Below are 51,010 nucleotides of genomic sequence, written 5' to 3'. Positions count from 1 at the left end.
CCCTGTGTGAAACCGAAACAAAATTCAGACTTTCTGCTGATAACGAGCTGAAATATATTCTTCTTTTTTTTTTTTGTAATTGAAGTCTTTATTTGTTTTTAACATTTAACCAAACAAAAACAAAACAAACCAACAAACAAACAACAACAGCAAAAAAAGACAGCTTCCAGTCCCATGGTTAAGTCACCTTTGCATTTTGGGTCTATTTTCAATAGTTACTATTGGTACACACAAAAAAGGGACAATAAAATCAAATTCTTAAGTTATTCCCTTACTGAGTGCCTAAACAAACATACAACACAGCAAGCATAAAGTTTAACTAAAGATAATTGCCCTGACAAAATAAAATCCAACAATCTCAGCCTAAAACACGTCCCCATGATTTGTCAAAACCCTCCCTATCATCATTAATCCTGGCCAAGAATTTTTCGTACGACACCATTTTCAGCATATTTTCTTCCCACCTATTATAGAGATGGTTCCTCCCACACACTGAGAATAACTCGGGCTGCTGCAATCACCCCCACCTTTATAACCACCAAATCATATTTTGAAACCCCAGGTAACACCGACCGATCCCCTAATAAGCACAGTCTTGGTGACAAGGGTATCATCAAACCAATCCACCTCCCTATTCTGTCCAATACTTTTTGCCAAAAGGGACAAACTCTCCCACATTCCCAAATAGCATGCATAAATGTCCCTGGATCTGAGCTACATTTCCAGCATATATTACTGGGACTGATTCCCATTCTATAAAGTTTGGACGGAGTGAAGTTCCATCTGTGTATTCATTTGTACTGAGTAAATGTACCCCTGGCCTCTCTTATATATTTATCGGAGAATGACAAAATTCTGCACCAGTCTTCTGTAGAAATTGCACAACTCAAATCTTGCTGCCATATAATCCTCAAGTTCTCACAGATCTCTTTTTTTGGATTGTTAAACAGTTTGTAGAGAACAGCTGCTCTGTGTGCTGAACCGGACAATTCTAAAAACTCCACCACTGTATTTGAGCTTTGAGTAAATTTTCCTTTGGTAATACAATCCCTTACTTGTAAATATTTCCAAAAAAGTTTCTCTTATCAAACCATATTTTTGGGGTATTTTGGCGAATGACGTAAACCCTCCTCCTGAGTAAAGATGACTTATCCTGTGTATGCCTTTGACAAGCCAATTCCTTCCAGAACACCTGTACAGCAGTGTTGTTCCATAGCGAGGTGTAAGGTTGTCTTAAATGAGATGCCATTTAAGATGCAATTTATCTTATAACCTGACAACCTTGAAAATGACTCAACACATGTGAGTAGCGCTGGTAGAGACTGCATGGGATCTGTTAATACTGCTAAGATGTCGTCAGCATATAGAAATAACTTGTGCTCCATACCCCCTGCATGAACACCTCTGATATCCCTGTTAGCTCGAATAGCCAAGGCCAGTGGTTCCAGAAATATTGTGAAGAGCAGCGGGGACAAACAACACCCCTGCTGGGTCCCGCGAGTGAGATGGAAAAACTCTGACACCAATCCATTTGTCAAAACTGCTGCCCTTGGACTTGCATATACAGTTTTGACCCAGTTACAACATCCAGGCCCAAACCCGAACCTTGCAAGGGTTGTCATGAGGAAGCCTTCTCGGCATCAAGCGAGAAGACCACAACCGGGGCTAGACTAGATTTGCTTTTGTGCATGAGATGAAGAAGTCTAATGTTATCAGCTGAAGACCTATTCTTAATAAAACCAACCTGATCACCATTGATGATATCTGGTAATATGTGATCTAAGCGGAAGGCCAAAACCTTCATCAAAATTTTGCGATCGACTCCTAAGAGGCTTACTGCCGGTAATTTGCCGGGTCATTAAATGTGCTCGGTAAGGAGCCTATTTCTAGTGCCTCAAGATAAACTTTATCAAGACTGGAGCTAAAATATCAATATATTTCTTATAATACTCAATCGGGAAGCCATCCAAGCCTGGATTTCCCATTTTTCATGGATGAGATCGCAGCTCTGACCTCTTCTTCAGTTATAGTCTTGTTTTCTGTTCCTCAGAATGAGTAGGTCATTGTAGACCTGAAAAAACGTCCTCACCACCTCCTCATTAAGTGCAGCAGCGGAGGTGTACAAATCTGATAAAATGATTTGAAAATTGAATTTATTTCTTTTGATGAGTAACCACTTGGCTGTCTTTCTTAATCATAGATATATTATTTAAATTTTCTTGCTGCTTCAGTTGCCTCGCTAATAGTCTATCATTCTTTGTTTTAAGCCTAAATAAGGCATACTCCGCCTTTTTGTTATAAATGTCATTCAGCTGGTATTTATCATTTGAGTATTGTCTCGCTAAATCCTTCTCCTATTCTCGTATTTCTTTATGTAAAGTTTTTTCCCGTTCTACATCACTTTTCTTTTGTCGCATATGCAATTATCTTTCCTCTTATATATGCTTTGGACGCTTCCCAAACTGTGGCTACTTTATCTGTGGAGCCCATATTGATTTCAAAGAAAATTTTAAGATCGTTTCTTAACTCCTCACTAAAACTGTTGTTCTGCAACAACATCGTGTTCAGCCTCCAGCGACCCGTCTTTGTTCTATCTGTGTTTAAATCCATTTGCACCTCTACCGTGGCATGATCACTAACGGCAATGGCACCAATCTCACAGTCGACAACTGAATCGACCAAAGACTTTGATATTAAGGCGAAATCTAACCTTGAATACTTTTTATGACAATTGGAGTAAAATGTATATTCCCTTGAACTAGGATTAACTAACCTCCAAATGTCCACTAGGCAAAGACCCTCCATCAGTAATCGAATAGCCTCTCTGTCCCTGGGTGTAGACCTGTCCCTGGGTTTGTTCTTATTGATTATCTCCGGCCAGTATTACCTGCCCCTCACGATCACCTATTATCTTGTTAATTCTGTGAAAAAAATCTGGCTCTTCTTTATTAGGTGCATAGAAATCACACAAACCCATTCGAACCCCACTGATTAAAGCTTCCGAGCATATAACGCGCCCTTCTTTATCATTATATTTTTTCAGCAACACGAAGCTTAATTTTGTATTAATAAGGATCAAAACACCATTTTGTTTACTTGAATATGAACTATGAAAAACGGAAATATATTCTGATGTTATTTTACTCAGAACATACCTTTTGAATTTTTAGAGTATTATTATATAAGTATATTTATGAACCCTTGAGATAGATATGTTTACCTGGTTACTCGGGTGGGGGGTGTCTCACAGGAAGTCTGCGTGGGTTCTCGCCCACAGGTGTGAGAGTGACTGGTTGTCTCGCTGTGTTAGCACCTGTCCAGGTGCTCTGTGGTAGCTTTAATATATAATAACATTAGACCATATCAAATGTAACGATTGTGTTAATTAATATGGCGAAATAACGAGACTGTGGAATTTTGTTGTTGTGGTTGAGGGCCATTTAAAATGATTTTATTTTGAAGGGGTTTACCGGAAGCTGTCGGCGCTGTTGACGCTGATTGGCTGCTTGCCTGCTGCGGCTCCTCGGAGCAGACGGACAAACATGGACGTCACATGTGAGAGAATGACCTGATCATGGACCGTAGAGCCCGCCGCGGGAACAACCAGCACCGACACACAGGTACCGGGGGACCGAAGGGGCCGAGGAGAACGGGCCGTGTTTCACGCGCGACTCGGAGCGACCGCCGCGCTAGCTGCGGGTGGAACTAGCTTAACGGAACCGCGTTTAATGTCAACATCTACAGCTGCCCGGTGTGCGAACCGGGAGGAACGGAACCGTGCTCCAGCGGGCCTCGGTGGGCTCGCCGTGATCTCGCTGTCCGCGAAAGCGGGTCGCGTTGCGGTAAACGCGCAGAACGGGACTCAAAAACGAGCGCACCCAGGCGGGCATTCTCCGTCCGATAATGGAACCCGCGTCCTGCTGGGGCCGCTCGGCGCTCCGGCGGCGGCCAGCGTCGGTCTGCGGGCTCAGAGAAGGCCTAACCCGGAGCTATGTGGTGGTTTCACCGTGGTTCGGTTTTCGGACGTTCTTCAGTCTCGAACCTGTTTATTGAAGCGTGGAAATGACGCGTGCAGAGCCCTGTCCGATAATGGAACCCCGCTGGGGATGTTGTGGAGGAGGTTTTGGATGTCCCGCAGCTGATGTCCCCCCAGCACCAGCACCTGTCTGCACACCTGTCTGTACACCTGTCTGTCTCCTTGTTGCACCTGCGAGTCATGTTCAGCGGGGGACAAATTAAAGGAAAAGCCTGCACGAAGGAAGCTGCGGCTGCTTTCTCTTCTGCATCACTGAGCTCTGAGCTCCGGCTCTCCACCATCATCCTCAAACTCCTGAAGGTAGACAGGGCCCTCTAACCTGCAGCCACAAAGCCTGGGCTCAGGTGAAATCCACGGAGGCTCCTTCCTCCTCCTCAGTCAGAGCCAAGCTCACCTTCCCGTTTTTTTTCCTTTAATTTGTCCCTGTCTGTGTGTGTTGTAGGTTTGCTCTCGTGGAGAATGAAATCATCAGATTATTAAGGTAAAAACGGACAAATCAGAAATCAGCACGGTGAGCTCGATCATCTGATCATCTGGTTGCCGGTTCGAGCCCCGGCTCGGACAGTCTCGGTCGTTGTGTCCTTGGGCAAGACACTTCACCTACCGCCTACTGGTGGTGGTCAGAGGGGCCGATGGCGCGATATGGCAGCCTCGCTTCTGTCAGTCTGCCCCAGGGCAGCTGTGGCTACAACTGTAGCTGCCTCCACCAGTGAGTGAATGTGAGAGTGAATGAATAGTGGAATTGTAAAGCTCTATATAAATGCAATCCATTATTATTATTATTATTATTAAAACTGATCAATACCGATCGATCAGTTTGCTGCTGATACAAACAGCAATCAATACAGGGAGTGCAGAATTATTAGGCAAGTTGTATTTTTGAGGAATAATGTTATTATTGAACAACAACCATGTTCTCAATGAACCCAAAAAACTCATTAATATCAAAGCTGAATGTTTTTGGAAGTAGTTTTTAGTTTGTTTTTAGTTTTAGCTATTTTAGGGGGATATCTGTGTGTGCAGGTGACTATTACTGTGCAGAATTATTAGGGAACTTAACAAAAAACAAATATATACCCATTTCAATTATTTATTTTTACCAGTGAAACCAATATAACATCTCCACATTCACAAATATACATTTCTGACATTCAAAAACAAAACAAAAACAAATCAGCGACCAATATAGCCACCTTTCTTTGCAAGGACACTCAAAAGCCTGCCATCCATGGATTCTGTCAGTGTTTTGATCTGTTCACCATCAACATTGCGTGCAGCAGCAACCACAGCCTCCCAGACACTGTTCAGAGAGGTGTACTGTTTTCCCTCCTTGTAAATCTCACATTTGATGATGGACCACAGGTTCTCAATGGGGTTCAGATCAGGTGAACAAGGAGGCCATGTCATTAGTTTTTCTTCTTTTATACCCTTTCTTGCCAGCCACGCTGTGGAGTACTTGGACGCGTGTGATGGAGCATTGTCCTGCATGAAAATCATGTTTTTCTTGAAGGATGCAGACTTCTTCCTGTACCACTGCTTGAAGAAGGTGTCTTCCAGAAACTGGCAGTAGGACTGGGAGTTGAGCTTGACTCCACCCTCAACCCGAAAAGGCCCCACAAGCTCATCTTTGATGATACCAGCCCAAACCAGTACTCCACCTCCACCTTGCTGGCGTCTGAGTCGGACTGGAGCTCTCTGCCCTTTACCAATCCAGCCACGGGCCCATCCATCTGGCCCATCAAGACTCACTCTCATTTCATCCGTCCATAAAACCTTAGAAAAACCAGTCTTGAGATATTTCTTGGCCCAGTCTTGACGTTTCAGCTTGTGTGTCTTGTTCAGTGGTGGTCGTCTTTCAGCCTTTCTTACCTTGGCCATGTCTCTGAGTATTGCACACCTTGTGCTTTTGGGCACTCCAGTGATGTTGCAGCTCTGAAATATGGCCAAACTGGTGGCAAGTGGCATCTTGGCAGCTGCACGCTTGACTTTTCTCAGTTCATGGGCAGTTATTTTGCGCCTTGGTTTTTCCACACGCTTCTTGCGACCCTGTTGACTATTTTGAATGAAACGCTTGATTGTTCGATGATCACGCTTCAGAAGCTTTGCAATTTTGAGACTGCTGCATCCCTCTGCAAGATATCTCACTATTTTTGACTTTTCTGAGCCTGTCAAGTCCTTCTTTTGACCCATTTTGCCAAAGGAAAGGACGTTGCCTAATAATTATGCACACCTGATATAGGGTGTTGATGTCATTAGACCACACCCCTTCTCATTACAGAGATGCACATCACCTAATATGCTTAATTGGTAGTAGGCTTTCGAGCCTATACAGCTTGGAGTAAGACAACATGCATGAAGAGGATGATGTGGACAAAATACTCATTTCCTAATAATTCTGCACTCCCTGTAGATTCATATTTTCATTGTACGGCAGGTCAGCGATTAACAAAGGAGGAAAAGTGAACACATGAGCAGCAACAATGGAGGAAATAAAAATAAATATATTTAAAAATAAATTCAATAAAATATAAAAAAGAACTCAAAATAACTCGAACTGAAAATGAAATGTTAATAATTCTGATGTGAAACCAGCTTCATGCAAGTCACATGACTTCCTTCCTGAGGCCTGGCTTGGATGCGATTGGTCCGTGTGACTAGAACAGGTAAACGGCTGCGGCTGCAGCTGGCGTTTGTGTTGGCAGACGCGGCGGCGAGGAAACCTGAGACGCCTGCAGGACGTGTCGCTTCTTGTAAAGAATTTGTAGCTGCAGAGCGAAGCCGCGGTCATGTGACGGATCACAAAGAGCGCACTCAGGAGCGTGTCAGACGCTGATAACGTACCTGCTGCACACCTGAAGGCTGAAAACTGCCCAGACTGTATGATGTCATCAGAGGGCGTGGCCTTGCAGCAGTTATTTAAATAAGGCTCCTGATTGGACGTCTGTGGTTTTTTTGGCAGGGTCGGTCCCGGCTCGCAGGCGTGCTGACAGGGGCGCTCCTGTCTCGTGTTAGAAATGAGACCTGCTGTTCAGACCTTTGATACGTGAAGGTGACCTTTAACCTTTACTCTGACTGAGCTGAAACGGAGCTGGTTACATATGAGGAGGTTATTATCATTGTAACCATAAAGGGGGCGTGGTCACATTCATCACATTCATCTTCATAATCTGACCTCCGGTGTAACACCCGGATGACCTTTGACCTGACTAACTGTAAATAGTGATGGACTGAATTTGTGGGGCAGCAGGTAGTTGGTGGGTCGACTCTGAGAGCCGGTCAGGAGCTGGTTTAGTTTTAGTGGTTTGTGGATGAGGACTGGTTAGTGCTGGTTTTAGGGGTGCAGAATGTGGTGGAATGGGAGCGTTACGAGTCGACTGGAGTATAAACTGGAACGCCGCGTCTGCAGACTTGCGGCTCAGCATTCTTCCTGTGATGCGTTCACTGCCTCCGCACTGAACTGGGACGCGTGAGCGACTCTGTTTCCAGGAGATTACGCAACGATTCAGCCTCCAACATTTGGGCGGTTTCATGTCCCGAACGTTGCTGCGGGGCGTGAGCTGACAGTTATGTAACGGGACTGGTCGGGCTGACCTCTGACCTCTGTCTGCCGGTCCTCCTGTGATGGAAGTGTTTTTGAACGGTCGCCACACGTCCGCGTTTTTAAAAAGGCCTCGGAGGTTTCCTGAAGCTGAAGTCTGCAGGGACTATTTTCAGCAGTGGATTGATCCAGTCAGTGCAAGATGACTTCCTGTGACTGAAGTGGACTCAGAAGGGGGAAGCTGAACTTTGACCTCTGACCCGTTAGCTGTGCGTGGTGTCATGGATTCAGCGGTCTGAGCGTGCTCTGCCATGTTGGCCGACGTCCAGAGTTTTTTCCCTTTTCCTTTAGAATAACACGAGTGAACTTTAGATCGATTTAGTGGCCTTTTAGAGCAGAGTCTGAAAAATGACCTCTGACCTCGGTGGGGAGGTGGGTGTCAGCCATGTTGGAACAACAACACGCAGAAGACACAGCGTGCGTGTTGTTGAGGAAAACGGCTGATTGGTCTGATTCTTGTGTCGCTCTACACGGCGCAGTTCCTGCCCAACACGCACGCTGCCGTGGATTAGTTTGCTGCCCCATATATGGAGGAGACGGGGATCGAACCAGCGACCTACAGCATCACCAAACAGAGGTCAAAGGTCATTTTTAGTCTGTTGGACCATGCAGGGGTCGCTCAGTCAGGACGATCACACCGCACACTCGGTGTTTGCCTGCAGCTGTCGTGTTTTGAATCTGTGATTTTATTTTGAAAGGGTAGCATATTTGTTTTGGGTATAACTTCCTGTTTTAGGGCAGACAGGAAGTCTGACTGCTGGCTCCAGAGGAAGTGCAGGTTTGCTGCTTGGTGACGGTCAGCTGTTTGTTTCGGTGCTCTTCAGTTTTTATTCTAGTGGCTCACCTGTGCACAGGTGAGCCTGTCTGTCCTTCAGTTTATTGCTGAGCCTCCAAACCTTCAACACTAAAACAAACACACACACACACACACACACACACACACACACACACACACACACACACACACACACACACAGACAGATCCTGTTTCAGGATGTCCTCTGTAATCCATTCCTGTCTCCTGCTCTCTCGTGTCCTCCATGTTTATCCTCCTGTTCAGGTGCTCACCTGGACTCACCTGACATCAGTCAGGTTAATATGACACTAACAATAACAATAATAATAACATGATGCTGATGACGGTTTGTAAGCAGCAGACACTGTGACGAATAGCGTTTTATTTCCTGTGCTGTCATTGGTGTTTCCTGATGTCATCACTGTTCTCCGTGATGACATCATCGTCCTATATGGGAACAGGAGCTGTGGTCTGAGGTGTGAATGAAGCAGACAGCTGAAGCTTCGTCCTGCTGCCTGTTTGTGTGTCTCGGTTGTTCTTCTTCGTCACGGTTGCTGCATCATCATCATGTGACTTAATTTTGGAAGCTGGCAGTGTGTCCTCGGAGCTCCGGCGCTCTGTGGACAGACTAAATTTAGACTCGTGTATCTGGATCTCCTTCCGTGCTGTCTGTGTGAGGAATATTCCAGATGGCGGTCAGAGTTTAAGGAGCAGCCGGAGCGTCGCTGACCGTCCCGGGCCTTTGTGACGATGCTTTAAATAGCTCGGCTTGCTGGGGGATTCTAAGCTCCGAGGGCCGCAGCCGAGGACGGGTCGGGACACGAGAGCAGAGCTTCAGTCAGACGGACTGAAGGCGACTCTGAGGAATAACGCACGTCCAGACAGAGTTATGGGACATTTCAGCTCCCTGCTGTCATCAGATTGAAGAATTCATTTAATTATGGACTAAATAACTTTGCTGCTGTGGATTCTGCGCTCAGGTGAGCACAGACGCGCCTCACCTGTAACTGGATGACATCACATGTACATGTGTCACAGGTGACACACGCACCTGTCCAGGCAGACTCCGCCTCCTTCCTGTGCTTGGAGCTGGACTGATGAGCACCTTCAGTGAGAGTTCGCCTGTTCCCCTTTAACACACGTGAACGTGGTTGGCGACGCTGCACGGTTCCGTGAGGAGACTCGGTGACAAACTCATCGAGTCTCCGGCAGCTGCGCTGTGGGGCTCTGAAGGAGGTGAGACCTGCTGAGCTCAGCGTGGCGGTCGTAACGAAGAGTTTTAGTGTTTGTTTTAAAGAGACCACAGAAGAAGAAGGCCGGTGCAGTTGGAGTGACAGGGACTCGGTGACATCACGATGATGATGATGCCGGTCGGCTTCACTGAGGTTGTTCTTCAGAAAGCTGCACATTCCTGAAGCTCCAGAAGTGTGGAGCCTGGAGCAGGATCAGAAGTGCGTCCTTCACTGTTTCCCCATGAAACCACCTGATGACCCGATGACCTCACCTGTGCCTCAGCGAATCTCACGCACACATCAGAGGTTCTGGGTCGTTCTGAGGGCGGTCCCAGTAAGCTGCTCAGGCAGAGCGCGTGCTCGCTGACCTCTGATGCACGCTCTGTGGTTTTGTTCTGGTCCCTCAGCGAACTGCGCGCCGCTGAGTAATCACCTGACGTTTTTCGAGGGTGCAGAAAGCATCCAAGTAAAACTTGAGTGGGCGTGGTTCAGGTGCACATCAGCCCAGCAGATCACCGACTGTCAGGGTTAAAGGTCGGGGTTTTATCCGGGTTAAATGTGTTTACGGTGTGGAGGTGAACTACTGAGCATGCTCGTACGGTTCCCTCGGTCTGCTCTCTGCGCCGTTCGGTATGACTAACGTTAGGTAACGGGCGCCGCGGCCTCGGAGGGGTGGACGGGGGGAAGTTTAATGGTCTGACAGGAAATAAAAAATAAAATCTCAGACTGGGACTGGACGCTTCCTGATTGGACACAGGGTCACATGCTCGTCCTAACGGACCAATAACAATAGTGTTGTCGTCACCGACGCTCACACAAACACACGACCCTTTCTGGGCTCACGCCCTTTTCCTGAGATCTGATTGGTCAGCAGGCGATGGTTTCTTACCTGTCGATCTCTAATCTCGAACGGTGAGGTGTGCGGCATTGGTTACCATGGTGATGTACCTGGTAAGAAGTGAAGCACCTTCGTAACACCCAGAGCCTGATGGGAAAATGTCAGCGAGTGACCGCAGCTGCAGGCAGTCATGTGACAGTGATGTCACTGAGGCTGCTGATGCCAGTGAGTGACTGGAGCGTGACGCCCCGGGAGACACAGAGGCGCTGTGATTCAACAAACCCCGCCCCCAGCGGCTAGTACCAGTTACCACACACACACACACTCAGACACACACACAGACACACACACACACACACACTCAGACACACACACTCAGACACACACACACACACACTCAGACACACACACACAGACACACAGACACACACACACACAGACACACACACACTCAGACACACACAGACACACACACACACTCAGACACACACACACACACACACTCAGACACACACACACACACACACACAGACACACACACACAGACACACACACACACACACACACTCAGACACACACACACACTCAGACACACAGACACACACACACAGACACACCCACTTCCTGTTTGCTGTCACCTCTTCTTCGGGGGAAACAGAGCGCCGCTTTCACACCTTCCTGCCTCGTCGCTCGCGCTCACACTGGAAATGAAAGCTCTATTTTTCTCCCTCGCTGCACCGCTCACTTCCTGTGGCAGCCGCTCACTCTAACGCGCTGCAGCGAGCGAGGCGTGTGACTGACAGCTCGTCAGCCTGGACGCACGGACCGATCCACGATCACAGTAAGAGCCCGTTTGTGTTTGTTCGCGTGTTAGGCTTCGTCGCGCTCGTGGTCAGTAAAACCTCGCCGTCTTCTTAGCTCGGCACCTCGGCACGGTCCCGCCGGAGCTGCCAGATTGGTCGGTGTGGCGATCGATGCGTGGCTCAGCAGGAAGTGAAGCGTGGAGTCTGTGAAAGTTAGAGACCCGGGCAGAGCTCAGACACTCCTCTCACACACTCACGCTCACACACATGCAGTAAGGGTCCTCACTGTTTGAGCTGAAACCTCTGAACAGAACAGCACACCTGAGCCTCACCTGGGCGGAGTCAGGCATCGACAGCTCAGGCGTTTGGCCCAAACAACACACCTGACATGTGGCTGACATCACCTGAGTCAGAGCCAGGTGTGACAGGTGATCAGCTGATGTTTGGTTTGCACAGGTGCAGATGTCTGTGTGACACAGGACGATGCTGGGATAGGAGCAGATGGAGGCAGATGATTGGCCGTACCTGTAGGTCAGATCTGATCTTCAGGTGTGACCTCCTGCTCGTGGTTCCACGTTTGTACTACACAGTTTCATGTATTTTGGTGACCTCATTACACACCTGTGTTACTTTCCCTCACGCCGTATCATCGCAGCGTTGACCTCTAACCAGCGTCAGGGAGCGTGAGAAAACCAGGCGCTTCTTCAGGTGTGCGAGAGAAACCGCCGCTCGCAGCGGAGGAGAGGTTCCGGTTTCAGCTGCGATCGGGATTATTATTAACCGTTTCACTTCCTCTTAGGTGCTTCAACTTCCTGCTGCGCTCGAACAGTTTGTTGAAGTGTTTGAGGGACTCTGTTTAAAGGGTCAGAGGTTAGACTGCTGCAGAGAGGGAGGCCCGACACCGACAGCCCCACCGTGTTTGTGCCGTTTGGTGCGTTTTAATGACAACAGGTTAGGCGAGCTTACTGTCCAGAGAGGCGGAGCTCTGGTTTGATGAGAGGAGTTTGCTCCACCCTTTTGTCCAAACTGCTGGAGACAAAAAGCTCAAATGTAAAAAGCAGACCTCAGGAGTGACTTAAACCAGCGGGTGATGTCTGTGTTCTGGAGGTCAGAGGTCAGAGTGCGGTTGTGCTGAAATGCCCCTCACGCTTGGCAACGGCGGGGTTTTAAAGGTTTGAGTGTTTGATGCTGGTCTGTGAGGAAATCTGCTGCGTCTCTGGGATTTCCAGTGTGTGTGTGTGTGTGTGTGTGCGTTTCCACTGTTGCATATTAAAAAGGGAACTGACTGATGAAAGCAGCTGTTTCAGCTGAAATTTCTGTGATAACTTCCCGGCTCAGCAAACACAGGCTGGTGCGTTTGATTTCAAGACCAGGGCGCGCCGTCTGATGTCACATTTATTTAACCAGGTCGGACCCCTCAGGTGTGCGCAGACAGCAGGCGACACGCTGTGTTTACATGAACACCAGCAGATTCTACCTGTGAACTGCTCGAGCTCCGCACCCGAGCCCGCGTTCACCTGGTGCAGACTGGGTTTATGAACTGGTTCAGACTGGGTTTATGAACTGGTGCAGACTGGGTTTATGAACTGGTGCAGACTGGGTTTATGAACTGGTTCAGACTGGGTTTATGAACTGGTGCAGACTGGGTCAGTGTTGGTTTAGACTTTCAGCCCATGCGTGTTCCTGTGTCACGGAGCTGAATGGGTTTGTTTCTGGCTCATGTTTGACTTTACACTCGTGTTTCAGGCTTCACAGCGTGGGCCGGGCCTGGTCTTGGTCTGAAGGTGTCAGGTAACAGTGTTTGGGGGTTTTCCTTTCCTAGTAAACGGTTATTTTGTCACCGGGGGAAGTTGTCGTATCTGCACAGGATGAAGTATTTTAGTGTTTACCACAGCAGCTGACTGTGACTCACTTCAGCTCAGTTTCTCCTTTTCTTATTCGAGGTGCTGCCCAGAGCCCCGCCCCTCCCCCGGGGTGTTTAGATATTTCATGTGTGGATGCGTGCGCCATCATCCAGGTGAGATATATCGTAGAAAGCTTCCACTGAAACATGAAGACGAACTCAGATGCTGAGCTTTACTCTGGTTTTAGATCAGCTCAGGTCCAACCGAGGCTTTTCTGACTCTTACGCAGAACCTGGTGACAAATATGGATGAGAAGCTTTGCAGCATCTCAGGTTATGCTGAAGGGTTTTAACTGGGATTCTGCTCATGGAGACTGGTTTGGTTTTACTCTGGGTTGGGATGGGCTCGTTTGGGGTCTGATTCATCTTGGACCTTGGTTTTGGACCAGTTTCAGGCCGGTTTAAACTGGTCTGGCGAGCTCCTGTAGGCGGGTCCGTCTCTTCGGGCGTCCCTGTGATGCTGGGATGGAAACTCCTCGGTGGGCGGTGTTGTGTGTGGATGTGCAAACTGCTGAGGGGGTGGAGGTGTGTTTGTGCTCGGTGATGACGGACAGCAGGTTTGTGTTAAAGAGATAACGCCGTGTTTTATCACCTCGCTCGTCACGCTGTGTGACGTCATTGATGAACAGGAAGCAGGTCGCCTGTCCGCTTCCTGTTTGCCAGCTGACCTCTGACCCTCCGATTGCTGCACTTCCTCTTCAACTGGTCCCTCTCACTTTCACCCTGCGATGACAGCGACGAGCGCGGCGCCGCCCTGCGCGACTGAATATCTCCTCCTCACAGAACAGGAAGGAAAGCAGCTGTTTGGACGCGTCTGCTGACATCAGCTGTAAAAGTTTAAATCGAGTCTGAGCTGAAGAAGCGACCGTGCCATCAATAAACCATGAAGAAGAATCGCTCTGATATTCTCAGGTGAATCGGAGGCGCTGAGCGTTTATGCTGCGGTGGAGCCGCGACTGAAAAACGCTCGTTTTAAACTTAAAGCTGTGATCGGAGTTTGTCCGAACGCCGTCGCTCACGCTGACGTTTCCCGGGTTTCCCGAACGCAGCGCTCAGCTGGTCTGTAATTCATGTTTAATGTTAATATCAAATGATTGTTTACCTGCGCGCGGCGCTGTGCGGCGCACTGCGGTCATGTGATCATGTGCCTTTTAAATCCATACTAACCAAACTCGGCACACGGCTGTGCCCGCTGATGGAGATGTCTTCAGGTTGCCTAGCAACCAGCTAATCACAGAGCCCAGTGCTGTAACGTGAACATTAGTGACATCAGCAGAATCAGTAAAAAGTTTTTATTTCACGTTTTCCCTTCATTTGTTTGTTTTTTCTTTTTTGCAGATTAATTTTCTGATTATTGTTTATTTGGATTTGATGGTCCGTTCACTTCCTGTCCGTTCACTTCCTGTCCGTTCACTTCCTGTCTGTTCACGTCCTGTCCGTTCACGTCCTGTCCGTTCACTTCCTGTCTGTTCACTTCCTGTCCGTTCACTTCCTGTCTGTTCACGTCCTGTCCGTTCACTTCCTGTCCGTTCACTTCCTGTCCGTTCACGTCCTGTCCGTTCACTTCCTGTCCGTTCACGTCCTGTCCGTTCACTTCCTGTCCGTTCACTTCCTGTCCGTTCACTTCCTGTCAGATCTGAATGATCAGTGATGTGTCGAGTTTTTAAATCGGGTTCTTCGCTGTGACGTCACGTGATGGCGTGAAAACATCAGTGAGAGGCTCCACAGCCAATCAGAGGAGAGAGAGTTTACAGTTAGAGAAGACTGATTTGAAACTGCGAGTCATCGTCCCGACCTCCAGCACATCATGTGTGTCAGATTTAAGTAATAATCTCATTTAACTAATTTGAAAAAGTAATCTATTACCCTGGAGCGTATCAGCTTACTGTCAAGTTGGTGTAAATAACGGCGTTGGGCCACGCCTGCTGGTGATGTCACGTTTGCAGTAATGGATTTGGTATGACTGACTGTATTTTCTGCTGCTGTTCATCTGCAAGCTGCTTTGCAGCCCGCCTGCTGTCCCGGCTGTGGTGACCTGTGCTCTCTGTGTCCTGCAGTGGAGGATCGACAGGAGGCATGACCGAGGAGAAATGTCCCCAGCTGGTGGACTACTTTGTAGTGGCTGGCCTGGACCCCGCGGGGCCGTGGAGGCCCCTGGACGAGGATGGGAAGGCCGCCGCCGCCTCCTCGACGACGTCCTCGTCTTCTTCCTCGACGGGCCGGGCGGCAGAGCCCGTGACGGACCTGGTGGTGATCGCCCGGGGGCTCGGGGAGGACGTTCCCGAGGGCTTCACCTGCATCGAGAAGACGCTGGGCGGACACTCGGCCGAGCTGAGCGCCGGCCTCATCAACAACCCGCACCTGTACCTGTGTTACCGCCGAGGGCGGGACAAGCCGCCCATCCTGGACCTGGGGTGAGACGCACACACGTTTGTGGTTATGAGCTGTGATTGTGTTTAAATCCTCAGACTGGTGCCGGCACGATTTCCACCTGAGAGCCGACTGATTTTGTCGTGTTTGATCGATTCAGAGTTGATTTTTCCATTTTTGTGAGAATTTAACATTAAAAACATTCGACGTGTTTTATTTTGCATCAGCTGTATATCAATAAGAAATCCTCGTTATGTTTTACAGTGTGAAGATTTTCCTAAACACGAGACTTTTTTCATCCAGCGCTCTTGTTTTGTGGTATCTGTCTGTGACAGCTGGAGCGTGCGAGGCTCTGATGCAGCTGCAGGGTTTCTGGCTCGTGCGGTGCTTATTAAAGCCGAGGTTATGTCATCCACAGGATTATGTAACGCAGTGGGCAGGCCGTCGTGCTCTCTCATGTTGGCCTCGTTGGTTTACACTCAGCTTAGTCCTTTCAGATTAGGTGTTTAATCTCTGACTTCATGGAGTGTAGCAGCAGGTGGAGCTGCAGGTTTGGACAGACCTCCAACCTCAGAGGGAACCCAGCCTTGTCCGCCTCCTGTTAGCAAGATAGGTGACAGTGGGGAGGAAGAACTCTGTTTAAACAGGAAGGACAGTCGTCTGAGGGACTGGTTGGGGGTGAGCAGGGCTCTAGAGTGCGACCAAATTTTTCAGTGGTGCGACTAAAAAAAAATATTTGGTCGCACCTGTGCGACCAACTGTTCAGGTAACAAAAAAAAAATCTCTGCAACTCTCCGTGTGGTCAACAACAGACGCACATTTTGCCCCTATCGTGGACTAAACCAATCAGAGATAGTCAGGGGCGGGACCTCTCTGATTGGCCGTGGTCCAGTTGAAAGTGCAGGTGGAAGAGAGAGGTGAGTAGCTTGAATAAAGCGATATCGATTCATTAAGGGATTCCACACAAAGACGTAAACACGGAGCGGACCCGACGCATCAGAATCAGCTTGGTCTTTCTCGGCTTTCTCACCCGACGGCCCGAACACGGACACGCCGTCGGAGCTCAGCGATTCTGATGCGTCGGGTCTGCTCTGTGTTTCCGTCTTTTTGTGCTGATTCTGAGCTGCAGGTTTTGTCTCTCCAACCAAAATTGCAGAATATTTTTAAGGTTATCTGCTATAAAAAGCCAGACCAGGAAAATCTCCTTCATGTTTTTCTGTTTTATTCTCAGTTACTTTCACACAAAGGCATCTGCTGTGATGTTCACAATGCTGATGAAGTCTCACATGTATCAGTACTGATAAATGATCAGAATTATAATATTTCTGACTGTCTGAGGCTAAATTTAATCGAATCAGGACTTTGAGAACCTGAATCGAATGGATTATAGAGATCAGTGATGATGCCCAGCCCTAGTGAGCAGCCTGGGCCTGACAGAGTGGATGCAGCTGTAATAAGAAAAGATGAAAAGAACGATTGATAACTTTTCTGTTAAGTTAAGGCCTGATCCGTCTGAAATTCATAGCCAGCTCTGACACGGTGCCATCAATCTTTGAATGCTGAAAAAGCAGCAGAGTATCCAGGAAACACATTATATGCTGCAGTAAATGCACTGCAGTGTCCCCTCTCCCCACGGCCTTTCAGCAGCAAACAGGTCGTCAGAGGAGCCGAGATGATGACTAAGTTTAACATTTTCTACAATATTGACAAAGCACTTTAAGCACAAGTTTGTTAGTTAATAATTTAGAAATGAATATTGTCTGTATGGACTTCCCCCCCAAGAAAGTGCACATGTCAAACTGCGGTGTTAAGCGATGCGGTTGAAAAATTTGAGTGTGCCTAAATGTTTAAAGTTAGGCGTACCGGGGCGCCCATGTCAAAAAGTTAGTCTAGAGCCCTGGGGAGGGAGGGAGAGGGTGAGAAAAGGTGTGAGCAGCGTTCCTCCCTGCGGCGGTTCAGGCTCTGTGGTTAGCGATCATCGCTCTGATGCACTGCCCTCTCTGCAGGGTTCTGTACGAGGGGAAGGAGCAGCTGAAGCAGGGCTGGTACGTTATTGAAACCACGCCGTACAGCCGCTCAGCGAGCCTGAGCGCGGGCGGCGCCCCCACGGCTCATCGGGTCTTCCTGACGTACCGCCGGGCTCTGGACTCGCAGGGCCTCCACACGCTGGGCGTCACCGACATCGCCCTGCTGCTGCCCAGCAAGGGCGAGGTGGCGCCGCACACCTTCTGCAGAGTCGACAAGAACCTGAACACGGGCATGGTGAGTGGGGGGAGGCGGGGGTGTTTCAGGGGTTTGAGCCCCCCTGTGAGTGCTGCGTCACTGACCCTGTCGCTGTGCTGCTGTTTGTGTGTCTGCAGTGGGGTCCAGCACTGCACGTGTGCTACAAGAGAGCCGTGGCTACAGCCAACGCCCTGGTGTTCGAGGCCGGTGAGTACCCGCGTGACCCCGTGTGTTTTCAGCCTCCTGCAGGAGGGCGAGAGTTAGAAAAGCTGCTGGTGCAGAGACACGGGGAGGTTTCCCCAGTCTGTGCAGCACAGCTCCCAGCTGCTCACATAGGTGATGGTTTTCATCATATGGAGCTCCCAGTACGCAGGGAGAAGGTGGAAAACCAGAACTGAGGAATAAATCCAACAGAAAAAGTCAGGATCTGTGCTGGAGTAATCAGAGTATCGCTGCCCGCAGATCTGATCAGCCGCTACCCGGAGGAGGACCTGGACTCGTTTCCTCTGCCCGAGTCGGTGCCGGTCTTCTGCCTGCCGATGGGCGTCACCGTGGAGAGCTGGCCTCAGAACACCAAGTACCAGCTGCCCGTCTTCTCCACCTTCGTCCTCACCTCCGCCTCCGGGGACAAGGTGGGTTAACTGGAACCACAGGTGATCAGCGGGTGGAGGTGATCCGTTGGGTTGTTTACTGTTTGTGATTAAAATGTTTGGCAGTTACAACTTTGATGCTTTAAAACCATCAGATCAGATAAAAACCATAACAACCAGAGCATGGAGGTGGTCGTTCAGTCCGACCTCTGAACCATAAACTGGCTCCTAACTCGAGCATGAACCGCTGTTACGTCTCCATCTTTGCTTCGTCCCTGCAGGTTTACGGCGCCGCCATCCAGTTTTACGAGTCGTTCTGCAGAGAGCTGCTGTCGGAGCGGCAGAGCATCCGCCTCGGCCTGCTGAGCGTCGTCGACCGGCGGCCCATCACCAACCGCAGCCTGCAGGTGAAGAAGAGCATCTGCGTCCTCTCTCACTGGCCCTTCTTCACCGTCTTCCAGAAGTTCCTCACCTTCGTCTACAGATACTCCATCTCCGGGCCCCACGTGCTGCCGATCGAGAAGTCCGTGAACCGTCTTCTCTCTCGGTCAGAGGCCTTCACACCGGCCTCTGACTGATAAACGTCTGCCAGCTGATTAAAAGCACGTATGATCTGTGCACAGAAGCGATGTGTACTGATGTCCGCTTCCTGTTTTTTTTTGTTCCCCTCCTGCAGACACATCTCCAGCTTCATGCACAACGTCCCGTTTCCTTCCCCTCAGCGTCCTCGAATCCTCGTTCAGGTAAGACCCAACGAACCGACCGTGCAAATGTTTCGCCTTCTGAAACGTTCACAGCGCAGTATTGTTGTTCCACACTGATACAATAAACCTGACGCAGGTTTGTGTGAGCTGGAACAGGAAGTGTTTGTCCTCCAGGTCATTGCATTTGCATTAGATTTCTTCCTGCAGAGCGCCTCGACGCTGCACGGTGGACAAATGTGTTATTTGTGTGACTGCTTCCTCTTAAAGGCAGCTCTTCCTCCCCACAGTTGCCAAGTTTTCCCTCTGATGGACAGTGTCAATAAAACTGAGATCAAACGTGACTGAAGTTGTGTAATTATCCTCATGTTGTAGATCGGATCGTGAAAAACACGTAGCTGGACGAAAACGCTGTGACTTTATTCTTTCCTCCCTCCTGACAGGACGTAGGAGGCGATCTGTTTGCAGAACAAACCGGGTAACGGCGCCCACTCAGAGCCTCTCCATGAATCACTCTCATCCTGAAATCATGATTTTTAACAAGAAACAAACCTGGGTGATGATCAGTGAGGGCTTCACGTGTGATTTTACTTGATTTGGATTAATCACGTCACAGTCGCTCGTTTATTCCTGGACTTTACCAGTGCGGCTTTGCATGAGTCACAGTTCAGAATAATCCTTCTTTGTCTGGTACTCGGTTCAAAGATCCTTTTAGTTCTTGAGAAGATGGTGTGTGTGTGTGTGTCTGTGTGTGTGTGTGTACTGATGCCAGCTGTGTGTGTTCGCAGCTCTCACCGTACGACAACCTGCTGCTCTGCCAGCCTGTCTCCTCGCCGCTCCCGCTCAGGTGAGTGCCAGCTTTATCCAGACGAACCAAATTACCTTTACCGTCACGCCTGTGTTTGACCTTTGACCCCTGTGTGTTTACGATAGCGGCGCGAGCTTCCTGAAGCTGCTGCAGAACCTCGGCCCAGAAAACGCCTGCACGTTGCTGCTCGCCGTCCTCACCGAACACAAGCTGCTGCTGCACTCGCTCCGACCTGACGTCCTCACCTCCGTCAGCGAGGCCCTCGTCTCCGTAAGACGCGCACACGCCCTCATTCCAAATGACAAAAGTCCCAATGCTTCATCTTTATTCTCGTGGGCCAATTAAAATGAGGGCCCCCGCTGGCCCCTGAGCCATGGATTGAAAACACTGAATCCAAAGCAAATCTAGAGTTTGTTCCAGATAAATCTTTCCTTGTGATCCCGTCAGCAGGTTCATGGTTTGCAGACAGATTGAAAAGGCCTGAATCTGTCCTGGAAGTTTGTAACTCCCGTTTCTGTGTCCAGATGACGTTCCCGCTCCGCTGGCTCTGTCCCTACATCCCTCTGTGCCCGCTGCAGATGGCAGACGTGTTGCTGGCACCGATGCCCTTCATCGTGGGCGTCCACTCCAGCTACTTCGACCTGCACGACCCCCCCACCGATGTGGTGTGTGTTGACCTGGACGCCAACACCATCTTCCAGTGAGTCTGACGCCACCTGTGCACCGAGCCCAGGATAGATGGTTAAAAAACTCCCTTTATTCGTATCTTCAGCAGTCTTCTTCCTGCATCTGCTCTGATAATCTTTGATTATCCACAGGAACCAAACAGTTTGTGTATCCGGCTGTAAACATGTTTATTTCTGCTGCAAAGTTTTAACACGGGAGTCTATGGGACTGACTCTCTGCTGCCTCTGCTGGACGTCAGAGGAACTGCAGCATTTGATGTTTCAGCATTATCTTCATTGGAGAAAACTTTCCTCCTCCTTTTCCTCGTTTCAGGTCAGATGACAAGAAGCCACTGTCATGGCGTTCGTTACCCAGGAAACACGGCAAGATGCTGTTCAACGTCCTCACCAACCTCCACAAGACGCTGGAGAAGAGTGAGCGACTGTAACGGCTGAACACATAAACCAATGTGTAAACAGGGTTGCGTCATTTAGTGACTCTCACTTCTTGTGGCTGCAGTTTGCACTCCCGGCCAGGAGGAGGCGACGCTGGAGTTCCTGCTGACCGACTACGACCAAATCTACAGGCGTCAGAAGCAGCTGGAGCTGGAGATCCAGGAGGCCTTCCTGCGCTTCATGAGCTGCCTGCTGCGAGGCTACAGAGCCTTCCTGCTGCCCATCACGCAGGCGCCGTCCGACACCACCACCGACTGCAGCTCCCTGTTCAACCTGCAGGGTGCGCCCTTCTTAACGCTGGCGGCTTTTGTGTGCAGAGCTGTGAATCGGGGCGTGTGATGCACACGCTGCCCTGTGAGTGAAGCTGCTCCTCTTCCTCTTTGTGCCGCAGGTTTCCTGAAGTCTCGAGATCGAACGCAGCAGAAGTTTTACACCCAGCTGACCAAGACGCAGATGTTCACCCAGTTCATCGAGGAGTGCTCGTTCGTCAGCGACCGCCACGCCTGCCTCGAGTTCTTCGACGAGTGCGTGCAGAAGGTCAGAGCGGCGATGCTTTCTCGCGTTGCTCGGCTAGCACCGAGCTAAGGTTTTGATTGGTGTTCTCTTGCTAAGCAGGTGGACGTGGAGAAGCCGGAGGAGGTGAGGCTGATCGATCTGGACGAGACGCACAGCGGCGAGCACACCGTCTTCATCATGCCTCCCGAGGAACCGCAGGAACCTGATGGGTCTGAGTGCCCCGCCCTCTACAGGTACAGCTCCGCCCTCAGGGGCCGTGGAAATGGGTGGGGTGGCTTGTTTGCTGTGGAGGTGGGAGGATGGTCAGGACGTTTTCAGCTTTTCCTCAAAGCTAACCAGGTGACCCGTTTACTTCTGTATGTTAGCCAACGAGCTTCCTTCCTCCTGCCATCATGGAGCGTCTCGATGTGAACAGATGGTTTCAACACTTTTCATTAAACACGTTTTTATTTGCTGCGTGCAAACAGACTGAATGGCGTCCTCTCGGGGAGGAGGAGCCACGTCAGCCGTACCACCTGCTCACACTTGTTTCCCTCTCACCTGTCCAGTTATGAGACCTTCCCCACCCTCAAACTAGAGCTCTTCGACCAACCCCAGGACCAACTCCGCGTCCCAGCCAAGGGCAGCGCCCCCAGTAGCCCCGCCCCCCGCCGCACCAAACAGGTAAGACAAAGATGCTGAGCAGAAATGATCTGGTCCCGTGTTGTGTTAATTCGTGTGTACAGAGCACGCTCCGACGGGAGCAGCGATGCGTTCAGGAGAGCGCCGAGCGTGGAGGTGTCCTCCCATCCTCTGAGCTGAAGCTAGCTGTGACCCAGTTTCCCTCAGAGTGGAGGCGAGAGGAGGAGCTTTAACAGGCGTCCATTCATCATTGTAATTTAATGAACTGGTATCAATATTTCAGCACTCATTAAACATGCAGAGGCCACAGACGGCGTGACTGAGAGCGGCACAGACGGTGTTTTCTGCTCTGAGGAGCAGGAGGAGAGCATGCTGGGAGGATTTAATCATGTACACATCGCAGCAGTGCTGTTAAAGCTCCTCCTGGAGGAGACCTGCAGTTTCATCAGTGGGAGTGAATCTCATTTCTACTGCTCGCTGAAAACCGTCACAGCCTGCAGTTCCTCCCATGTCCACTTGAGGCTCCACGCCTAGCCTCAGCCCGCTCTCTGCTGTCGTCGAGCTAACTCACTGGACGCTCTGCAAACACAGACGACAGGCATCCTGATTAAACTAATAGTCATAATATCAGAGCTGTGATTGGTTCCTGTGAGCGATGCTCCTGGAAGTGCTGACACTGTGCGCAAAGAGCAGCGTGCTGCTGCGACGCCGGTCAGCTGTTAGACCACTAACATTCAATAATGAGTCCGGTCCTCAGTTGGACTCTGAGTGCTGTGAGTTTAAAGTCTGAGATTATGACTCAGGTCAAACTGTCACAGGTTTGTAGGCTGGCGTCGGTGCTGGGAGCAGAGGAAGGTATCCTGATTCTGCTGGTCGGAGACCTGTGCAGGCTTCCACTCTTTAAACCCTGTAACAGACTGGGGACCGTGTGGAGCTCCACAGGGTTCTGTCTCGGGACCCCGTCCTGTTTTCTTTGCACGTGCTCTCTCCAGGTCGATCACCAACATTTACAGCTGTATTTAGTAGGGGTGCAACGATACACAAAATTCACGGTTCGATATTTTTTCGATACAAAAAAAAATGTTCATGCCTTTTATTAAAATTGTAAATATATATTTTAACTCAAAAGTACAGTTTTTAAATTTAATGTTGCTGACACAACAAAAAAATAATAAATCTGATGGAGGAATCACTCCTCTTTGTTAAAGAGAGTTTATTACAGAGAAATGTCTCTTTCCAAAATAAAAGCTATACTATACGCTTCTTCTGGGCTATATTCTCAGCAGCATATTAAACATATCAGGTCCCCATAAGGAGAATCCTGTGCTAACGGCTGTCTAAATGACTCGGGTAAAGTTTGTAGCATGCGTGCTTGTTGTTTTTGTCTGCTTCCACTTGTCTTTGCACGAGGATGATGTCGGAGTAAATGTGCAGTCATATTCGTTGTGTTCCCACTAGTGCTGTCAGCGTTAATCTGAAATGACGTTAACGCCACAACACAGCAAATCTCCGTTAACGAGCTACCGCGGATCGCCCCGTGCGTGGGGCTGGACGGCCAACACGTTAACGAGCTAACTGCGCTAACGCACTAGTTCCCACCCATGTAATTGAGCATTGCGTGGCACATCCAACATACTGTTTTACTTTAGTCCATGACGCGCTTACCTTCAGGGTCATACGTCACATGAAGACCAAAATAGTTCCAAAGGCCAGATCTGAATGAGGGTGGGGGAGGTTCAATTTGCCATGTTGCAACGAGCTTAGCTTCTGTCTTGCTAGCTTGCCCTGCGCTCAGTGAATCTGCGTTCGACTACTCCGCCTAGGCTGCACTGTCGAGCGCAGATCCACTGAGCGCTCAACACAGACAGCATCGTCAGAAGGAAAGTTGATAAAATAAATTAAAAATTTGTATTGTTGGATACATATGCGTACCGAACCGAAAGCACTGTATCGAACGGTTCAATATCGATACCAGTATTGTTGCACACCTAGTATTTAGCTTCCAGTCCTTGAAGTCGCTGTTAGACGGCTTGCTGCGTGTTGGGTGTAGAAACTTGGACCTTCCTCAGTTTTTTACAGCGAAACGATCCAAACTGGAGGTGACTCTGCACTGTTCACTGAGAGGTTGAAGATGAGCTTTAGAGCCTTTCATTAAAACACAAGTTAAAAACTTTGCAATAATCTTGACAGCCCAGAATAATCTCAGGGCTAAATGTGTAAGCATTTGTTTAGGCTGTAATGCAGCGTGCAGTCACTGCTCAGTTTATTCTCTAAAGCGTGACTCAGACGTGATGCTGTGATATTCACATTTCTGTGTTTAAATCTAAAACGCTGATTTTAAAGTCATGATTCAGATGCTGAACACCTGCAGGATCTGCTCTGACCTCCTCCTCCTCCCTCTAGGAGATCAAGTTGGCTCAGAAACGGGCCCAGAAGTACTCGGCAGTGCCGGACATGTGGTCCAAGTGCCTGCTGGGTCACTGCTACGGCCTCTGGTTCATCTACCTGCCCACCTTCGTCCGTGCGGAGACCGCCAAGGTCCGCGCCCTGCACACAGCCTACGACGTCCTCAAACACATGGAGAACCGCAAGGTGGTGCTGCCGGATGAGGTGAGGCTCGGACGGGGTCAAAGGTCGCTGCCGTGAAATGTTTATTTGACTTGTTGACCTGAGACGTTTAGAGAAATCCGTCCGAGTGTCAGCTGTGACATAAACTCTCAGATCGTTGGAGCCCCGAGTGCTGACACGTAGGACTCGAATATGATGATATGAGCACCGGGTTATACTGAGTGTGTGTGTGTGTGTGTGTGTGTGTGTGTGTGTGTGCGCGCAGGTGTGTTACCGGATCCTGATGCAGCTGTGTGGTCAGTTTGGGCAGCCAGTCCTCGCCGTCCGAGTCCTGCTGGAGATGAAGAAGGCGGGAATCACACCGAACACCATCACCTACGGATACTACAACAAGGTCACACAACACAGACGCACGCAGACACACACACTGACACACACACACACACACACGCAGAGACGTGGCGAGGACGGTGCGCGTCACCTGCGTCACCTGTTCAGGTGTTTTCCTGATGTTACGGCGTGAACTCTGAACGTCCTCACTGACGCCGTTCTCTCTCCTCAGGCGGTGCTGGAGAGCAAGTGGCCGTCGACCAATCAGGGCGGGCGTCTCCGCTGGGCCAAGCTGAGGAACGTCCTGCTGGCTGTGGCCCAGTTCAGACAGCCAATCAAACGGCGGCGGAAGAGCGGCTCCGTGGGTTCACGAGGAGGTCAGACATCTTTAAGTTTATGATTTTAATTTTCAGACGGCGGGGGACGTTGATGGATGACCCCACCAGTACGCAGGAAGTAGCCCTGACCTTTCATTTATACATTTGGTTACAGAAACGGCGGCGGAGTTTGACCCAAGGCCCCGCCCCCACTCCTCTCTGATTCGTCAGTCCAGTTGGAGCGGTCTGAGTGAAAGCTCGAGTCACGAGTCTCTGACTGGCCCGCTGGTGAAGAGCAACAGTCTGAGCAGCATGAAGATGGCGAGCGACAGTAAGAGGCGGCCTGCTCAGCTTCGCCGCGTCCTCCTCTTCCTCTGTGACATCATCGTCTCACTAATTCTCCTTTCTGCCCCACAGAGGTCAAACCGGCTAAGAAGTCCGTCCTCCGTGAGGCGGGGGCCAATGGCTGCGCAGACGCCGTCTCCCGTAAACCCCCGCTGGGACGGCGGGACACGTCCACGCCGCCTCCAGCGCCCTCTGGTGGAGTTCTGGTTCAGCGGAGTCAGGTCTGCCTCTCCAGCTTCTACAAAGAGTGCGTGGAGTTGGCCGACTCGGAGCTGGACTTCAGCTGCCAGCCCGCTGAGGCAGACAGACGGTCAGTTTCACCTTCACCTGTCTGACATCGATTCTGGGCTCTGATTGGACGTTTCTTCACCCGTGTGCGTGTTTGATCCTCAGACCTGCCGACATGCAGGGCTCGGCCGGCAGGAACAAAGCTGTAGATGAGAACTACAACAACGTCTCCTCCCCGAGCCGAGGAGGACTGGCGGGCAAACTGCAGCAACTCCTCACGCCGACCAAACACCGAGTGTCCGTGCGACGAGCCGCCAGCGTGGGCGACCGGCGCCCGGGAGGAGGGGGAGGAGCGGGAGGAGGAGTGATTGGACGAAGAGTGTCGGACCAGAGGCCGTCGAGGAAAGGTCAAGTGGCCGAAACTTTCCTGAAAGCAAAGGAGAAGCTGGTCAACGCCACATCAGAGGTAACGGCGTCGTCTTCGCGTTTGTTCGTGCGCTCTGCTCGTGTCAGATCGCTGTTCGGAGCTGTGTGATGTGACCCTGCAGCTGTTAGCTGCTGTTGATGGAAGTCTGTGTCGGGTGTTGGTTCGTGAGCATCGTCTGCATACATTCCAGTATTAAAGTGTGTTCCTTGTTTTTGCTCCTCGCAGGTGTTAACAGAGTCTCTGTCACTAATCTACTTCCTGTCTTCTCAGAGCTCGCTGTCTGTAGGAAGCGACCTCGACTTGATGGATGTGCCGAGTCCTGCGTATCCTCTACGCCGGTCCTGGGACGCCAATCAGGAGGGGGTAGGAATAGAGGTAAATGGAGTGTTTTTAGGAACGCTGCAGCAACTGGACCGGTCCTGTTGGTTAACCTGAGCCCCTCCCCCCGTGTGTCCAGGTGTTGATGTCCAGCTGCTCGCTTTGTCGTAGCTGCAACTCGCTGGTTTACGACGAGGAGATCATGGCGGGCTGGACATCGGACGACTCCAACCTGAACTCCTCCTGTCCGTTCTGCGGCTCCTCCTTTGTTCCCTTCCTGAACGCCGAGATCTGTGACCTTGGACCCGTCAGCAGGTACAGCTGGTTTAGCATGTTGCTGCGGCCTAACGTAACCAGAGGTGTTCCTGCAGGACAGAGGTTATCTGCTGGTGGTCAAACTCCAGAAGCTTAGATCGTTTCTGCCGCATTGACAGGTGTTTCTTTTCCAGAGCTGACTTTTCTTTGCCTTGTCAGTGCGGACCGCTGCAACTGGAACCTGGAGGACGAGGTGGAGAGTGCCGTGAGGCCCCCCAGTGGTCACGAGGCGTCCCTGCGACCCCAGTGTAACGGGCTGAGCGAGGACTCCAGCTCCGAGACCAGCAGCTACTCCGAGACCAGCAGGACCACCACGGTAATGCTCCGCAAAGCCGTTTCTCTCACACATCATCCTCACCGGACATCTCACTCACAGACTCCACCCACTCCATCAGGGTTCGTCAGCGGGCGGAGTTCCCCAGGTGACCGTGGCCTACCTGAGCCCTCTGGTTCTGAGGAAGGAGCTGGAGAGTCTGCTGGAGAACGAAGGCGAGGCGGTCCTGGCCCAGCCTCAGTTCCTGGACAACCACTCCATCATCTTCTGGAACCTGGTGTGGTACTTCCAGCGCCTCGGCCTGCCCAACAACCTGCTGCAGCTGGTCCGAGCCTCACCGCTGGTCAGCCAGTTCACACAGGTAACACAGTTAGGTGAAGTTATGGCAGCCAGGTGGGCGTGTCCAAGAGGAGAGAAAAACAAAAAGGGCAAAATGAGGTCGACTTTGGTGAATGTGGGGTCGGCTCAGTGCTGCGGGAATGTGCCGGCTGGGGTTCGATGTTGAATTTGAAGCCTCCACTTTGGCATCACGTCCACCACCAGCGTGGCTTTTTTGTCTGCATCGACAGACTGTACAGGACACCTGCTAATCAGTAACATCCCAATAAAACCTGAGCTCACGCCGCGGTGACCTCACAGCAGCCATGTTATCGGTTAGATGATGCCTGGCTGACTCTCGTCGTTTGTGTTTCCCAGTCGGAGAACTCGGCAGTGAGAGTGAGACTCCTGTGGGACACCCTGACCCCCGACACAGACCAGTGGCCCCCCCTCTACGTCCTCTGGAGGATCCACAGTGAGATGAACACACGTTTATTGTTGAGTTGTTGACTTTTTAACATTTAAGCATTTAAGCCGCCATCCTTCTTTCCTTCCAACAGGTGGCGTCCTGATGAGAAGCTACAGCTGGCGGAGGCACAACCACCCGTTCACCCTGTCCTTCCTGGAGGAGGTGCTGCGGTGGGTGGGCATGAATGAGGTGCACAAGGCCGTCACGCTCTTCCTGGACACGATGGCCAAACAGCCGGGAACCCCCAGGATCCAGAGGTGAGCCGGCAGGCGCAGACGTTTGTGAAACGGAGACAGGCAGCAGCGAGACGACCTGAAAAACGTTCAGCTGAGGTTTTACTTTGATGCGGTGAGATGTGTCGTTACCGCCGTCTGTTCGTGGAGTGAATTTTGTGTTTTCTGTGTCTGGCAGGAGTCTGTACAGAGAGTTCCTCTTCCTCACGCTGGCAGCTATGGGCAAAGATCACGTCGGTAAGGCTCCCGACCGCGCTCCATAAGAACACGCCACAGGCTAGCAGCTAGCATTATTATGATTAGTGTGTTCTCCATTCGTGTTTGTGGGCGTTTCCTGTGAAGCTGATATCTGTAAATAAATTACAGACATGGACCAAAGGAAGAAATGTTTAGATTTTGGAGGTCAAAGGTCGAGGCTGTCCGCCCGTCCATCCACCCAATCCACTCATCCATCCACCAATACATGCATCCATCCACCCACCCATCACTAAATTGATGGTGCTAACTCTTGGAGTCCACCATTTAATCTCCTAACACGTCATCAGGAGGTGTAGCCTGGTTTCAGATGATCGCCACACAATCAATTCAATTTAATTTTATTTATACAGCGCCAAATCACAACAACAGTTGCCTCAAGGCGCTTTATATTGTACAGTAGATCGTACAATAATAGATAGAAAAACCAACAAGAGTACAACAACCTCAGTTTGATCTGAATTAAGAAGCAGAAAGTTAGCGGCCATCCAGGTCTTTATGTCTTTAAGACATTCCTGCAGTTTAACTCATTGGTGTGTGTTATCTGGCTTCATGGACAGATAGAGCTGGGTGTCATCTGCATAGCAGTGTAAATGTATGCTATGTCTTCTAATGATGCTGCCTAAGGGAAGCATGTATAATGTAAACAGAATTGGTCCTAGCACTGAACCCTGTGGAACTCCATAATTAACCTCAGTGTGTGAAGAGGACTCTCCATTTACATGCACAAACTGGAGTCTATTAGATAGATATGATACAAACCACTGCAGTGCAGTACCTGTAATACCTACAGCATGTTCTAATCGCTCTAATAGGATATTATGGTCGACAGTATCGAACGCTGCACTGAGGTCTAGCAGGACAAGCACAGAGATGAGTCCACTGTCAGAGGCCATAAGAAGATCATTTGTAACCTTCACTAAAGCTGTTTCTGTGCTGTGATGAGCTCTGAAACCTGACTGAAACTCTTCAAATAAGCCATTCCTCTGCAGATGATCTGTTAGCTGTTTGACAACTACTCTTTCAAGGATGTTTGATATGAAAAGGCTACGTGTTTGAGAATTATACCACGGAGTCAGGTACTTCTGATTTGAGACCTTAGTTTTCACAGGAGCTACAGTATCCAGAGTCGTACGTAGTGAGGAGGTAAAATTATTAACAAGATAATCGACCTCTGTTGGGGTAGCGTTCAGATAGCTGCTCTGCTCTGTGTTGGTACAGGGCATTGAAGATGATAACAGTGGGTGGATTATATTCTTAAACTTAGTTACAGCGCTTTCAGAAAGACATCTACTTTGATAAAATCTACTCTCCACTGCTGTGTAATCAATTATTGTAAATGTAAATGTTATCAGGAAATGATCAGACAGGAGAGGGTTTTCAGGAAACACTGTTAAATGTTCAGTTTCTATGCCATATGTTAAAACAAGATCTAGAGTGTGATTAAAGTGGTGGGTGGGTTCTTTTACATGTTGAGAGAAACCAATTGAGTCTAATAACAGATTAAATGCCATGTTGAGGCTGTCATTTTTAGCATCTACATGGATGTTAAAATCACCCACAATAATTATTTTATTTGAGCTCAGAACTAAATCAGATATAAAGTCTGAGAAATCAGACAGAAACTCTGTGTAAGGCCCAGGTGGACGATAGATGATAACAAGTAAGACTGGTTTCTGAGTTTTACAGCTGGGGTGGACGAGGCTAAGCATCAGGCTTTCAAATGAATTAAAGTCTGTCTGGGTCTTTGGTTGATTAATAGGCTGGTGTGAAAAATTGCTGCCACACCGCCCCCTCGGCCTGTGCTTCGAGGTTTCTGGTAGTTAGAATGACTCGGGGGTGTTGATTCATTTAAACTAACATAATCATCCTGCTGCAACCAGGTTTCTGTAAGGCAGAGTAAATCAATTTGTTGATCAATTATTAAGTCATGTACTAACAGAGACTTGGAGGAGAGAGACCTAATATTTAATAATCCACATTTCACTGTTTTACTCTTTGGTTCAGATGTGGATACTGTATTGTTCTTTCTTTTTGATTGTTTATGTTTAAGTTGTTTGTTGCTGGTTTTTAGTTTGTTTTTTGTCTTTTTGGAAGCTGACACAGTCTCTATGGAGATGGGTTTTTGGGGGGTAGCAGGAGGAGAGAAGCTGCAGAGAGGCGTGTAAGACTGCAACTCTGCTTCCTGGTCCCAACTCTGGATAGTCATATTTTGGGGGGTTTAATAAATTTGTCCATATTTCTAGAAATGAGAGCTGCTCCATCCAAAGTGGGATCACTCCTGGTCTGATTGGGGAGGGGACCAGAGAAAACTACAGAGTCCCACATTGTTTTGGCAAAGTTGCACACCGACTCGATATTGATTTTAGTGACCTCCGATTGGCGTAACCGGGTGTCATTACTGCCGACGTGAATTATGATTTTACTGAATTTACGTTTCCCCTTAGCCAGCAGTTTTAAATTTCCTTCAGTGTCGCCTGCTCTGGCCCCTGGAAGACAATTGACTATGGGACACATGTGTTACACGTGTCCTGTGGAAGGTAAAGAGAGGATATCAGGGAGTAAGAGCCAAACCGTGACGCCCTGCAGGGCTTGAAGATCGCTCAGGTCCATCCTCCTGTCGTGTCACTCTGCAGTATGACTGCAGAGTTCCTCACGGCACCGTCAGCAGACATGTTCATGCTGCTGTGTGGAGACTGCTCCCAGCAGAACAGAGTAACTGGTTAAACAGTGTTAAATCAGAGGAAGCACACGACTTTGACAGCTGTTCCTTTACATGGGTGTGGTCTGTAGTTCAATCACAGACTCGCAGATTTTAACCTTCGTCATCTTTGAGGTCAGCTGTTCGATGGTAACTCCTCCTCCTCTCTCTCTTACAGCGGCGTTCGATAAGAAGTACAAGGCGGCATACTCTCGGCTCAGCGGTACTCTGGGTCGGGAGGAGCTGCGGAAGAAGCGAGCACAGCCTCCCAGCCCGAAGGCCATCGACTGCAGACGCAGCTTCCACCCGCCTCTCGAATGCTGAAACGGGTCCTGGTGACTTCCCCCGCGCTCGTTCATCCCTGTGAAGGGAAAACGGCGAGCCTTCGGATCCCCGCTGCCTTCACCTGCTCGTGTTCTTCACCTCTCTGCTGCCTCCAGGTGGAGGTCGGAGTGCCGCACTCCTTCCTGTCCTGTCCTTATTTTGCCTCGTCGGTGTGAATCCAGACGCTCTACGGCTCCATCAACGATCCTGAAAGTAGATCCGGCAGCAGGAGACAAAAGGAACGCACTTCTCTCAGCAGCATTCTGAGCCGTGATTGGTGCAGCGTCGAAGGCGAGGGCTCGTTAGAAGCTCGGGCCGGGCTGCCTGATTTAAAGATGCACTGCATGGTCACGGGCGAGCCTCACAGTTTGTTTTTAAAGCGTGGTCGAGAAGGACTTTCAGACGTTTTTTATTAGTGTTTTTGAACGACTCATTGTGCTGGGAGTCTTCCAGAAGACGGTCGGCCCGTCACAATGAAGCTGCAGTTTGAGTCTTTCCATGTGACCACAGAGGCCAAGGTTAGGACACAGGAAATGGCAAAAAACCCAAACCTCTCAGATCCTCCAGTCACCGCTGGATTCCCTCTGTAGCTTTGTGGTGCTGGTGCACATCAGCGAAGCCGACCCAGAGAAGCACGACTGAAGCAGGTGACCTGACACGAGCTTCCACGGAGGCGGAGTGAAAGTCTCGGAGAGCGAGTTAGCAAGCTAAGTACAACAGTGGTCACCTGTAAAACCCGACCGGCGACAAAGATCACCGATCATAACGAGTAGAATAACCTCCCACACACGGCTGTAATCCTCTCATCCACCGCCCGCTGCCTGACCTCCACGATGACGCTTGAACTATTTCCTGTTAGAATCCAGATGGCAGTACAGGACGTTCCCCTCATCATCTCTGTTTGGACCTGGAGACTCACCTGGAGGCCCGACGCACTCATTCGGGAAGTGCTGTGTGATGTGAAATCTGTATTATAACAAAGTGTAGATATTTATGGCTCTAATAAAGCAGAGGGTGTAATAAACAGGTTGTGTTTCAGCGGCAGAATGCAGAGCAGAGCTTTTTGATGGAGCTCAGCGACTCAGCGTTAAGGCTGAAGAGGAAAGAGGAGGGATTTAATGCACGCTGTCATGTGTTGATGCTCGAAAGCTTCGCTGGTTTCAGCTCAGAGCGTCTGGTTTGGGACAAGCGAGGTCAGAGGAAATAAACGATCCAATTTACAGACAAGTTCCCCTTGAAGGCGTCGCCTTCTCCTTCCTGTCCGCCCTGCGAGCACCAGCAGCTACCCTAGACAGTTCAGGCCTCACCGAGGAATCCGCAGATCCAGATGATTTGAATCCTGAATCGCTCCGTCACATCTCTGAGGGTCTTCAATTTGTACCAGGAGCATTTAGCCTGCATGGGGTCTTTTATTTTGAAATGTGGCTTTTTTCTGACTTCCTGTTCTCCTTGTCTGCTCTGAGTAGCTTGGTGTGGTTTCTGTCAAAAATAGCACCCCTGCTTATTTTGAGCAGCAGGAGTCAGGAGTGCCCATCACTGTGCCCACGGCATTCTGGGTAACACACCTGACCTGATCTGAGAGCTCATTGGTTGTTCAGATAAGCAGTGGGTGGAGCCTCTGCAGATCTTTTGTTAGTTTTTTTAAATATTAAAAAACAAAAAACTTCATATTTCCTTTTGAGGCCACGATCGCTGCACGGCTGATGTTTTTGTTGGGTCGTGTGTGATTGTCCTGAACCAGATGCTCAGTTTGTGACCTGATGCCCGTTCACGTCTGGTCTGTCAGCTGACCCACAAAGCTAACAGTTTGCTCTAGGGCGTCTCAGCAGCAGCAGGAATCAAACCGGCGACTTCTCACTGATATTTCCAGCCTCATATTTTTAGTGTCATGGAGCAGCTTTGCATGATTCACAGTTCAAAATAATCCTCCTGTGTCAGGGCTCAGCCCCTCAATCACCCTCTGCTTTGGCTACTGTCTCTTAAGATGCCAGCTTTCCTCTGATTGGACAGCTTGCAGGAGCATGCGGGGGGCAGATGGCTGAATAAATGTGAGTTTCTGGTTTGGGGGGGGGGGGAGGAGGCACTGTAACGTGTTATGAGACTAAAGCACGCTCACGCTGACGATTGTTTCACCAGTGAAATAGTTCCTGCTGCAGCCGAGCGCCCCGGAGCCAGGCGTGAACTTCAAACTGTGGTTAAACTCGTTTGACGAGTCTTTAACCAGCCAGCTGTGGTTAGAGCCGGCTCGGGCGGGCGTATTTAAACTGATATTGTGTTTGCTGTTGTAATTTATAAATGCTCGTGATTTCAGTTGTAAATGTTTTTTAAGAAAACAAATAAAAGTGAGCAGAGTTTGCAAATACATTAAATTTATGGATTTATGATTATTTTGGTGTGATATTTCACAGCTGGACGCGGGCTGCTGGACTTCGACCGTTGTGAAACTTCCACGTTAGCATTTTAGCGAATCTCTCTTTGAACTGGAGCTCCGACTTCCGTAACCTCACAGCATCGTCACATGACGTTATTAAAAATAGTCAAAAGCTCAGACGTCCAGTTCAGGTGAAGCTAGCAGATGGAGCCGCCGCCTGTCAGTCAAAGAGGCCACGCCCCAAATGCTAACTTTCAGCCTTAACACAATTTAAGAATAGAACAGAATAGAATTTATTTTTATTTTTATTGTCATTTTGCTCCACGCCAACTGTGCAGGAATAAATAACACACAGGGGAGAAAATAAAGGCACACAATGGAGGGCAAAGAGCAAATTAATGCAGTTCATTTAATCCGCAACGGAACTCGCACATTATTCCCGACAAAATAAAAGCATAGTTGGGTTTTGAAATTTCCGGTAAAGGACAAAACTTTTCAAACAAAGATAAATGTGTTAAAATTGCGTTACATGAAGCAGATATCCATAAAAAAAAACGTCCAGTGTATGCTCGCTCCCTGTTCATTTCCCCTGACATGGTGCTGATATAACGGTTTCATTTCAAACACTAGGATTTGTAGGCTTTATTTTGAAAGGTATGACCGGATGTGTATGCGTGTGATTTTCTCGGACTGTACGGCGCTCGTGCTTTCTCAGCATCGCAGTGTGAGCAGGTAAATCTTTGTGGTTGAACCCCCACCGCTGAGTCCAGTATGAGGCCCGCGGGGCTGACGGGGTCCGGCCGGGAGGAGCACTGAGGAGCCGAGAGGCCTGCTGGGAGGCCTGGAGCGCCGGCAGGAGTCAGGTGCGTTACCTCCAGGTTAATAATAACCCGCGCGCCGTTTGCGGGTTCCATAATAAAAACCCGCAAACGGCGCGGGGACTGTGTAATCGGTGAAACGTGCGAACACTGTGACGTCTGCTTTTGTCTTGGAGCTGTAAAATGTTAAAAACAGCGACCTGCGACGGCAGGTGTTGGATTCTCATCGTAATCTGCGCTGTTAGCCTTCATCATGCAGAACTACATTTAAAAATCTGCAAAATTAAAGATTTTTATTCAGCAGAACAAAAAAAATCAGATGTCTAACGTGAATTCAGTTTTCTTTCACTACGTGCTGCGATTCGGCTCGTTTATAAGTGGTGGTGCTTTTTTCCTGCCTCGTCCTGTTTATCAGGTTTCCCTCAAACGGCCTCACAGAGTTTGATTTTTTTAGCGCAAGGTTTCGGGTTTACTGGCCTAAACCTATGCCGAATTAAAGAACGACTAATTTGGGCCCTTCAATTTTTATGAATAAAGCTTAATCTTTTATGAATATTTACTTATAAATAATGAAACATAAACTAGTAATTTTCTGAATGGTACCCTGAGGAGCGTGGAACAGCCAGAGCGATGCCTGGGATGTGATTTTTGCGCTTTTAGCTCCTGATAAACAAGCACGTGTTTGCTTCATGGGGAGATTTTTTTTAATATCAAATTAGGTTTTTTGGCCTCTCGGGCCCGAAGCTGCGTTTGTTTTCAGTGACAGCGTGGCTGCTTCGTGCTGCTGGGCGGGGCTTCAGGTGGCGCTGTCCACCGTGACGGTGCTGAAACCGTGCAGGGAGGACCACGTCACTGCTGTCAGGTGTGTGAGGAGCAGCGATGATTTTTTTAACCTGCTGTGATCGATCGTTTCAGGCTGACGGACCAACCATGTGGGAAAACATGCTTCTGCTACTGATCCACGCGGTGGAAGGTAAAACCATTTAGAAACCTGCAAATGTGGACGTGTCAAAAATGTCAGCATGGATTAAAACGTGTCATACCCAGGACTGTTTAACCAGTGTTGGGAAGGTTACTTTTAAAATGTATTCCACTACAGATTACAGAATGTATTTTGTAACGTATTCTGTTACGTTACTCAGTGACAGTAACGTATTCTGAATACTTTGGATTACTTAATATATGATCATGCTGTTTACAACTACATGAATGTACTATTGCTGTGTGATTTATTACTGTTACTGAAGGTTACTCTCCATACCAACACCAGCTAGATGTTTAAATCTTGATATAAATGAGTAACAGTAGGTGGACATTAGGTAAGGCTGCACTTTTTGCAGTGATCTCGTATAGAAACTATTCCGCGCGTATATAAAACAGGTCCGCGGCTCCGAACCGTAGTAAAAGGTCCTCTGGCTAATACGTCGGGTTCGTCTCGGGCTCGTAGCTGAAAACTAGCTTTACTTTGTTGTCTGGGTCGACTTTGCTAGCGAGAGACAGAGAGAGGCGTTGAAAGGCTGCTGCAACGGAGCTTATTGTTTCAGAGGAAAACAGGAACACAGCGTACAGTCGAGTCTTAATAGCTTACTTACAGCTGGGCTCGTCAGGCTCTCTGTTTGGCTGCAGTGGTTATTATTATATTTACATGCTTCCAGCTCCCGTTTCTGCTCGGTGACAGCTCGGACTTTCCCTTTCTCTCCCTCGCTCACAGACACATCACGGGTCCATTCTCCCTGCAGCACGGACTACACCATCAGGCTACATGCTTTAGGGCGATGCCTGCAACACTGTGCTATTGCCTTCATATTAAAATCATTTTTTGAACAATAATATTTCTTCCCGTCATTATGCGGCTGCAAGTAGAGGTGACATGGGCCGTGAGATTGAGACACAGACATTAGAGCCTCTTAATGCGTGTTTGGTTTGGGTTTCCATCGGCGTGGAAACTAAAAACAGAGAGGGCATAGCCGAACATATGAAACAGGAAAGTACCGCCGTGTAATCCATTTATTTCAACAAAGTAACTGTATTCTAAATACCACCTTTTTAAACGGTAACTGTAACGGAATACAGTTACTCATATTCTGTATTTTAAATATGTAACGGCGGCGCATGTACTCCGTTACTCACCAACACTGTGTTTAACACACTTTAATCCATTTATTTAAACTGAAATTTTGAACTTGTCAGCCTGTAATCTTATTCTGGTGATGGAGGAAAACTAAAGGATCAATTATAAGTGTGCAGCAAAGACACAAAGAGAAGGCAGCAGGCTCCGAGGTGTTTCCCCTCAGGCGATCAGACTTTTAAAGAAGCTGACTTCATCTTAATCTGTGAGGGCGGAGCATCATTTATGGTAGCTTATGCAGTGCAGTGAAGCCGAGCTGCCTTTATACTGCTCTTTGCAGTATAAAGCTCAGACGTCTGCAGGCTGCGGGTGTCTCTGCAGGCTTGCAGGTGTCTCTGCAGGCTTGCAGGTGACTCTGCAGGCTTGCAGGTGTCTCTGCAGGCTGCGGGTGTCTCTGCAGCGAGCGGACGCCCGCAGTTCATCAGGAAAAATGTAAAGCTGTCTCTCTTCGCATGCATCTTATTAAACCTGTTTCTCTTGCAGCTGCAGTGGCATCTCAGTGCTGGCAGGGGGCGACCTTCTCCGAGGCCGTGGTGTCTCCCGTGGTTGAGAGCAGCGGTATTCTGCGGGTGCCCAGCGTGTCGTCCCTGCCGCAGTGCGTGGCGGCGTGCTGCGACCTGCCCGGCTACGACCTGGCGTGGCTTTTCGAGGGCCGCTGCTACGTGCTGAGCTGCCAGCAGAGGGAGAACTGCCAGCCCCGGCAGACGCCTGGCGCCGACTCGTTCCTCGCCTTCCTGCGACGCCCGTCCCCGCAGACGCTGGTGCTTCAGTCCCTGGTGAGGGGGGAGCCGTACGGCGGGCGCTGGAGGCCCCTCTCACGCTCGTCGGAGGCGCCCGGCGACTTGGAGGCCCTGAAAGATCTCTCCCTGTTCGACACGCCACATCGAGGCTTCCCGGACCCCGGGATGCTGGATGTCGAGTACTCAGAGGACAGCCAGGAGGAGAGGGGTGGAGCCAGCCCAGAACAGGAGACCAATCAGCCACCTTTGAAAGGGGGGGGCAGCTTCAATCAATCAGAGGCTGAGGATGGTCCAGAGAGGAGGCCGACAGAGAGCAGCGCGGCACCGGACGTGCGCCAGGGAGAGGAGGGTGGGGCCAAGAGACCGACGGAGGTGGCGCCACAGGAATCAGTGAGTTCAGAGCGTGAGCTCATATGATAACTGTCTCCATGGAGACCAGTCTGCAGCCTGTCATTGTTCTCCCTACAGACGCAGAGCAGCTCCACCTCTCCACCCCTGAGACCCGAGACCAGCTCAGAGCCAGCCCACACTCCCAGCAGCCCCACTGCAAACCCAGGTAAGCACCTCCGTCAGGTCGCAGGTTCACTCCAGTTCATTGTTTCAAAGATAAACTTTAGCAAACGTGTCTGAAGAGCCTCAGAGGTCCTGTCCCTCTGACCAGTGGAGCAGTAACTTGTCCTCCACATGCAGCTCCACCCCTGCTGGTGTCTCTTGGAAACCCCGTAGAAGCGACCACAGTGAAACCCGCCACTCCAGCTGCTCCTGAACCTACCAGCAGACCCACGTCAGGTGAGTTTATGACTAAAAAATGTTTGTTTAGATCAACATTTGATCTTTTTTTAATATTTTTATTTAGTCTTTTTTAAGGAAAAACAGGTTATTGAGTTCATGTCAGGCAGAGGAGTCGCCCCCTGCTGGTCACCGTAGATAGTTCACGTTAAACCAGAGACTGTCGCGGGGCTTCTGAGATGTAGGAGTGTAGTTACTGCCCAGGAGAAACTTTGTGGTGGTTGGAGGTGACTCATTTTAATAAGTGGGTGGTGTTCACCTGAGACAGTGTGAAGGTCAAAGTTCAGTTTAAAGACAAACAGGTGACCTCAGAGAGACCAGGTGAGGAAGCAGGTAAATGAAAGGAAGAATTTAACCTTCATTTCTCGCACAGACGCTGTGAAGGTGCTTCAGTCTGCAGCCGGAACTCCACCTTCCACCACCCACCTGACTGTGACCTCTGACCTTACTACCCCAACCTTGTCAGCAGCCAGCTTTAACCCTACGACGGCGACTGAGTCAGCAGGTAAACTCGACGGGTTTAATGCTTTCTGTGGCTTCACGCCGACTTCACGCCGTCTCTTTAAACCTCCTCACACTTTTCCAGCTTCAGCGTCACAGGTTGGAGGGTCAAACCGCGGTCCAGTGGCCGTCGTGGGCCCCGACAGGAGCCTGTCTCTCCCGGTGAGCAGCTTGCTGCTCAACGGCAGCGGCAGCAGTGACGACAGCGGCATCGTCAGCTACCGCTGGGAGGCGGTCAGGTAAGTCTGGAGCCTTTTTTCATGTTTCTGTGACTGAAAGATCAATTTGTTCGGTCGGGTTTCGTGTTTTCCAGCGGGCCTCCCGGGCTGAGGCTGGACGACGCAGATCAGCCCGTCGCCACAGCCTCAGGGGTTCGGGCGGGGCGCTACACCTTCAGACTGACCGTCTCTGACCAGGAGGGGGCGACAGACAGCGCCTCGCTGACCGTCAAAGTCCCAGAAGGTGAGCCACTCTGTGTTATTCGTGGAAGGCGGAGCTCTTCCTGTCAGACTCGTTTAAATCACAAACGCGCTAATCTAAGGTCGTCTGCTTCCTCCAAACTCCAGCCGGTAGTTTTCTTCCGGTCGCCCACGCCAGCGGCAGCCACTCGCTCACTCTGCCCAACAACTCTCTGGTCCTCAGAGGTTCGGTGACCAACGCCGATCAGACCGCGGTGCACTTCCTGTGGACCCGGGACAGCCAGAGTCCTGCTGCCGGGGTGAGTTCCGACCGGCGCTGTGACGCTTCAAATCAAACTTTATTAACGAGCGCAGGTGACCCGCGGGAAACGAAACTTTAGTTTAAATCAGTGACGGCTGATCGACCTCACACTGTGTGTGTGTGTGACGGAGTGACCTTTGACCTTTGCTGGTTCCAGGACGTACTGTACGGCTCGGATACTCAGCCCTCGCTCTACCTCGCCAACCTGGTCGAAGGCACCTACCTGTTCCAGCTGAAGGTGACCAACGCGCAGGGGCGCTCCGGCTCCGCCACGGCCACTGTGGAGGTGCGACCAGGTGAGGCTGGAAGCTCGCCGTTCGTCCCGTTTTGTGTTACGCAGGCTTGAGCCGACATAGATGTGTTGTCCCACGTGTCTGCAGAGCCCGGCGGCGGCGAGCAGGTGGAGCTGGAGATGCTGGTGTCGGTGTCTCAGGTGAGCGTGGCTCAGAGAGACACGGTGGTCCGACAGCTCGCCGCTCTGATCCACGTCCTTGACAGCGACCTCCATGTGCGAGCGCTGCAGGGACACTCCCACATCAGGTACCTGCACGCACCGCGGACTTGCCACTCCACGTGCCGGCTCGCCATAACCTGTGATGTTTTCTCTGCTTGCAGCACTGTGTTGCGGTTCTCCGTGCACGGCGCCTCGGGGCCCCTCTCTGCCTCCCGATTGGTCGGCGTGCTGCGCAGCCAGCTGCTCTTCGAGAAAAGCGACTACCTGCTGTTCAGAGTCCTGAGGGTGGACACCGTCTGTGAGTCCAGCCGGGGCACGGCTCACCTGTGCACTCAGAAAGGGGCGGGGCGTTTGTCTGGGTTTAACGCGCTCGTTTTTCCCTCAGTGTGTCTGCTCAGCTGTTCGGGGCGTGGTCAGTGCGATCCAATCACCAAGCAGTGTGCCTGCGACCCCTTCTGGACCGAGAACCTGATTCGTCGTTACCTTGGCGACGGAGAGAGCAACTGCGGTAAAGTGTGATTTATCTTCGGTCACGGCCGCGGGTCTCAAACTTTTACATCATTCCTCACGTGACAGCGAGAAACGACAGAAAACTTTATTTACATTACAAACTCAGTCACAATGAATCCTTCAGTCGTTTTTGTTTAAACAACTTTCACACAAACTTGTAACGTTTGTGCCTCGACTGCTTCGTTCGTCTGCAGCAACAAGTTGAACAGGATGTGAACCGAACATGGAAACAAAGTCCAGAAACCTGTGAACGGAGATGAAACATCATTTAGTGAGAGCTTAATACTTTTCTGTCTTACTGGCTGCAGTCAGCCCGTTTCTGACTGCAGAGCTGTGGCGGGGCGGGGCCTGAGCAGCATCCCCAATCACGCCTCGCTGGCTTAAAACAGAAAGAACTGGGTCCTGTTGTTGTTGTAGACGAGACGCTGCAGCTGCGCGTGTAAGGCGACGGCCGCACAGCGGTGCTGAAACCCGGGACTGGGGCGTGACAGACCCGCCCACGTGTTCGCACTTTTCACGACACTTCTTTATTGCGGCTGTCGACTTACACGCGCAGCTGCAGCTTTGCAGCAGATGCGCATATTATTAATGTAACTGCAGCGAATTTCTTTGTTCCGCTGTGAAAGTGATGCTGATGTTAAACATGAGCTCCGCGTGACTTTTCTGCCTGGTAACTGTGCGCCACACCCTGTGTTAGTGTCGTCACCTTTATTTATAAAACACTTTAAAACAACCACAGCTGAGTGCTGTACATTGGAACTATATAATAAAATTAGATATCAATAAAAGCCAAATAAAAGAAACGAAACGAGGCCGACAGCAGCAGAGAATAATGCAGGAAACAGATTTGATGGTAAACTGGTCTCTGAGTGCACGGAGGGAGAGAGAGCTTAAGCTGGCCTCCAAACGAGCACGTCTGTGCACACACCTGCGAATGTACCTGTACGCATCACACAGCACAGCACACATTCAGGTGACGTTCCACACGAGCCGCTGACCCTGCCCGCTGTGCTCCTCTGACAGAGTGGAGGGTCCTGTACGTCATCCTGACCAGCTTCGTGCTCGTCGTCCTCATCCTGTCGCTCGGCTGGACGTTCATCTGCTGCTGTAAGAGGTGAGGACGCCGCTGCAGGTGATAGACTGATCCCGGGTGTGTTTCTGTGCGTGAACTGGTCTCTGCTGCTTTCAGGAGACGACAGACCAAAGCGAGGAAGAAAACCAAATACACCATCTTGGACAACATGGACGAGCAGGAGAGGGTGGAGCTCCGCCCCAAATTCAGTGAGTCACATTGCCATAATCCGCCTGCGGCGGCGTTCTTGTTGGTTCGTGAAGTCGTTTCACTGCGGCTCAGTTAGTCGTCACCTTGGAGGCGGTCCTGCGGGGTCGCTGATTCACTCTGCAGCTATCACGTGACCAGGGTGTGGTTCATCGCTGTTGTCCTTTCCCAGGTGATCCATGCGTTCTCCTAAAGCATAGGTGTCAAACTCTGGCCCGCGGGCCAAATTTGGCCCGCAGCCTAATTACATTTGGCCCGTGAAGCCACACCAAATTACTATCAGAGCTGGCCTACTGGTGTTATACAGCTAATGTATATATTGTTTAGTATTAAGCTTTGCTTGTTCCACATTCAGTTTTTCAGCAAAACGTGTTTGAGTCCATAAGAAAAGATTCATTCTTATATCTGGAGGAAGATTGTTTTTTCAATAAATATTAACGTTAGCCCGCGACTTTGTTCCAGTTTTGAATTTTGGCCCACCGTGTATTTGAGTTTGACACCCCCGTCCTAAAGGACTCCCACCTTGGGTCATGTGACTGAGTTCAGCTCAGCGACCCTCGGGACCTAAGAGCAGAGTCGTCTTCATGAACCAAAACGAAGCCGCTTCCTTCTTTTAAAGCGCCTGACTGTTCCCACGTTCCTGGGAATGTCCCGCTGTTCTTTAGAGCAGACGTTTCCCCGGAGCGGCGGGAGGTCGTCCTCCATCTTTATTCAATAACTGAGACTGAAACCGGTGACCCCCGCTGACCTTTCCCCTGTGCAGGTATCAAGCACCGCAGCACGGAGCACAACTCCAGCCTCATGATGTCCGAGTCGGAGCTGGACAGCGACCAGGACACCATCTTCAGCCGCGACCGGCCGGTCCGCAGCAGGAACCGCATCAGCACCATGGCTGCCCGCAACGGCGACGCCTTCGGATGACGGGGCGGCCGACCTCTCGCAGACGCAGAATGGTGCATTCTGGGACGTGTATGAGAGACCACATTACCCAGAATTCCAGAGAATGCTAACATGTCCCATTTCAAAGGACGCGAGGAACTCGAGACCTGGAGGACGGACGCATGTCTGCTCGGACAGATAAGAGGAAAAGCAAGAGGGCGGGACACATCAGGCATCGCATCACACCACCGCCACGTGCCCGATTCACAGCTGTGAGCTCGTTAGCTAACAGAGCGCTCACCAGGAAACACGGCAGAGTCAGCTGACGACGGCGTCCGATCCCAGCGACGGGAAAGAAAACACGGTCGTGGTTCGTTTGAGCCCGGGTCACAGACGCCGTCCGCCAGGTTGAACTTCATCAACATTTGTTGGCTAACGAGAAGCAGCGTGTGAATCAGAGACGAAGGACGTGAGCCGACACCTCCGACATAAAAACACCAACACAGAAGTAACACAAGCTCGTCTTTAATGTGGTCAAAATACAAAACGCACACATGAACTTTGACCGCATCAGCTAAAGTTACAGAGACAAACATCCAGGTATTAAACTGCTACGAGAACGTTTCACATGTAGACGAGCCGAGTCGACAGGTTTGTTCGTGTTTTCATGGCTCGATGCGGCGCCCGGCTGTCGCTCATCACGTACACAATTTCTTTAGGAATGAATCAAGTTTCACGATTCAGGAGGATTCATGTGAGTTGGAAGCTTTATGGACACTCGCTGCGCCACGCGTGAAGCAGAAAATAATTTTTAAAACCAAGTTTCATCGCATTTATTCATTTTCAATGGTCCAATGTGGCGGTTTGTTAGCCCCTCCCCTTCAGTTTACAATCCCTTAACACTGATAGCAAAACCAGCCAATCACAGCAGACAGGGCAGATAAACGGACTGAGTGGCGCCTCCTACTGGTGTGAGTTTGGGCAGTTCAACCAGTCTGAGAGACGGGTTCAGATGAGTTTAAGCTTTGCGCTGGTGCCGATTGTGTGAGCATAGGAGGAGCGACAGCTGATTCAAAATGTGATTCACAAAGTCAGGGTTGGACGTTTTTGATCCTGCATGAATTCAAACGTTATTGAAGGAGTTATCACGTGTTAATAAAAGAATCGACCACCTCCACCGAGTCACAGCTTTTGTACCGCCTCCTCTTCCTTCTCATGGTTTGAGGCCTCCAAAGCACACGTACTTCACTTCCAGGTACTCGTCGACGCCGTACTTGGAGCCCTCGCGGCCCAAGCCGGATTCCTTCACCCCACCAAACGTGGCCTCTGGCGTGGACAGCAGCCCCTCATTGACGCCGACCATCCCCACCTCCAACGCCTCCGCCACCCGCCAGATCTGACTCACATCCTGTGAGTAAAAGTAACCTGAGAACAAAGGAGGAGGTTAGAACTGTGAGGCACCGCCACCTGAACCTTTCTTCTACAGGGTCAGACGTTAAAGTCGGCCAAGCTGGAGTCGAGATGAGACGTCGCTAAACTAACCGCAAACATTCAAGGTGAAACTGATTTCCCGTCACATTTCCTGGTTTGTCCATACGGGGCGGGAAAAAAAGCATAATGAGGCTAATTTACAGCTCTGAGTCCTGCTCTCAGAAACCGACACGTCTGTGACGATGCATGAACAGCCGCGATCTGCAGTCTAGGAACCAATCGGCTGCATGCACGCAGGTGGACTCACCTGCCAGCCCGACGCTGGTCGCGTTAGCAATAGCCAGAGCCTCCTCCTCCGTGTTAAACCTGCAGATCAGACACAGGCGAGCTCAGACGGCTTCACAATAAACAAGAATCTGCGTCTAGCCGGGATTAAACCCGCAGATCAACAAATCCCGTCTCGATCATCTGTCTGCACTCACCTGATGACGGGCACGAGCGGCCCAAAGGTTTCCTCCTTCGTGCACAGCATGTCGGCGGTGACGTCGGCCAGCAGAGTCGGCTCCATGAAGGAGCCATCGAGGCGCTTCCCGCCTTTTACCACCTTCGCCCCGCGGGACACGGCGTCCGAAATCTGATGTAGCACCTGGGGGGCAGAGACGGCGTTCAGCGGCGTGCTGGTGCGGTCTTTAAACAAACTTCAGTCATTTATCGACGGCAGTAATGTGGTGTCGTGTAATCAATATATCCTTATTTTCTTATTATATTGTTTTATGTATTTTAATAATGAAGGTTTGTAGAGCAAGGCCACTGTTGACTCACAAACTAAGCGCTCAGCCAGACTGAAAACAGGAAGTGTAGAGCTGTACAGCATGTTAATAAATACAGGAAGACAGAAAAAAGGAACTTTGCCATATGACAATGTTTGTATTGAAACTGTGACGTGTAAAGTACCAAAATAACACCTACATGAGACACAGGTTATGATTCTAATGTTAGAGATCCTGCAACTGGCGTCTGGGCTGTGCAGGGCTCTCTCTTCCAGGAGATGATTGAATAAAAGAAATATAAATGTTCTAACGCTGAGTCGGTTTTCTCTGTTCTGTCACGGGGACAAAAGAATCGGGGTTAACAGTGGAAACGCTGTTTACCTTCTCTGCGGCGCGGGTGTTGATGAGCGGCCCCTGCGTGGTGTCGGGCTCCGAGCCGTGACCCAGACGCAGCTCGGCATCCATCGCTCGCCCCAACTTTTCCACGAAGCGGTCGTAGACGGCGCTCTGGACCAGAAACCGGTTCGAGCACACGCACGTCTGCAGGAAGAAGAAGCGTTAGTGTGCACAATGGTGGCGTTCACCTGGAGGTACCAGGAGAGCAGGAGATACCCTCACCTGGCCTGAGTTCCTGAACTTGGATGCCATGGCTCCGCCCACCGCTTTGTCAAGGTCTGCGCTGTCAAACACAATGAAGGGGGCGTGGCCACCCAGTTCCATAGATACTTTCTTCACGGTGTCAGCGGCCATTTTCAGCAAAACCTGAAACCGAAGTTTTATTTAAAGAAGAGTTTCTGCTTTTTATGTGGATCTTACCCGCAGCCAGCAGGCGGCGCTGCAGGCGGGGCTGCACTCTGACCTTCCCGGTCGCCGTGGATCCAGTGAAGGAGATTTTAGCCACCAGAGGGTCGGTGCAGAGGACCTGCCCGACTGACGGCGTCGACTCTCTGGAGCACGGAACCACATTGACCACCCCTGCCGGGATCCCCGCCTGCTCCGCCAGCTGAGGGGAAAAAAAACACGCCAAAACACAGGAAGTGACTCAACAATGTGTGTCCCACGAGGAAACAAAGTGCCGACCCCTATCCAGATGTTTGACGTACTCACCTCTGCCAGAGCGAGAGCCGACAGCGGCGTGTCCTCAGCTGGTTTAACCACCACCGTGCAGCCGGCAGCCAGCGCGGCGCCGACCTTCCTGGTGATCATGGCGCTGGGGAAGTTCCACTGGAAACGACCAAAAGCAAATTCTTTGCAGGACGTCATGTGATGCATTCATAAGGGGTGGGTTTTGATTATCGATTTATCGATTAAAATCGATTCTAGCTTGGATAACGTGATATCAATTCATTAACGAGCTGCTCACCGGTGTGATGATGGAGGCCACGCCCACCGGCTGCTTCAGGAGGAGGAGCTTTCTGTCTTTGGCTGGAGATGGCACGATGTCACCGTAAACTCGCCGCGCCTCCTCAGAAAACCACTCGAGGAAGGAGGCGGAGTACGAGATCTCCCCAAGAGACTCGCGCATCGGTTTACCCTGCAACACACACGCAGACGCAGAGACACGCACGCAGACGCAGAGACACGCACGCAGAGACGCAGACACACAGAGACACGCACGCACGCAGAGACGCAGACGCAGAGACACGCACGCAGAGACACGCACGCAGAGACGCAGAGACACGCACGCAGAGACGCAGACGCAGAGACGCAGAGACACGCAGACGCAGAGACACGCAGACGCAGAGACACGCACGCAGAGACGCAGAGACACGCACGCAGAGACGCAGACGCAGAGACGCAGAGACACGCACGCAGAGACGCAGACGCAGAGACGCAGAGACACGCATGCAGAGACGCAGAGACGCAGAGACACGCAGACGCAGAGACACGCACGCAGAGACACGCACGCAGAGACACACGCAGACGCAGAGACACACGCAGACGCAGAGACACACGCAGACGCAGAGACACACGCAGACGCAGAGACACACGCAGACGCAGAGACACGCGCAGCAGGATGAAGATGAGTGTTTGTTACAAAAACTTCTTGGGGTTTTCTAATTTCGTAAAACAAACATTTTAAAGTAGTATTTATTTGAAAAGTACTACAGTACAAGTACTCACTCGCTGCTGACATGTACTGCATGTTCAGGTGTCCTACAGGTGAGTTCATGTGTCATACTCACACATTCAAACGTGATCAGCTGGGCGAGCTCATCTTTGTGCAGCGTCAGCAGCTCGAACCATTTCCTTAGCAGGACGCTCCTCTCCTGCAGGACGACCAATCAGAGCACAGCACGGGTCACCTGCACGCCTTCATCGTCACATTTAACCGTTCGCACCTGTCCCCCGCCAACATGCTTCACATTGATGGAGACTCGGAGAGAGAACTTTAGTTTCATCAACAATACACAAACAATTCTCTCATTTACAAAACATCTATATAAACTTCAGAGAAAACACTCTGAAAAGGTTTAAAGTGAAGGACCAGAGTGAGGACACATCCAGTCCTGAGTTTGCTCCTGTAGATTTCCGTCCCTGCTCGTTGGTTCATCCCTCAGCGGGTCACCTCCTGTGTTGGTGACTGTATGAAGGTGGAGCTCAGTCACCCTGCTGACCTTTAACAAAGCCGGACTTTGCGTCTGCACTGAGGGAAACATTAACCTGTGAGGCTGCGAGCGTTTAACCATTTAACCCAGCTCAGCGGCATCCACACACTCACTGCTAACGCCTCACAGCAGATAACTGCATTAAACACCTGCTGTCCACCAAACTCCGTTCAAATACGTCGTAATTGTAGTGTGTGCTGTCAGCGGGGACACCGCGTCTCCTTACTGCAGCCTTTGTTTTGTGACTGTTTAAGGGACGGTGCTCACCTCGGCTCACATGTCTGTCTCCTGTCTGCGAGTCATTCTTCACCTTTGATCACTTTAATCCGGTTTGTGCACATCCGCTCCGAGTGGCGCAGCAGCAGGAAGACACTTGTTAAAGTTTGGGTTTAGTCTAAAAACGGATTTCTGTGAATTATGAGTTAACCGAATAAACATTTCCAAACATTTAACGTTTACGAAAGCTGTTTGACGCCATACTGAGTCAATATTTATAATTTAAGGTAAATTTATAGTTTTTAGTGGAGTACGGAGGGCGGAGAAGGCCATGAAAGAACGTTTTGGATTTGTGTGAAAATCCCTAAATCAGGTGGTTTCTGTGTTAGCCGTATTAAAGTCTGACGTGTGTGTATAACATCATTGAGATAAACTCCGTCAGTCAATATCAATCATTTGGGTAAAAGTTCCAGGCTTTGAGTTGACTACGGAGGGCAGAAAGTCCAATTTAAACAGTGAAACCTGCACATATCGTAGTATCCGGTGAATTTTATGACATCCGAATAAATGTCTGTCTTCTGTAAGTCGGGAAGATGCCAGCGTTGGGTTGTTTCGTTTAATTTTCAGGGCGGAAATGGGACATTAATTTTAAATAGTCGGTTTTTAAAGTGGAGTTCTGTGAGAGCGCAGCCTACCTTGGCCGTGTACTGCTTCCAGGAGAGAAACGCTTTGTACGCAGCGTCCACCGCCTGCTTGGCCTCCGCGGGGCCGCAGTCCGACACCCGGGCTATCTCCTGTCCGGTGGCCGGATCTAGGACGGGGAACACCGAGGCAGCGGAGATCCAGCGGCCGTCCACGTAGCCCTGCGTCCGGAGGAGCGGAGCGGAGACATCCAGGCTGTAGCTTCTGTGCATGGCGGCAGGCAGGCCGGGTAGGAGCTGCCGGAGGAAGCAGCGGGTCTTCAGCACGCAGACAGCAGCGGACATACCGGGGGGGTGTGCAGCCGGAGAGCCGGACTCTATGCTGGATGTTTGATCCGTTCGTTCGCGCAGGTCTGCAGCTGGAACCTCCTGCGGCTTTCCGTCGGTTTCAACCGGTGCGACAGTCACGTGACTCCGTTCAAACGCAGTGAGCCTCCCGCCCGGAGCCAGTGTTGCCAACTTAGCAACTTTGTCGCTATATTTAGGGAGTCTTCAGACCCCTTAGCGACTTTTTTTCTAAAAAGCGACTAGCGACAAATCTGACGACTTTTTCTGGTGTCATTGGAGACTTATTTATGACGACTTTTTGACGTGAAAACGCGTATCGCTCTTACTCTCAACAAGCAGCGGTACTGCTTTGGGCACCTCACCCGTGCCAAAGCGCTCCCAGGCGGAGGATAGTCCTCCCCCCGCTGCTATCAGGGCAGGAGACGTTCACACCTGTGCGTCCAAACGGCAAATGAATCGCGCATGAGCGAAGCCGCTGCTCCCGCTGCCCGCACTGACTGTAACAGTCAATTCTTCCTTTACTCTTATGCTGTTTTGTGGATCACAAGGTTTAAAACTACTTATAAACACACACACTCTCACACACAAAGTAACTCCACCAGAGTGCCAATCTCGGGTCACTTTTGCCGGTCCAAGCCCGGATAAAGGAGCAGGGTTGGAATTGTGACATTACAAAACAATAATTGCTAAAAGAAATTTAATTTGTGGTTCTAAATAAATTCTAAATGCATTTAGGACGTTTATTACTCACTTTATGTCTCTTCCACGATGTTATTTCTCTCTCCAACAACGTAGGTTACAATTATATTAGCATGACGAATTATGCAAATTAAGTGATGACGTCATTTGGCGACTTCTAGCGACTTTTAGGACAGCCAATAGCGATTTTCCTTACTGAGGAGTTGGCAACACTGCCCGGAGCTCCCTGTCTCTGCCGGGGACAAGTTTGTTTTTAGATGCGGGAGAAACACACATACCCACACCAGTACCATCATCATCATCGTCGTTGTCGTAACATGATCAGAAGAACAGAATAAAGGTGAAAAAGAGTGAAGCTCAGTGATGGTTACCAGCAGGTCTGAGGTTATGCTGATGATATTCTCTCTTCAGCCTCCATCAGCAGTGGTCTAATGAAGCCGAGCCAAGGCCTAGTTCAGCTGGCACAGTCTGAGAGAGGAGTCTCATCCACACTCCGAACCCACGGTGAAGAAAGTGTGCAGGTGTGTTACGTGTCTGCAGGCTGCATGTTTGGGGACCCCACACACTTACTCACGTAGAGTCTTTTTGTTAGAAACACTAGGTAAGTAGGTTGGTGCCACCCATGTAATTTTGAGCTTGTTTTGAGTTGAGGTTTCGGGTCTTTCCCTCTTGTTTTTGCTTTTCTAGGATAATAGCTCAGCTAAGTTTTGGTTTTGTCTTTTTGGTGTTTTTTTTGGCACAACCTAACTGTCCCTTTCTCCCCCACATTTGTTGTTTGGATTTGGGTTATTTATTTTGTGAGAGCGCTGCCATTAAACCTCTTTCATAACACCTGTACCGAGTTTCCGGAGTTGTTGTGTTATCCCCTCCTGCCCTCGAGGAGACGTAACAAGGTGTGTCAGGGACCTTCCTGTAGGAGGACAGGATGGTCTCCTCCCAGTCCAGATACACCTGCGCCCTGCAGCATCCCGATGTAGGAACTGGGATGCTGATGCTTTTGATCATGTTGTAGGTCCCGGCCCTTTCTTTCCTCCCCCCTCCGCCTCCCAGTAACAGCAGCCTGCTGTCACCCAGTCGGGGTGCTCGTGGTATGACTGCCCCTCCCTCAGCGGCTCGGGCCCTAACCCAACACGTTTAAGCTGCCAGACACAGGTACTGGAACCCTCCAGTGTGATCACGTCTGTGGGTTCAGTGGTGGGATCATCACCATGACAACTAGGGCTGCCACGATTAGTCGACTAGTCACGATTACGTCAACTATCAAAATCGTCGACGACTAATTTAATAGTCGACGCGTCGTTTGAAGCTTTGTAAGATCACAAAAGACGCAGGAATAAGTGGTAGGATTTAAGAGTGTAATAACGGACTGAAACAGAAGATGACAGCACTGCATGTACAAGGATGCCAGCTGCCACCACATATTTTCAAAAGCGCTGTTACCCACTAGCTCGATAGCGAGCCGGGGGCAAGGCTCACTAGAGCCGTGAGAACACCGGACTCCCGGCTTCAAACCCACCTCCGTCTTTCGC

At 50.2% G+C, this 51,010-nt stretch overlaps 3 protein-coding genes across 4 annotated transcripts; 2 read left to right on the top strand and 1 right to left on the bottom strand.

Annotated features, from left to right (window-relative positions):
• Positions 1-3,483: 3,483 nt before the first annotated feature.
• dennd4b (DENN/MADD domain containing 4B) lies at positions 3,484-33,947 on the top strand. The gene is made up of 29 exons (XM_084944609.1): positions 3,484-3,620; positions 15,264-15,620; positions 17,583-17,838; positions 17,937-18,006; positions 18,262-18,431; positions 18,671-18,912; positions 19,066-19,132; positions 19,879-19,937; positions 20,024-20,168; positions 20,423-20,598; positions 20,898-20,998; positions 21,084-21,299; positions 21,411-21,556; positions 21,635-21,768; positions 22,084-22,198; positions 24,560-24,766; positions 24,990-25,118; positions 25,287-25,431; positions 25,547-25,702; positions 25,789-26,026; positions 26,110-26,410; positions 26,642-26,746; positions 26,829-27,004; positions 27,164-27,320; positions 27,400-27,639; positions 27,975-28,071; positions 28,157-28,322; positions 28,477-28,535; positions 31,433-33,947. Exons 2-29 carry the CDS (start codon positions 15,283-15,285, stop codon positions 31,576-31,578), a joined length of 4,557 nt encoding a protein of 1,518 aa, XP_084800735.1. The 5' UTR covers positions 3,484-3,620; positions 15,264-15,282; the 3' UTR covers positions 31,579-33,947.
• A 663-nt stretch (positions 33,948-34,610) lies between these two features.
• kiaa0319 (KIAA0319 ortholog) lies at positions 34,611-45,278 on the top strand. The gene is made up of 16 exons (XM_084944610.1): positions 34,611-34,812; positions 35,683-35,740; positions 37,379-38,025; positions 38,104-38,191; positions 38,326-38,424; positions 38,798-38,929; positions 39,011-39,164; positions 39,239-39,387; positions 39,492-39,643; positions 39,803-39,941; positions 40,026-40,185; positions 40,261-40,397; positions 40,485-40,607; positions 41,633-41,723; positions 41,799-41,890; positions 42,652-45,278. Exons 2-16 carry the CDS (start codon positions 35,698-35,700, stop codon positions 42,807-42,809), a joined length of 2,364 nt encoding a protein of 787 aa, XP_084800736.1. The 5' UTR covers positions 34,611-34,812; positions 35,683-35,697; the 3' UTR covers positions 42,810-45,278.
• aldh5a1 (aldehyde dehydrogenase 5 family, member A1 (succinate-semialdehyde dehydrogenase)) lies at positions 43,277-49,186 on the bottom strand. 2 transcript variants are annotated; one of them, XM_084944612.1, is made up of 10 exons: positions 48,489-49,186; positions 47,155-47,238; positions 46,332-46,502; positions 46,076-46,192; positions 45,828-45,971; positions 45,587-45,730; positions 45,350-45,508; positions 44,681-44,844; positions 44,506-44,564; positions 43,277-44,192 (listed from the first exon to the last, which is right to left on the bottom strand). In XM_084944612.1, the coding sequence occupies exons 1-10, from the start codon at positions 48,777-48,779 to the stop codon at positions 43,981-43,983; spliced, it is 1,545 nt and encodes a 514-aa protein (XP_084800738.1). In that variant the 5' UTR covers positions 48,780-49,186; the 3' UTR covers positions 43,277-43,980. The 2 variants fall into 2 exon arrangements, with proteins under 2 accessions (XP_084800738.1, XP_084800737.1); XM_084944611.1 differs by lacking the exons at positions 47,155-47,238; positions 48,489-49,186 and having other exon boundaries at positions 46,332-47,147.
• Between the last annotated feature and the right edge of the window lie 1,824 nt (positions 49,187-51,010).

The sequence above is a fragment of the Perissodus microlepis genome, chromosome 11 (genome assembly GCF_051167445.1).
Source record: "Perissodus microlepis isolate ML-2025 ecotype Zambia chromosome 11, ASM5116744v1, whole genome shotgun sequence".
Classification (NCBI taxonomy): Eukaryota; Metazoa; Chordata; class Actinopteri; order Cichliformes; family Cichlidae; genus Perissodus; species Perissodus microlepis.
Note: the sequence above shows the minus strand (reverse complement) of the source record. Positions and strands in the feature narration are given on the sequence as shown.

Bases quoted from the DNA above. Each gene is read 5' to 3' on its own strand.
- kiaa0319 (XM_084944610.1), top strand. From the start codon at position 35,698: ATGTGGGAAAACATGCTTCTGCTACTGATCCACGCGGTGGAAG. The intron at 38,930-39,010 runs GTAAACTCGACG...ACACTTTTCCAG, and splicing joins GACGGCGACTGAGTCAGCAG to CTTCAGCGTCACAGGTTGGA. The intron at 40,186-40,260 runs GTACCTGCACGC...CTCTGCTTGCAG, and splicing joins CAGGGACACTCCCACATCAG to CACTGTGTTGCGGTTCTCCG.
- aldh5a1 (XM_084944611.1), bottom strand. From the start codon at position 47,141: ATGAACTCACCTGTAGGACACCTGAACATGCAGTACATGTCAGCAGCG. The intron at 45,509-45,586 runs GTGAGGGTATCT...TTCTTCCTGCAG, and splicing joins AGTTCAGGAACTCAGGCCAG to ACGTGCGTGTGCTCGAACCG. The intron at 44,565-44,680 runs GTGAGTGCAGAC...TCTGATCTGCAG, and splicing joins CCGCTCGTGCCCGTCATCAG to GTTTAACACGGAGGAGGAGG.
- dennd4b (XM_084944609.1), top strand. From the start codon at position 15,283: ATGACCGAGGAGAAATGTCCCCAGCTGGTGGACTACTTTGTAGTGGCT. The intron at 19,133-19,878 runs GTAAGACCCAAC...GTGTGTTCGCAG, and splicing joins GTCCTCGAATCCTCGTTCAG to CTCTCACCGTACGACAACCT. The intron at 21,300-21,410 runs GTGCGCCCTTCT...TTTGTGCCGCAG, and splicing joins CTCCCTGTTCAACCTGCAGG to GTTTCCTGAAGTCTCGAGAT.